The 72,089-nt window shown below is 33.8% G+C and overlaps 2 protein-coding genes and 1 long non-coding RNA gene across 9 annotated transcripts; all 3 read left to right on the top strand.

The window, feature by feature from the left end:
- The first annotated feature begins 20,808 nt into the window (after positions 1-20,808).
- LOC115884303 lies at positions 20,809-21,700 on the top strand. 3 transcript variants are annotated; one of them, XR_004050542.1, is made up of 3 exons: positions 20,809-21,315; positions 21,389-21,545; positions 21,611-21,700. It is a non-coding gene; the product is annotated as an uncharacterized LOC115884303 (long non-coding RNA). The 3 variants fall into 3 exon arrangements; XR_004050541.1 differs by having other exon boundaries at positions 20,811-21,315; positions 21,389-21,530; XR_004050543.1 differs by having other exon boundaries at positions 20,811-21,315; positions 21,389-21,530; positions 21,629-21,700.
- A 6,179-nt stretch (positions 21,701-27,879) lies between these two features.
- Positions 27,880-29,519, top strand: LOC115884313 (androgen-dependent TFPI-regulating protein-like). 2 transcript variants are annotated; one of them, XM_030902859.1, is made up of 4 exons: positions 27,880-28,352; positions 28,586-28,774; positions 28,834-29,003; positions 29,319-29,519. In XM_030902859.1, the coding sequence occupies exons 1-4, from the start codon at positions 28,167-28,169 to the stop codon at positions 29,500-29,502; spliced, it is 729 nt and encodes a 242-aa protein (XP_030758719.1). In that variant the 5' UTR covers positions 27,880-28,166; the 3' UTR covers positions 29,503-29,519. The 2 variants fall into 2 exon arrangements, 1 of the variants encoding a protein (XP_030758719.1); XR_004050546.1 differs by having other exon boundaries at positions 27,898-28,352; positions 28,834-29,099; positions 29,319-29,449.
- A 2,400-nt stretch (positions 29,520-31,919) lies between these two features.
- LOC115884327 (probable chitinase 2) lies at positions 31,920-58,511 on the top strand. Of its 4 annotated transcripts, XM_030902899.1 has the most exons (8): positions 46,260-46,808; positions 47,209-47,459; positions 47,898-48,101; positions 48,197-48,442; positions 48,502-48,701; positions 48,793-48,952; positions 49,008-49,156; positions 54,112-54,307. In XM_030902899.1, exons 2-7 carry the CDS (start codon positions 47,258-47,260, stop codon positions 49,133-49,135), a joined length of 1,140 nt encoding a protein of 379 aa, XP_030758759.1. In that variant the 5' UTR covers positions 46,260-46,808; positions 47,209-47,257; the 3' UTR covers positions 49,136-49,156; positions 54,112-54,307. The 4 variants fall into 4 exon arrangements, with proteins under 4 accessions (XP_030758740.1, XP_030758732.1, XP_030758759.1 ...); XM_030902872.1 differs by lacking the exons at positions 46,260-46,808; positions 47,209-47,459; positions 47,898-48,101; ... (2 more) ...; positions 48,793-48,952; positions 49,008-49,156 and adding exons at positions 31,923-32,364; positions 32,934-33,098; positions 54,382-54,478; ... (1 more) ...; positions 57,794-58,165; positions 58,223-58,511; XM_030902890.1 differs by having other exon boundaries at positions 46,260-47,459.
- Positions 58,512-72,089: the final 13,578 nt, after the last annotated feature.

Raw genomic sequence — 72,089 nt, forward strand, 5'->3', positions numbered from 1 at the left:
TAATATAATTTAATGTATTAAAAATATGTCTATTAACTTTACACAGCAAATCAATGATATTATTAAAGACTTATTATTTTCAGAGAAAATTCATAGTAAATAAATTACATTAGTAAACAATATCATTTATTTTTTTAGAGCTGCGATTTATATTACAATAATATTGAAATATATATATTTTTTAACAATGAAAAAGAATATCCCGGAACCTGAAAAAGAAAGATGATCAATTAATGACTTAAATTAGTTCAAAATACATTTTGCAAATAACTAGTGAATTGGACAGATAAACATACTATTAAAAAGACATTTTAGTAGTATATTATCATCTATTTACTGATAATACATAAGTATATAATAGGTAAATAACATGCATAAGGCACTATGATACAACTACCTGTATCATGATAACACACTAACATCACAAAAAATATATGCTAATTTAAATTTCTTTAATGGTCTAATGAAACACTATCTAGCCTCAATGCATGCCATTCCAAAGGCAAAAAAAACTGTTATACCAAATAAATATAAGCTGAATAAAACATAAACCAAGCCAATGTGCATAAACAACCAAAAAATGCATCAAAAAATACTTTTATCAGATCATGCCCTTGGATATATTATGTATTTTATATATCGCACATCCCGTTCAAAAGTTTACTAACTCAAAATAGAGAATATAGAGAACATTGTCAGGAGAAGTAAAAGAAAATTTAAGTTAACGCAATATGCTCCTTTTTGCATATTAATGGCCAAATAATGTAATGTTGATTTAATAAAAATTTAACTGGCATCCTTCTGAGGTATAAATCAGATTAAAAGGACATTGTTTTTGTAATAATTGTTTGTTCTGTAAACATTTTTTGAAGACAATACAGTTTTGAACGGGCTGTGCGATATAAACAAGGATCTTACTATTATTTGAGGTTATAAAGTATTTAAATAATATAAAACATAATCAAAATCATTTTTCATCATAAATTATAGAGGTACTTACGTGTTTTGATATTATTATCAGGAAATAATACGTTTAATTAAACAGGTACGCTGCCAGGCAAGTTCTATCGGCGGTCTTTGCAAAAGTTGAAATCTAAAAATACAAAACTACGTTTACATCTTAGTTGTATTTACGAATAAAGTATTTGTGTGTAATTTCTGACTTACCAGTTAATTGAATAATCGCATTAAATACATCCAAATGGTAATTTAATATTGTAAAAAGCAAAATTGTTTTAAATCATTTGCCAGGACAGCCCGGCCAGCTTCTTTGTTGACAAAATGGCCGCGGTATCATGATTTAAGCAATGTGAGTGACAAAGAAAGCCAATGCCTGGCAGATGTTGCTTTCTTTGTCGTTGGTCCTGGCACGTTTAAATTTGACTGTTGCCTGTTTTCCCATACAAGTGACACCCCCGTGGATACACATATTCTTAGGATGCCCATAGGTAGTATTTAAGAAAAAGAATTGAGTTTAAGTGTGTGGCACTGAGAAACCAGCATAACTTAAAAAGTAAAAAATAAATTTAAGAAAAAAAACTTTTTAAAAACAAGCTTTTATTTAAATACATTAAAAAGAAAAAATAAGCTTTTTCTTTAAAACTTTTATTATGTCATTACAATTTTATATTATATAAAAGCTTAGCGACAAGCGATTTGAGTGTACAGTTGCACTCATAAAAATCTGGTACAACTTTATCTTGTAATTCCTGTAATTCTTCTAATTCCAATATCTTGTAAACCTGTCATTATTCCCATTCAGGATAAATTCATTCAGTTTAGAAGAACACTTAAAAACTTTGTGTCCGAATATTACATACGGGTACTGAAAATTGCCAAAATGATCTGGCAAACATCTTATTAAAAACGGCAGACCTTAATAATTAATAAAAAAACGAGACCTCTTTTCTTTTCTCTCTGAATTGTCATGAGCTATCCATAAAAATTAAAAATAGATACGGATAATCAGAAAAACAGTAATTTAGAAATTAATCTTGTTTGTCATTTTGCAGGATACCTAATAATAAAAATTACTTTGAATGCCGTAGACAATGACTGAGTATTAAAACTAAAAGAATTTCAGACTTCCGTTGTACTACTAAACTACAAAAACCAAATATATCACACAATAAACAAAAATAAAAAAAAACAAAATATATCACTCAAGAAAAGAATAAAATAAATTAAGCCGCACGCCACTGACTCAAAGCTGCCGTAACTGTACGTTGTCGATGACAAAGACTACGACTGACTACGACACTGGTTAATTTCTGTCGCTGGCACCCATTAATGGCGGCGTGCGCAAGGGTATGCGCGTAGCGTTCCCGCCAAAGCGAGTTGGCCTGCCGTGTGATTTATATGCCGTGCCTGAACTCTCCGTATCATAGCCGGGTAATTTTTTTATTTTAATGAAGCTATAATTATTAAATTAAAAATATATCGTATTTAAACTTTTTTATATTTTATTAAGATTTAGGAGAGGTTTTTTTTAAATAAAAGTTTAGAAAAAAACGTTTTAGAGTCCAAAAAGGATAAAAATTATAAAATACACGTTATAGAAGAAATTTTATAATCGAAATTACGTAATTTTTGAAATTAATAATAAATTATTAATTTTAGTCAAACATTTACAACCCCTAATATTAATCAAAACAGGATGTATTCCACAGATATAATAGAATCGGCGACAGGGAGAGAAAAAAAATAATATATGATTGTTGTAATTTTTTTTCTGGTTAAGTTATGTCTTATGTAATTTAGAGAAAACATAAATCCAATCCATTAAAGCAAGGAAGGTGATTGGAAGTGGATAAAATGAAAACTACATTTATTTAACTCGGTACTGTCTTTATTATACCGGGTGCGTCCCAAAAATTTCTAATCCCCATAATTTTTTTATATTTTCAAATAAAAAACTAAGATTTAGTATGTTAGTATATGACATAAAGTAGGATTGATTGACGCATTCAGTTGTTTTTGGTCACTTCCTGTTTCATCGGAAATGACTATAACTTTTAATTTTTAAACGGCACTCTTGGTATATTTCTACTTTATTCGATAGAAAATGACACTCTGAATAGAATGACATATGATATGTCAACTTTTGACATTTTCGCATATGGTTTAATTGTAATTGTAACACGCGGTTCATAACGACAATTTGACTCGAAATACCAAGTGTGTGGTATCAATATATTCATAAAAAAATGCTTTTTCCAAATATGCTAATGAGTCACCCTTCTTCCATTTGAAAAAATTGACATATGTATGATTAAAATACGATTTGTACATCTTTTAACCGGCCTAGACAAGACACGAAACCTATTAGACGATCAAAACTATTTTTCCAAGGCTCCTTGATTAAAACTTAGTGTTTTTAACAACACCATGGCACCCTGGATTGAAATTTAAAATAGGATTTGTTTTTAAGCGACAATGTCAAAAGTTGACATATGATATGTCATTCTATTCAGAGTGTCATTTTTTATCGAATAAAGTAGCAATATACCGAGGGTGCCTTTAAAATCAAAAGATGTAATCATTTGGTGAAACAGGAAGAGACCAAAAACAATTGAATACGTCAATAAATCCTAATTTATGTCATATACCTACTAACATACAAATCTGTTTTTTTATCTGAAAAAATAAAAAAGTTATAGGGGGTGAGCCACTTTTGAGACGACCCGGTATATTAAAAAATATTGTTTCATAATGTAATATCATTTTAAAATTCTTGTATGTTATTTTAGATTCTGATTTGATAATTTTAGAATAAACCGGAATATATTTTTAATAAAAAACATTATTAATTATTAACAGGGTTATGATTTAGTTACAATGTAAGTAAGTAAATAATGTAATGTAAGAGAAAAAATTCAGATTTTACATTTTACTAAAATATTATCTAAATAAGCGCCTTTCTACAACAACGTCACTGACTCCCAATGGGTAAATTGAGAGTTGCCTACCGGTCAAAAGTCGTTTCAAGACTTTAAATGGATTATTTAAGTCAAATTTCTTGAAAATTTGGCACTGGCAAAGCATATTTTATAGTTCTTGAACAGAAAAAGTCAATAAAATAAACACTTAAGGACTATAAGCTAAGAAAATGCGTTAATACAGCCGGGAAGATAGCGGCAACAAAGCTTTACCGCACACGTGCGACACGTACTACAAGGTAATAAATGAATGAATAGGCTCCCTCGCCTCTAATCGGTGTTGTCATATTGTCAAGAACTTATCCTTTTTAAACAGTATCCGACTTATAATTTAGTAGTATAAGGACTATTTAATACATCTATGGAATATTAAAACCTACTTTATTAAACTGTAGTATTAATATCTCAATATATGTGTATAACAAGAAAAAAAATATTGATAATATTAAAGACGTGACAACATAGGCTGGATGAGGAAGGCTCGGTCGACTGTACCCAGGGTACCTATTCTTGAAAGCGAGAGAAGAGAGTGGTCCCTGGGAGCTTCCGGGGAATGCTCCCTCACTCAACCTCCCTGAAAACGAAATGTCGTATTCTTGAAGTACCGGACGCACCAAGGTGTATAAGGGAGGAAGTAGAATCGGGGAACAGCGTTGCCGGTGTGTACAACCAATAGAATTACAGCAAATCTTGACAGTCAGCGGCTTACTTATGGTGGGTTCATACAGCCAAATAAAATAAAATAAGAATAAAATAAAATAAAATAAGAAAGTTGGTTATATGGGATACCGTACATGCGTTCATACAGCCAAATAAAATAAGAAGTCTTTATCTTTTAACTTCTTGTTTTATTTTATGTGAAAACGGCTTTGCGCACGCTTAATTCTAACCTACAAATATTTTCAGTTTGGATTTAATTTATTTTATAATTTCACATAAGTAAAATGTATAATATAGTAGGCAACGAATAAATAAATATACTATAAATAGTAAAATTACTATAAACAATCGTAAAAGTTAACTTTTATCCAGCCTCATCGTACTGCGCATGAGCAAATATATATTTCTTATTTTATTTTATTTGACTGTATGAACGCACACAAATAAGAATTCCTTATTTCTTATTTTATTTTATTCTTATTTTATTTTATTTGGCTGTATGAACCCACCATTATTCTAAGCGACTTCGGCTTGCGTACATCGCGTCTAGAGATATAATTTACTTTAAAACGTAAAATTTGGAACGATTGCAAATGTAGGTTGATTTGTTTGTGTCCCAAGTCTTTGTGCCTCCCGTAAGATCAACAAAAGGGCTTTTTTGCTTGTCTTGCACTTTAGTCAATACAGAAACTTTATTCAGAGACGTATTATTTTCAAATTAAGGACATTAATACAGCGGGTACATACAAAAACGACTAATATCTAAATTTAAAATTGTTCAAAAAATATATATACTTTTTGGAGATTTTATCCATATTCAAAGCCATATATTCTACTATAACCGTAATTTATACATAAGAAAACTTTATTGATTTTTTATTAAGAGAAGATAAATGTTCTCTTTTTATACCTTAATTATGGTTCTCAAACAAATGGACATTTACTAATTTTGAAAATGACTTGTTTAAATTTCTATCCACCCTGTATAAAACATTTTTTACACACATTTAAAGAAACATTTTTTTCTATAAATATTAAGTCTGTAACAGCCGAGTAAACAAAAAACATCGTAAATAAATACGGTAAGTTGGGTTAGGTTTGCTCTCTCCCTCGCTTTATAGTAAGAGAACTTTTAACTCTCTAATAACTCCCCAGTTTCTTACTCCCTCCCACAATATTTTTCAAGATTACGGAAACTACCAGTTTTATGATTACCACGCCCACTTCTCTCGGGAGTTCTACTCCCTGAAACTCAAGAATAGGTACCCAGAAGTAAACATGTGTACAAAAAATATTGTTTGTCCGCGTTGAGATGTAAATAGTGTAGTCTATATTTTATTTTAAGTCTATGATCTTTCCCAACTTAAAAATTATAATCTGCTTTTTTACTTGTGCTTCCCTTTGCAAATGCTTCAGTTGAAAGAAAATTTAGTGACCTCAAATTATTTAATGACTATTAGGGAAGGGATTAAAAAACAAGGAGGTAATTTACAGTTTAATCCCTCTCACATATATAATAAATATTGTATTTTTATTAAAATTATTTTTTTTTTGGGTAATGGTGTGGATCCGGTGGCTGACCTTGAAACGAGTTTTTGCTGCATATAGTCACAGACACTACGCATGCGCACATCTTCGATGTTGCCAGATTGCAAGTTATTTTGGAATTATTTTCAGTAGAAAACAAATATGTGCTTTTCTGTGTTTTTTTGTCAATATATACAGTATGATCGAAAAATCGGCGTCCAGTTGGCTGGGAAATGACGATTGAGGACATTTCCCATATAAAATGACAGCGATCTTCATTTCATAGTCATCGCTGACGCTATTTTTTTCAATCATATTACGCGGTATATTATTTATATTATTATTTTAATATTTCGCACAACACGTGAAACGTGAACGCTTATTATGTATTTTTATAGTCAATAAAATTAAATAGAAATAAAATTCTAGATTCCTATAATTAATCTAATTGCTCTAGATTATTATGCTATACGTTTAAAAAGTGCTTTATTAAAAATTCGGTAAATATTAAAAGGGATGTGTCCAAGTTGTTTTTTATTTTTAAATGCTGTAGCTCCATGTCATGTTCATAATAGTTTTTTTTAACATTCCATCAAAACTATGGAGGCCTTAAAAGGCCTTTTAGCCTCCGTAATTAAAATTGTAGAATCATCTTGAGCAACATTTACAGTTAACTTGTTTAATTCTGCTTATACATATATTGCATTAATTTTTCTACTACCTTAAGATTTCTCTATTCTTACACCTAATTTATGTGATTTTCTTAGCATAATATGATTTATAAACCATATTTTTCCTAATGGAAGGATGGAATAGGATATGCAAAATTAAGATATTTTAACATTTATTTTCCAGACAAAGCATAATATAGTATTAGGATTAAGACATGACAAATATTATAAGAAAGATCTTAATATAAATCACAGACTAATCTTAATTTGGTCTTGTATAAACACAGGTATAAAACTAATAAGATCAAAACTCAACCTTCACCATATGTCTAAAATTGCTCTTAATCCACTAACTTGATATTTTTAAGAAATTATGATACAAATATAATCAAAGTATATTATATTAGTAACATTATAGGTAAGATGTTACCTCTATCTCCCATTGACGTGTATTGTTCTATGTATAAGACTCGTCATGGTAGTATTTCAAAACATCAATACATATAATCAAAACTATTGTTGCCTGTAAATAACTAGAAATTAAATAACTTGAAAGAAATAAAATAATTCTAATAAGTTTAAAACCATTAAGAAGAAATCCGTACATGATAATTTTTAATTTTAATGTAAATATATAAATAAATGTTATTATTATTACAATTTTATATATTCATAATTCTTTCATTTCACAATCTTCATTATTCTTCTTATCTTAATTTTGGATATCAAGATAAATCTGAAATTATAAAATTAATTATATAGAATTTGTATTATTATTGATTAACACTCAAAAAAAAATTTTTAACTGCAAATAATACGAAAATAAACTGCAAATTGGCAACATCGAAGACGTGCGCTTGCGTAGTATCGATGATCAAATGCAGCAAATATGGCCTTCAAGGTCAGCCACCGGATCCACACCTTTACCTTTTTTTGTTAAAATAATCATATGGGGAATTTTTGGTGAATCGGGACATTTTTCTCCCCAAATTGGCGAATTTAATTTAGATTTTTAGGTAGTTTAGAAAATTGACATTGGCAACGCCGCTAACCTCATTCTTTTGTTTGTTGTTTGTTCAAAAACCGGCACACGGCGTAGTACAAGGTTGTGGTACAAGGGTTGATCATTTTTTAAGAAATTTTTGATTGTTAATTTTATTTTTGTGCAAACTAAACAGTTGTTTTTTATTAAAAAATAGCAGACAAAGGCACAAAACACATACACAAGGGACAAAGGGGTAAAGGTGTGGATCCGGTGGCTGACCTTGAAGCCCATATTTGCTGCATTTGATCATCGATACTACGCAAGCGCACATCGTCGATGTTGCCAAATTGAAGTTTATTTTCCAAATACTTTTAAATAAATACTATTATTTTCATAGACTTAAAATAAAATATAGACTACACTATTTACATCTCAACGCGGACAAACAACCTTTTTTGTACACATGTTTACTTCTGGGTACAGTCGACCGAGCCTTCCTCATCCAGCCTATGTTGTCACGTCTTTAATATTATCAATATTTTTTTTCTTGTTATACACATATATTGAGATATTAATACTACAGTTTAATAAAGTAGGTTTTAATATTCCAGAGATGTATTAAATAGTCCTTATACTACTAAATTATAAGTCGGATACTGTTTAAAAAGGATAAGTTCTTTACAATATGACAACACCGATTAGAGGCGAGGGAGCCTATTCATTCATTTATTACCTTGTAGTACGTGTCGCACGTGTGCGGTAAAGCTTTGTTGCCGCTATCTCCCCGGCTGTATTAACGCATTTTCTTAGCTTGTAGTGCTTAAGTGTTTATTTTATTGACTTTTTCTGTTCAAGAACTATAAAATATGGTTCGCCAGTGCCAAATTTGCAAGAAATTTGACTTAAATAATCCATTTAAGTCTTGAAACGACTTTTGACCGGTAGGCAACTCTCAATTTACCCATTGGGAGTCAGTGGCGTTGTTGTAGAAAGGCGCTTATTTAGATAATATTTTAGTAAAATGTAAAATCTGAATTTTTTCTCTTACATTACATTATTTACTTACTTACATTGTAACAAAATCATAATTATAACCCTGTTAATAATTAATAATGTTTTTATTAAAAATATATTCCGGTTTATTCTAAAATTATCTTCAGAATCTAAAATAACATACAAGAATTTTAAAATGATATTACATTATGAAACAATATTTTTTAATATACCGGGTCGTCTCAAAAGTGGCTCAACCCTATAACTTTTTTTATTTTTTCAGATAAAAAACAGATTTGTATGTTAGTAGGTATATGACATAAATTAGGATTTATTGACGTATTCAATTGTTTTTGGTCTCTTCCTGTTTTACCGAAATGATTACATCTTTTTATTTTTAAAGGCACCCTCGGTATATTGCTACTTTATTCGATAAAAAATGACACTCTGAATAGAATGACATATCATATGTCAACTTTTGAAATGTCGCTTAAAAACATATCCTATTTTATATTTCAATCCAGTTTTTTTCAATCCATTAAGTTTTAATCAAGGAGCCTTGGAAAAATAGTTTTGATCGTCTAATAGGTTTCGTGTCTTGTCTAGGCCGGTTAAAAGATGTACAAATCGTATTTTTAATCATACATATGTCAATTTTTTCAAATGGAACAAGGGTGACTCATTAGCATATTTGGAAAAAACATTTTTTTATGAATATATTGATACCACACACTTGGTATTTCGAGTCAAATTGTCGTTATGAACCGAGTGTTACAATTACAATTAAACCATATGCGAAAATGTCAAAAGTTGACATATGATATGTCATTCTATTCAGAATGTCATTTTCTATCGAATAAAGTAGAAATATACCGAGGGTGCCGTTTAAAGATTAAAAGTTATAGTCATTTCCGGTGAAACAGGAAGTGACCAAAAACAATTGAATGCGTCAATCAATCCTAATTTATTTCATATACTAACATACTAAATCTTGTTTTTTTATTTGAAAATATAAAAAAATTATGGGGATGAGCCACTTTTGAGACGCACCCGGTATAATAAAGACAGTACCGAGTTATAAATGTAGTTTTTATTTTATCCACTTCCTATCACCTTCCTTGCTTTAATGGAACAGATTTATGTTTGCTCTAATTTACATAATAAGACATCACTTAACCAGAAAAAAAATTACAACAATCATATTTTTTTTCTCTCCCTGTTGCCGATTCTATTATATCTGTGGAATAGATCCTGTTTTGATTAATATTAGGGGTTGTAAATGTTTGACTAAAATTAATAATTTATTATTAATTTCAAAAATTACCTAATTTCGATGATAAAATTTCTTCTATAACGTGTATTTTATTATTTTTATCCTTTTTGGACTCTAAATTGTTTTTTCTAAACTTTTATTTAAAAAATCTTAATAAAATATAAAAAAGTTTAAATACGATATATTTTTAATTTAATTATAGCTTCATTAAAATAAAAAAATTACCCGGCTTTGATACGGAGAGTTTAGGTGTACTTGAGAAACGAAAGACAGTGTTGTGTTTCTCGGCAGAGTCGTCAGGGAACGACCGTTACGACAGAGACAACCTATCTATCGCTCGTGTCGCACTCGTTATAACTTAAAACAATAACAAGACAGTGTCTGACCGCATGTTCCAGCTATTTATGAATGAGATGCTCAGTCTATATTTTATTTTAAGTCTATGATTATTTTAAACGTATTTGTTATTTTCGAATTATTTTTAGTTAAAAACAAATGTTTTAATAATACAAAATCTATAATTAATTTTATAATTTCAGATTTATCTTGATATCAAAAATTAAGGTAAGTAGGACAATGAAGATTGTGAAATAAAAGTATGAATATATAAAATTGTAATAATAATAACATTTATTTATATATTATATTTACATTAGAATTAAAAACTATCATTTACGGATTTTTTCTTAATGGTTTTAAATTTATTAGAATTATTTTATTTCTTTCAAGTTATTTAATTTCTAGTTATTTACAGGCAACAATAGTTTTGATTATATGTAGTGAGGTATTGAAGTACTACCATGACGAGTCTTATAGAACAATACACGTCAATGGGAGATAGAGGTAACATTTTACTTATAATGTTACTAATATAATATACTTTGATTATAATGTTTGTATCATCATTTCTTAAAAATATCAAGTTAGTGGATTACTAGCAATTTTAGACATATATTTTATCGAAGAGTGTGGTGATAAGACTAAAATAAGCTTTATGTTTTATCTTTTTCTCTTTAGAAGGGAGATGGTTTGTATCGTAAAATACATTACAGTATTTAATATCGTGTACTTTGATATTATTTTCTTAATTTACTGTAATTTCTTGTTTCCTATAATGCCGAATCTTGACAATATGGTGAAGGTTGAGTTTTGATCTTATTAGTTTTATACCTGTGTTTATACAAAACCAAATTAAGACTTAGTTAGTTTGTGATTTATATTAAGATCTTTCTTATAATATTTGTTATGTCTTAATCTTAATACTATATTAAGCTTTGTCTGGAAAATAAATGTTAAAATATCTTAATTTTGCATATCCTATTCCATCCTTCCATTAGGAAAAATATGGTTTATAAATCATATTATGCTAAGAAAATCACATAAATTAGGTGTAAGAATAGAGAAATCTTAAGGTAGCAGAAAAATTAATGCAATATATGTATAAGCAGAATTAAACAAGGTAACTGTTAATGTTGCTGCAGCTGATTCTACAATTTTAATTACGGAGGCTAAAAGGCCTTTTAAGGCCTCCGTAGTTCCGTAGTTTTGATGGAATGTTAAAAAATCCTATTATGAACATGACATGGAGCTACAGCATTTAAAAATTAAAAAAAAAGAAAAAACTTGGACACGTCCCTTTTAATTTCCCGAATTTTTAATAAAGCACTTTTTAAACGTAGCATATAATAATCTAGAGCAATCAGATTAATTATAGGAATCTAGAGTTTTATTACTATTTAATTTTATTGACTATGAAAATACATAATAAGCATTCACCTGTTGTGCAAAATATTAAAATAATAATATAAATAATATACCTCGTACTATGATTGAAAAAAATAGCGTCAGCAATGATCGCTGTCATTTTATATGGGAAATGTCCTCAATCGTCATTTCCAAGCCAACTAGACGCCGTTTTTTCGATCATATGCGCGGTATAGGTATATTGACAAAAAAACACTGAAAAGCACATATTTGTTTTCTACTGAAAATAATTCCAAAATAACTTGCAATCTGGCAACATCGAAGATGTGCACATGCGTAGTGTCTGTGACTATATGCAGCAAAAACTCGTTTCAAGGTCAGCCACCGGATCCACACCATTGCCTAAATAAATGTTATTATTATTACAATTTTATATATTCATAATACTTTCATTTCACAATCTTCATTATCTTTCTTACCTTAAATTTGGATATCAAGATAAATCTGAAATTATAAAATTAATTTTAGAATTTGTATTTATTATTAACACTCAAAAAAAAATTTCAACTGGAAATAATTCGAAAATTAACTGCAATTTGGCAACATCGACGATGTGCGCTTGCGTAGTATCGATGATCAAATGCAGCAAATATGGGCTTCAAGGTCAGCCACCGGATCCACACCTTTATCCCGAGGAGTTTTAATCAAAAACCGGTAAAGCCACGTTCTCAGAACTGCGACTGTCGCCAGCGACACGACAAAAGAACCAATCAGATTTGTATAAAATTCAAACAGCTGTCAATTTTAAATTTAGTACAGCTCCCATTGGTCGTTTGAAGTGTCAATCAGTGTCGCTGTCGACACGACGCAGTTCTGAGAACGGGGCTTTAATGGTGTGGATCAGGTGGCTGACCTTGAAACGAGTTTTTGCTGCATATAGTCACAGACACTACACATGCGCACATATTCGATGTTGCCAGATTGCAAGTTATTTTGGAATTATTTTCAGTAGAAAACAAATATGTGCTTTTCAGTGTTTTTGTGTCAATATATACCGCGCATATGATTGAAAAAACGGCGTCCAGTTGGCTTGGAAATGACGATTGAGGACATTTCCCATATAAAATGGCAGCGATCTTCATTTATTTTCATAGTCATCGCTGACGCTATTTTTTTCAATCATAGTACGAGGTATATTATTTATATTATTATTTAAATATTTCGCACAACAGGTGAACGCTTATTATGTATTTTCATAGTCAATAAAATTAAATAGAAATAAAACTCTAGATTCCTATAATTAATCTGATTGCTCTAGATTGTTATATGCTACGTTTAAAAAGTGCTTTATTAAAAATTCGGGAAATTAAAAGGGACGTGTCCAAGTTTTTTCTTTTTTTTTAATTTTTAAATGCTGTAGCTCCATGTCATGTTCATAATAGGATTTTTTAACATTCCATCAAAACTACGGAACTACGGAGGCCTTAAAAGGCCTTTTAGCCTCCGTAATTAAAATTGTAGAATCAGCTGCAGCAACATTAACAGTTACCTTGTTTAATTCTGCTTATACATATATTGCATTAATTTTTCTGCTACCTTAAGATTTCTCTATTCTTACACCTAATTTATGTGATTTTCTTAGCATAATATGATTTATAAACCATATTTTTCCTAATGGAAGGATGGAATAGGATATGCAAAATTAAGATATTTTAACATTTATTTTTCAGACAAAGCATAATATAGTATTAAGATTAAGACATAACAAATATTATAAGAAAGATCTTAATATAAATCACAAACTAAGTCTTAATTTGGTCTTGTATAAACACAGGTATAAAACTAATAAGATCAAAAATCAAAACACAACCTTCACCATATTGTCAAGATTTGACATTATAGGAAACAAAAAATTACACTAAATTAAGAAAAGAATATCAAAGTAGACGATATTAAATACTGTAATGTATTCTACGACGCAAACCATCTCAGAGAAAAAGATAAAACATAAAGCTTATTTTAGTCTTATCAACACACTTTTCGATAAAATATATGTCTAAAATTGCTATTAATCCACTAACTTGATATTTTTAAGAAATTATGACACAAACATTATAATCAAAGTATATTATATTAGTAACATTATAGGTAAAATGTTACCTCTATCTCCCATTGACGTGTATTGTTCTATAAGACTCGTCATGGTAGTACCGTGGTAGTACTTCAATATATATAATCAAAACTATTGTTGCCTGTAAATAACTAGAAATTAAATAACTTGAAAGAAATAAAATAATTCTAATAAGTTTAAAACCATTACGAAAAAATCCGTAAATGATAATTTTTAATTCTAATGTAAATATATAAATAAATGTTATTATTATTACAATTTTATATATCATTCCCTAATTTTGGATATCAAGATAAATCTGAAATTATAAAATTAATTATAGAATTTGTATTATTATTGATTAACACTCAAAAAAAAATTTCAATTGCAAATCATGCGAAAATAAACTGCAATTTGGCAACATTGACGATATGCGCTTGCGTAGTATCGATGATCAAATGCAGCAAATATGGGCTTCAAGGTCAGCCACCGGATCCACACCTTTACCTATAATTAATTATAGAATTTGTATTATTATTGATTAACACTCAAAAAAAATTTTCATCTAGAAATAATTCCAAAATAAACTGCAATTTGGCAACATCGACGATGTGCGCTTGCGTAGTATCGATGATCAAATGCAGCAAATATGGGCTTCAAGGTCAGCCACCGGATCCACACCTTTACCCAAAAACCAGAGATATGGAAGTGGGAGAATGAGCTTCGACGAGTGCGCATCCAAATTTTTGTCGACGACAAGATGGCAGACATCTTCCAGGTCTCGCTGTCACTTCCCCTCTTTAATTGACATCTGTTTGTTTTGTTTTTTTTTCGTTTGTGTGGTTATCGTGGTTATCTAGTTAAAATTTATTATTATCTCAATTATTCTAAACGCTAATTCAAAAAGGCTTGTTGTATATTGTCATAGTCATTCTAAGAAAGCTAATACGCCGGGAAAAATGATTAGTTTTCATGTGTAAGTTTATACAACATAATCGTGTTTACAGATGATCCAAAACTGTTTATTTTTAGTTTTCCTAAAGGCGATTTGTAAAAATCGTGATTGTAATTGGGCATGGTCAAAAATAAGTGTATGATGTGGCCATTTAAAGAGGATGTTTTTATAACGTGTGAAGGAAGAAGATACTTGGAATCAATGTTCGTGCTTCTGTAAAACAGTGCACTCTTATAGTGTCCATGAAAGCACAAGTTCAAGTGTACCAGAAATATGTCAAATAAGATTGGTCCTTACTTGACAAGAAGATTATTTGGAGGAAAAGAAAACATAAGATAGGGTATTTTAATCGAACAGCGAAAATTTAACATTTTTATTGTAAAGTTTGTTGTAAGTAGGTAGTTGTAGTTTTGTGCTAAATATTTCTAACATTAGCAGCAGCAGGGTTCAGAGTGTCAAGAGGAGAAGAATTCAGTTAATTAGATTTATGCACAGTTACAGGTATGAAGGCTTTTTCAAACATAGTATCAAGTTCTATAGTCAACATTTTTAGTATTCCTACAACTGTAAAAACAAGGAACATTGGACTGAAAAAATGGCAAGATTTATATAGGAAGAAAGAGTATTATGCCAATAAGAAAATTAAATCTGTAGGCAGAAGTTTCTTATTTAAAAACTGTTATGGGGCATATATTAATTTGTATCTGTACCACAAATCACTGAGAAAAATCATATAATATTCATAATTGTTAACGAGATGATATTTAAAGAGTGTTAAAAATGAGACTATTAGTCATGAAGCTTACAATGTTACTTTGTTTCAATATTACACTTTTATTCTTGTAAAATCTATGATGAAGTTCAAAAGCATTTTGCAATGGCCTTAAATTGTGAGCCAGGATTTATAGCAAAGGTATTTGATGCAATGAAACTTAATCGGTACCTTCCAGTATTATTTTAGTAAGGGGATTGTCAATCCCATGTTTTTAAATAGATAAAATACAGGCCATAGTTGACAATATTACAGTTGAGAAGAAACTATTTTATCTTAAAAAAAATTTCTTAAAATTCTGAGATCATATAATCTAATTTTCTTAAAAATAAATTAGGTATATGTATGTTGTACATACAGAATTTTGTTATGGACAAATAAGGATCGACAAGCTTCTTTTGTGCAAAAAATAAATGATTTTTTCTAGTATTACGACAAACCATAATGTGTTTTACAAACTTACCGGTAACAGTTTTTTTTATAATAAAATATTTAGGAATAATTTGGGTTGTTTATCAATATATTAATGACTTGAATTTAATTTGTATCAAAATAATTTTACGAAATATAAAATTGATGTTCTATTACAAGATTGAGTTTTTATTGTCGACAAAAACCAGGATAAATACTAATAATAATACCCTTAATAAAATCGATGATGTTTATGTATTATGAAAATATTTGTTAGAGGACATGTTATGTAACAGTTTTTGAAACACAATTTGAAGGGACGAATAAAAGAAATAAAACAAAAACATATTTTTTCTAGGTTTATATTAAAAATACAAGGTAGGTAATCATCAAAAATAATTATGAACCAAATGTTTTTTATGAATATACAACTTGAACAAAAGTCGTTTAGAACAATTTTTACCAAATTTGCAAAAATTCTAAATTGAAACGCGTAATTCAGTACAAGTAAACATGAAATATTGTAAATACTTATTTAATATCATTTCGAGTGTTTAACGACGAAAAGGTCATCTGTCCGTAGCGTCTTTTGTCAGAATATTCGTATATTTAGTGTATTATATACCAATATTGTACGCAGTTTTGAAACTGATAATTAAATAAATCATATTAATGTTAACTAACCATAATGATAGAATTTCACTAAATTTAAATTGCCCCCCGTATGGTTGAAAACAGCAAATTGATATTTGATTACTTACTGATTACCACCTATATACAAAATGACACGAAGACCTGGAATATGGCGCCCAACTTGATTAGACCTTCTGCGCATGTTGACGCTCATTCTCTATCCCTTCTATTTCTCTGCCAAAAACCTATATTTGCCTAAATAATTTATGTATTAAATTTGCAAAGCAAAATGCAGCGTGTAAACAAAAGAAATAAAATGGCGACTAGTCAACGTCAGCGGTTAGCGACCCGACAAGAAGAAAAGTGGTGTTCGAATAACAAATTATGGGTCACCAATAATTGTTTTTGTCTCCTTTCAACGCACACTTTAGAAAGAAAAAGAGATGAACTGTAATACCCTTGATTAATAAACAAGGGTAATACCACAGAATATCTAGCTACGCAACAGAAGCCTCGTTACATCTTTGAATAAGAAGACTAATAAATAAAATTAGGACGACACTGATAAACCGGATTTTAAGTCGGCCATATTTGAGGTCCATCGCGGTGTACCTAAGATTTTTGATATGCTCCTTCCTTAGTCTTCTTATTCAAAGCGTTACATGTATAAAATTGCAGGGGTGCGACTTTGTTCAAGTTAGCAACCGATCGTTAAGAAGCGATGTCGAAACCAGATCGATACTATGTTCATTGCAAAACTAGTGTCGCTCAAATGCTGCGAAATATGGTATCACTATCACACTCTTGCACACGTGTCTAGACTGTCGCCTCGCCACAAAGCGAGAAATCAGAATATCGCTACAAATCGATGTTGCTACTGAACATAGTGCCACAAGCTACAAATTACTTTGCTATCGCTTTGAAACATGAACAAAGTTGCACCCCAGGTATCCTTTGAATAAGAAGACTAAGGAAGGAGCATATCAAAAATCTTAGGTACCTACACCGCGATGGGCCTCAAATATGGCCGACTTAAAATCCGGTTTATCAGTGTCGTCCTAATTTTATTTAAAAAATGTAAAACTATGATGTAGGGTAGACGTGGGGTAGACTCAATAATTTGTTGTTTTATTTTACGTTGTGAATAAATGTTGGTAGTTATTAAAATTGTTATAAAAATATATAATTCTAATCAAAATAGATAAGTTATAATAAGTATTTATTAACACAAACATCCGATACGCTACTGAAGCAGGTAAGTCAAATTAACGTATCTAGATTCTTTGACATCTAATCTTTGACAAGTAATAAATAAAAGCTAAAATGCAAGAAAAATATATAATTTAGTTAATTTAAGTGAATTTCATAAATGATCGGTTTACTACACGTATGTATATTATATAGTCACTTACTAGCGAAAATTTGTTCCATTATTTCACTCAATTTTTGCCGAGATCTACCGCACGCTACACAACCAATATTTTAGAGTCTTTTTCGATAAATCGCGATAGTGTCACTGTTAATTTAAGTTCTGCCACAATTTCCATCTAGATTTACTACCTTTATACAACTATCAGTAGTAGAATAAATAATAAATAACATAAAATAAGCTTCATAAAGACTGACAAATCCACAAAATTTCAAATCAAATTCAAATGTGTCAAATGAATCGTCAAACAGAACTGTCAAGGATCCCCACCCTAGAGAGCTTTTATGGTGGCTTTTCCGCCCACCATGCATGAATACATGGATAGCATTATGCTCCTTCCTTAGTCTTCTTATTCAAAGTAGGTATCAAAAGGAGACAGGCTTTTAGCGCCTGTCTCCAATTCAGATATTTTGATGCGGTAGTTTCGCTACTACATAATAGAGGGCGATAAATTTAAAAGAAAATAGTTTTCTACAAACGAAATTTAAAAGAATTTTGTGCAGTGTTGCCATTGTGTAATTCATATTGTAATACTTCCTGATAAAGCCTACCTTCAAATTTGCTACATCATTTTAACATATTAAAATAGATCAGTGCTCTTTTTTCAAACGTGTAAGTCAGGTTTAAGTATTTAACTTGCCATGTTAGTTGGGGTTAAATCTTACGAGCTGAATTACAATCAGTTCCTGACGTTTGATTGTAATTGAATCCTGAATTTTGATTGTAATTCGGCGACAATGTAATAAGTATTGTTCTACTATTATGATACCACTTCCTGACGTTCAATTAATTGTGTTCATACTTTATACCGCATGATCGGGGAAAAACAGCGTTAGCGATGGCTATGAAATGAAGATCGCTGTCATTATATATGGGAAATAGTATACTATAATATAGTACCATATTACGATACATGGCCTTCGATTGAGCTTAAACTTGGTATTCTACTTATCTTTAGTAACACTGTAATATTATGGTACCATGGAGCATATAAAGTGGTACCTTCTATAGTACTACATTATGATACCAATTCCTGACATTTGATTGAGCTCGTATTTGATATATACTTGCTAATTTTTGATGACATTGCAATATTATGGTACCAAGAAGCCATGAAGCATATCAAGTGGTACCATACCATAATATAGTACCATATTAGATACATGGCGGTCGATATAGGGCTTAAACTTGGTATACTACGTATCTTCGGTGACATTGTAATTTTGTGGTACCATGGAGCCTATAAAGTGGTACCTTCTATAGTACCATATTATGTTACCACTCCCTGATGTTCGATTGGGCCCATATTTGATATATACTTCTGTATTTTTGATGATATTGTAATATTATGGTACCATGAAGCATATCAAATGGTACCATAATATAGTACCATACTACATACATGGCGTTCGATTGGGCTTAAACTTGGTATACTACGTATATTCGGTAACATTGTAATTGTAATATGATGGTGCTATGATGCATGTAAAGTGGTACCATCCAGATAGTACCATATTATGATACCACTTCTTAACGTTCGATCGAGCTCAGATTTGATATATAATTTCGTATTTTTGATGACATATTGCAATATTATGATACCATGAACTATATCAAGTGGTACCATAATATAGCACCATATTACGTACATGGCGTTCGATTGGGCTAAACTTGGTAGACTACGTATCTTCGGTGACATTGTAATATGATAGAACTATGATGCATATAAAGTGGTACCTTCCCCAATAGCACAAGATATTGGCACAATATTTAGGATATGTATGGTAAAAATTGTAAGCTGGCCCAATATTGCCGATTTTTAGCCAATATTGGTAGTTGATTGGCAATAAAACTTTTTCCTTTATTATAATTCTATATTTTCACAATAACGTACCAATATTTAAATAATGCATAATTATTTTAATTTTCATGTCATGTTAGTTTACGACATTATTCTTTTATAGTTTAATAATTCATTGTTTTTTTTAATATAATTGCAATTTACTATTGTCATTCCAATAATTCATAATTTGTGTAATATTTTTGACTTGCAATTGAGTGTTAACTAATCAGTATACCCTGCAGAAATTCTGTAACGCCAGTGGTGAGTGCCAAATAAACGAAAAGCAATAAATAAATCTGGTCTGGATAGCCACAACGTCATAAAACGGGTTCCTGTTGCATCCCCACTCTTCTTCCCTATGACGCATTCATTGATGACGCCGCGCGCGCGCCCGCCCGCCTTATTTTATAATTTGTTGTGTTCTTTGCATCTCAAAATCATGATACATGCCTTAAAATTAATATCAAGTAAATAATTTGTGATTTATCTATTTGTGTGCAGTGTAATTTGGATCATTTTAAGTAAAGGTGAACTGGTAAGTACTTTATTTCAACAACTTTTAAATGTAGACTAGTAGATATTTCCTGTAAGAGGCATCCTAACCTAAACATTTACTCAACTACCAGACAATTTAGAAGTAAATAAAAACCTAAAATAATAGCCGTATCCTATTAATTCTCACTTGAATTGTGAAAACTGTTGAAATAAACCTGATGTTTAATTAATGTCAATATTTTTCATATTTTTACATAGGTAAATGGAAACGTTGGGCCAATATTGGCTAAATATAGAATCGAGTTAGCAAAGTTCTGGAGCATTTTAAAATCGCGCGGTTCCAAGTATGGTGAACCTATTGGTTTCCTAGATATTTCACGTTTTTACATTTGATTATTTAATATTTAGACCATATTAGATGTAAATAATTATTTACATAATTTAAAACGTCCTAACCTAAACATATTTAATACATTATCACTGAACTACAAAAAAGAGATTTTACTCCAATCAAAATGAAATCTTTATTTAAAGAAAATTTAAGTATCATAAAACATAAAGTACGTTGTATGGCTGAATCACCATCGGTTTTGAACAATGGTCACAGGGAATTAGACGCAAGTCCCTTTGAGCCGTCAGTAGCTTTAACAGGTAACATATATTGATGAAGATCACTTATATTTTGTAGAAATACCTACTTGAACCAAGATAACTTGGGCGTTTGATGTATATTTTTAGCTTCTGAGAGATTGATCTTAAAAGAAATAAAAAAGTTGAATTGGGAAATACAGGATATGAAAAAAACAGATTAATATTAAGTTCTAGTGAAGAACCTTTTCAACTACCAATTGAGAACCAGGCTTTACTAGAATCTATAGAGCAGCATTTAGAAGATGAAAAAAATATTGAACTTTTGGTAATAATAATTATTTGCAGATTATACTCGTATGAGAAACAAAATGTAAAGCTTATCAAATTGTTTATTTTAGGCTCAACGATTATACCTTTGTGGAGGGGACAATACCCACAAATCTGTTTTTTTATTAATGAAAAAACTGTTTGCCAGAGATGTAGCAATGCTCTATTCTGGATCAGGAAAGAAGGGAAAATTATCATTTCAGAAGTTGTCATGTAAGGCTATTATAAGTATAAATTTTAAATTGTTTTGGTAATAAATTCCAATTAACAAAATTTTGCTTTGTGTTTCATAGAAGCTGTTCGTTTTCCAGGCGCCACGGATGCAGGTATTAACAAATCCATATCTTTGTATTTGACAGGAGCAGCAGACAGGGAAGGAAGACGTAAAACAGAAATGCCCAATATATACAGTTATTTTGAAACAGAAAAATATTTTTCGTTTTTTTATTTATTATCAGGATAACAGCTTATTTTTCATTATTTTATTTTATATAGCAATATATTGTTTTTATTGATGTAACGTTTTATTGAATCTTTCCCTAATATTTACTTCCCGAATCTATACAACATATTGGTTACAAAGAAGTGCCAGATTTTTTTTTATATTTCTTTTATTTTTAAAACATATTATATAATATATATCATTCTCATTCGAAAATAATGTTCCACTGTATATATAAAACATACAATAACTTGCATAAAATGCATTGACTTTTCGAACTATCTTGATATTTTGATATCAAGTGACAATAAAAAGTTTCCAGGGAGTTTCCTATTCCGAATCTTGATTATGTGGTATGTACATAGATTCAATGTACAGACTAAATATTGGTCCAAGATTTGCGAAACAAAATGGAAAAATATATGTAAATTATGTTGGACCATTATTGAAAAAACACATTATGTCTATAAATATAGCAAATATAGGATAAATATTAAATATCCAAATTGGATCAATATCGATTTTTAACAAAGGATAAATATATGAATGCTATATTTTACCATTAAAAAAAATCTCGCCTTTTCTTTATTGGGCCAATATATAAATATATTATTTTACCAATGTTGATGTGCTACTGGGGTTCTATCGTACCATATTATGATACCACTTCCTGACGTTCGATTGAACTCATATTTGACATATAATTTCGTATTTTTGATGACATTGCAATATTATGATACCATGAACCATATCAAGTGGTACCATATTACGTATATGGCGTTCGATTGGGCTTAAAGTTGGTATTCTACGTATCTTCGGTGACATTGTAATATTATGGTACCATGGAGCATATAAAGTGGTACCTTCTATAGTACTACATTATGATACCACTTCCTGACGTTCGATTGGGCTCGTATTTGATATATACTTGCCTATGTTTGATGACATTGCAATATTATGGTACCGTGAAACATATCAAGAGGTACCATAATGTAGTACCATATTACGATATCATTTCCTGGCGATCGATTGGGCTTAAACTTGATATACTACGGATCTTCGGTGACATTGCAATATTATGGTACCTTGAAGCATATCGAGTGGAGTACAATATTATGATATCATTTCCTGGATTTCGATTGGGCCCAAATTTGGTATACTTGCGTTTCTTTATAAAGATTTGTTGTGTGCCACTGCATTTTAATAAATTATTTCCATTATTATTAAACTTATATTTCATTACTAACGTTCCAGCATTAATAAATATTACTATCAATCGCCCTGTATATTTTTAAAGGTAATTAAAGGTATTTTCTTAGTTAATAATATAAGGTAGTGTATATTAAAAATGTATTTTTTGAATATACTTAAAACTATTTTAAAAGCCAAACGAATAATTAACATAAGTGTGTCCGACAAGAAAAGAAGAAGAGAAAGAAACTATTATAACCAGAAAAAGAATGGGCATCCCCCATTAAAGGTCTTTTTGAATCTGGCAACTGTGCATATTTCGGCGAGCTTCAAGGCCGTCGACGTGCCGTCGATGTAAAACCGAAAGTTCAAAATTTCCAATTATATTCTGATTTTGATATAGTCGCGCCATCTAGTATTTTATTTGCGCAATTTTAGCTCTTTCATTTCAAGATTTCAAGTATTTTTCTGTTGCGTAGCTAGATATTCTGTGGTAATACTGAAAGAACCTCAAGCCCCGTTCTCAGAACTGCGTCGTGTCGACAGCGACACTGATTGACACTTCAAACGACCAATGGGAGCTGTACTAAATTTAAAATTGACAGCTGTTTGAATTTTGTACAAATCTCATTGGTCCTCTTGACGTGTCGCTGGCGACAGTCGCAGTTCTGAGAACGGGGCTTCAAGGTTTAATCTGTCACTCTTGTCAATAATTTATCGGTAAGGAAGATTCCTAGAAAATCGCTTGTAGCCAAGTTTTCAACCATTGCCAGTTCTCCCATAAGAAGTGTCATCCACCTGGTACTGATGAAGCCTGAAGGCAGTTACCTATGGCAGTTACATCAGTATGCACTGGTGTATACGTTGTGTGTATATTAGGGATGTCGCAAAAATAAAATAAATCGATATTTTGAATCGATTCAAGATCGGACATAACAAGATCGATCCAGAAAAAAATCGGTAACCAAAGATCGATCTTATTAAATATCGATATTCGATTCTGAGGGTGCAGCCACACTATCCTAAAAACGGCGTATCGGCGTAACGGCGTAATGACCTTGAATAGATTTCCAGTAATTCTATTGGCTGAAACATTCATCTGTCAGAAATTTTATCTGTCAAATTCATCTGTCAAAAATTTCAGCCAATAGAATAACTGGAAATCGATTCAAGGTCGTTACGCCGTTACGCCGTTACGCCGTTTTTAGGATAGTGTGGCTGCAACCTGAATGTATCGGTGTACTGGTATAATAAAAATACGATATAATCATAAAAAAATTAGATACATAAAAATCGTAAAACCGTTTATTAACACATTTAAAATTGAAACTGAATAACAATCATCCCAAACTGAATCAGAAACACCCACAAACCGAGACATACTTGTAAAAATTAAAAATACTATAACAATGTTAAAATATAATTATTCGGCTTTTTGCATGCTTATGAAGATTTTGACACAGAATTTGTAAATTCTGTAATTTTGATATATCAGTCGGTTGGAAAGAAGCTAAAATCAAAAAATATTCTGTTATCTAAAATATAAAAATATGGGAATCACCGACAAAAATCTGACACCTAATATCAAAGTGGTAAACAGACATCGGCGCATGCGGTAGCGAGCACTTACACTTAATTTTTCATTGCTAGATGGCGGAATTTTGGAGTTGTTATTAGAGATGCACCGGAATCAAATATTCAAGCAAAACTAAAGTGTTTTTTTATTCTAACAAATAAATAAACCTGTAAAAATGTATAAATAAAATCGATCTTCGATGTTGAAAAAAAATCGATTCTACCAAAAGATCGTTTGTTAAAAATCGATCGATTTTAATCGATATTTTCGGTTGAGGGCTGAGCCGTTTAATCTTTTTCTTCTTTTTTATACATTTCCCTCACTATTTATTTGTTATTCATATTGGTACCACGGCTAAGGGTATTGCGGCGGGTTGCTGTTGGCTACCTCCGCGGCTATTCTGGACGAAGCCAGCAATCCTGGGGTCTATACTTACTTTACTATAAATATCGTAATCTTAAATCATATAAGGTGTTTTAAAATTCTACGCCAATCTTTCTAAAATATAAAATAATTCTTCTTTGTTTTTTTTTAACGAACACCCTGTATATTATTTTTTATTATTAGATGGATAGTTAAAAAATGAACATTTTTTGTTTTTAAATTATTTCAAAATGTTTAATGGTTTAGCAGATACACGCAGTAATATAAAAATCAGCGGGTGGTTTTAATAAAAATTTACTGTAGAAAATGCCATATGAAATATGAAACTGCCAATATCTGCGAAACCGTTAAAAATGTTGAAAAACTCTAAATGCAAAAAATGTTCATTTTTTAATTCACGAATTATTTGACCGCTTGGAACAAAAATATTTATTGACCCTACTATAATTATAGTTATTATATTATACAGGATTGTTCACCACATACGACACGGAGTATTGTAGCTAAACAATTAGATGTTTACAAATTGTAAGTTTTGGGCTAGTTGAAGGACTATTAGAGCTACAATTTAAAAATATGTTTACAAGATACAGAGTGTCCCAAATAAATAAAAAATATCAAAGTTTTATTTTTTAATTTTTTTATAATTTATAACGATTAAAATTAAGGTAAATTTGATTAAGGTTTATCATACTTAAACCATACCGTTTTTGAAATATATATTTTCCATTTTGTGAAGTTGCAGTAAAAATTTTAAGGCTTCGTTTCTCCAGGGGTATCAAAGTTTTTAATACTAAATATTTACTGAAGTTTATTTATTGATCAGTTATTGTGTTGCAATAATAAAAATAATACTGCCTCATACAGAGTGTCTAAAATTTATTTCAAATCATTTCTAGCTTTAAACGGCAATAACTTGTTTAATTTAAATGGAACTCCCTGTATATTTTAGGAGAATCAGAGATGATGCACAATTTAATTGTCTATCAAATTGTATTACACTATTTTCTACCTATCTCTTCAAGTTTTTGTTGAAAATGAATTTCCCTGTAACTTAGACCTCATTTATCAATATACTCATATGGAATACTGACATTTTAGATTGTTTTTTTAGCAAAAAAACAATCTAAAACAGTTTATAAATATATGTAATTTAAATTTGGAAATGCCAAAGCTCTCAAAAAATATTTAATGGAAACTAATTTAAATAGGTATAAAATCAGGAGCGCAACTAGATACAGATAAGGGGGCTCAACAAAAATTTTATATGTATACGTACCTATAACCTAAATACTTTGTCAAAGTAGGTAAATTATAGAAGAAAAAAAAACAAATAATAATAAATAAACAAAACTAAAGAAATCCGATAACATTTAACCCGGATCTGATACAATGCCAGACATTTAATGATTACATTTATTACACAGTGTCCCAAAATCAGCTTGCATTATAAGGTTCCTAGATATCAAGATGCACTATATAGATGTCATGAAATCATAGACGATATACTTTAATTATAAAAACCCTTTAATAAGAAAAAATAAAGAGAGTTTTTTGGTTTTTATTTAAAATGAAAAGTCAATCAATCAATCAATGATTGCTTTATTGTTATAAGATTTCTCTTGTTTACAAAGCTGCGCCAAATAATAAACATAAAACAAATACAAAATATACGAACCTTTGTCAAAAAACAATAAAAAACAAGATAGCACAAAATATATTACAAATACGTTCATTAGTTTAAAGCCGGTCCTAGACACTACGTGCATTTGGCGAATATTCGATATTCGAGTAGCGTGTGGGAAGTTACCTTTGACGAAGATTCGTACTTTGTCATTTTCGCGGCGGTTATCGGCATATACGTATTACTTTTTACAAAAAGTTTTACTTTTGTAAAAAGTAATACGTATATGGTTATCGGTAACTGGCACGAATCAAAGGAGCTCGTAGTGCGGCGTAGTCAACTTCAGAATTACTCCCAGACAGACGCTAGGGCTATTTGTTTACGTGTTTTTTTGCGCGATCCCCTCAGTTCACTTGTGTATTGCATTGGTGGCGGGTTGATTTCCATTTTTTTATTACTCCAAAATGGAATGGACAAACGAGTTAACTTTGAACTTTTTGCAATTATTCGAGAGTGAACAATCTTCTTTTACGTTCTTTTTTCCTATTTCGTAATAATAAACACTGCTGAAAATTACACATCTAGGAGCGACAATAGCTATCTGCTCTTCTTCGCTGTCCATTTTGAACTGCAACAGCACTGAAAATCAAGACGTTGCTCTACTACGGGAATTACCGTATGATCGAAAAAAACGGCATCCAGTTGGCTGGGAAATGACGATCAATGACATTTCCCATAAAAATTTACATATAAAATGACAGCGATCTTCATTTCATAGCCATCGTCGACGTCGTTTTTTCTCGATCATACAGTGTCTGGGACCGGCTTAAGAGACCTAAATTTTAAAAAAATCAATATCTACAAATAAAAATAGAATAAAAATATTTCCCGACAGTCAAACAAGTAAGTCTTATAGAACTTTTTCTTAATTGCTACTAAATTCAGGTGCAGGTAAATTCACTACTAGACAACTTTTTGAAAGGGATTTTAGAGATAATTTATATTAAAAAAATATTTTTGAAATCGATCGCCTTTTGACAAAGATAAGAGAGATATACTGGAAACTAAAGAATCTGGCAATTTTTCGATCACTAACTTTGACGTTTACCATATACTGACCTGGTCATTTGATTACTGTGTATAGGATTTTAAAGTGTCAGACAGAGAATAATAAATATATATATGACTTTTCTCTGACAGACCGTTTCGAGACCAAAAAAAAAATATTTTTTTCCCAAGATTCAATTTCGTAAATTTTGGGTACGGAATGTTTGATATCAAAATTCAAGTTTTTTATGAAATTTAAAGTTAAAGATTTGTTTTCTGCATTTCCAAAAAAACTCAAGAAACTTAATGCAATATCAATCAGTATAGTCAGTAGTACATATTTTTTGTACTAGTTGTCGGACTATAAATAATATCCTGACGAATTTATCAAGACAGTTTCCTTAATTATTTTTTTGGGACTCTACAATCAAAAATCTGTTGGATGCGATAAGGTTTTTAGAAGGCAAATCGATTATTTAAAGAATCTTACACAGTAATAAAAAATCAGTGTGAACAAAATTAATTTAAGTAAAAGAGCATCTATTAAAAACGTTTTTTTCGGTTTTGTGATTTTTTTGAACGATTATGAGACAAATACGGTCTGTACTAGGTCCTATATTTCATGTGGGTTTTGTGGCCCACCATTTGGTAACTTTCAGACACTCTCATGAGATCCACAAAACTCTCCTTCAGATGGACATTGATAAAACTGACCAGAGAATTTTGGATATGAAGAATTTCGGCGCCGTGTTTTTCACAAACTGGAATTTGGTAATTGATTTACGTATTTATATAAGCATTGTTCAGATATTTATTTTTCTTGGTTCAATTTAATGTATGTAAAAGATCCAATCTCAAAATAAATATGTTTTAATTGTAATTTATAATATTTAAATATTAAAAAAAAAGAAATACTACACAATTACCTACACTTTTTTGTTATTCTATCTCAACGATATTTAGTGTAGCAAATAAAAAGTTTTTAGATGTTTGTATTCTTCCAGGTTATTCAAACAATTTACTTTTCAATGGCCGTATGGTACGATATTCTGAACATTTTCGGACTCAAATCTGAGTTAAAAAAAGGAAAACTGGACCGTTGGAAAGGGTTTCTATTTACCAGTTTTGTGTTCCCGTGCTCAGTTTTCGTCTCTGCCTTATTTTGGAGTGTATACTCGATCAACAGAGAATGGGTAATGAGTAATTTTGCTTTCTTAGATTTAGAATATATGTATTTAATACTTGTTTGTAGGTTCTTCCTGAAGTTTGTGATGAATATGTTCCTGAATGGTTGAACCACTCGGTACACACCAATGTAACCGTGTTTCTTATCATAGAAGTACTGATAACCAATCAACTTCTTCCAAGCTTCAAATCAGCATTTACAGCCCTTACAGTATTAACAATAATATATGATCTCATGTAAGCTTTACTGACGTTATGTTATAGAAAAATACCAAACGATCAAAAAAATAATGGCGTCAGAGATGACTTGGAACTGGAGATCGCTGTCATTTTGTATGTAAAGTTATACCATATGACTGAAAAAAAACGGCGTCAGCGATGGCTATGAAATGAAGATCGCTGTCATTTTATATGGGAAATGTCATATATCGTCATTTCCCAGCCAACTGGACGTCGTTTTTTTCGACCATACAGTCTTATATGGTGAATATCAACTGGACGCCGGTTTTTTTCAAACATGCGGTATAATAATGCGTAAATTTATATTTGCAGATTCTTCGTTACATATTTTACTTACGGAAGATGGATCTACGGATTATTTCATGTGTTCACCTGGCCAGAAAGGATCTTCTTTATATTATTCAACTATTGTTTCTCAATTGTAATTATGAAAATAGGCATAGCCATCGAAAACTTCAAATATACTCTCAGACGAACCAAAATAAATAAAGACTGAATTATTTAAGCATTTCATTTATTCTTTTTTATCTAGAGAGTTGATTCAGACACTTGTTGTCTTCGTAATTATTGTCAATATACATGGTGTCCCAGGCTGAGCGCGCATTAGAAGTCTCTAGACAATATCTAGATCAGAGATTTTTTGCACATCATTGTTTTACAATGAGATCTATCGATTAAAAATATTTTCAATATGGCGGCACTTCCGGAAATACCGGAAGCTAACAGCAACTTTCTTATTTTAAATGGGTGCCCCCATTTTTTACTACATACTTTAACTCTCTGTAAAGTTCTTTGAATATTGATGTTAAACACTCTATACCTAACATTAACCGTTTTTGAGAAAAAAAAATATTTAAAATGTTTAGACGAAAAAAACTATCTGTCAAAAAAATTTGTATAGCCTAAAAGTCAAATATAGTGATTACCACAGTCACTGTGACATAAAGGGCAGACATGTGGCTATCAATTTCAAAAATTGAATTGTTCGAATGTCATATATAATGGCGATAGCTGTCATAGAACTGATGAGCGATTAAAAAATGATCATAAATATTTTTTTTCAAATGGAAACCCACTTTTTCTATTTCACTAGTGAAAATGTTTTTCAATTCGTTAGTTTTTGACTATACATGTTCCTATACATAAAATAAATCGTTTTTAAGTTGTGTTTTTAAGTTATTTAAGATTAAGTTTTAAAACGTATACTTTTCTTGATTTTATCTAGCTTCCTTTGACATTAAGCGTCAAACAATCAGACAATTTATTTCCATCTGTCAGAAAACTAATTATTTGAATTTTCTATATTATAACCAAGTTCGGTAATCACATCCAGATGTCGACGGATTTTTTGTCACGTGATCACAGGTTGGATGGAGTAACCTGAAATTACCGAACGGTTTGGAATGTTCGGATCACTTAGGGAAAAGTGACAAGTTTGAAATCCCAATTCCCAATTGAAATCTATCAACGTTCAAAGACAAAAGGACCAGTAATTTATTTTTTGAGTTTTGTACGTGGTTTTGCATTAAGCAACAAAATAAACAATTTAAAACTTGACATCAACTTGGAAATTTAACCTCACTAACAAATTAATCTGTTTGCTCCGCCAAAATTCTCCGAGCAAATAGATCACCGTCCGATTGCTCCGATTTTATTTACCGAACGGTTGAGATTTACTTCCCCTACATCTGGACGTCATAAACGAACGATCGAGATCGATCCGAGCGGTCGGACGTGAATACCGAACGCGCCTTATAAATACTGCCTGCTTAAGAGTTAGGTTAGGTTAGTTAAAAAGTGTATTTATAAAAATATATCTCGTATTTTCGTTGTTTAGTGATATCTAATAATTGATATTATTAATAATATACCGTATGATCGAAAAAAACTGCGCCAAGTTGGCTTGAAAATGATGATCGATGGCATACTGCTTTTTGAACAAAGTGTCACAATATGACATGGTCAGATCTATTGTTTCAAATCACTTGACGTTTAAAGTCATAGGCTACTGGTTAAAATCAAGAAAAATATACCCTTTAAAACTAAATCTTAAATATAACTTAAACACGATTTATTTTAGGTATAGGAACATATGGGCAGAAAGTAACGAATTGGAAAACCTTTTCACTAATGAAATAAAAAAGTAGGTTTCCATTTGAAAAAAAATATATTTTATAAATTTTTAATCGCTAAATTCCGCGACAGCTGCGGCGATTATTCTATGACATTCGAACAATTTATTTTTTGAAATAGATAGCCACATATGTCTTCTCTTTATGTGGCAGTGGTTGTGGTAATCACTAAATTTAACGGCTTATTTAATTCAGGCTCTGGTTTAGGCTATATAGACATTTTTTGACAGGCAGTTTTTTCGTCCAAAAATTTTAAATATTTTTTTTCTCGTATCGAGTGTTAATGTAAAAATTCATAAAATTTTACAGAAAGTGTGTAATAAAAAATTGGGATACTCATTTAAAATAAGAAAGTTGCTGTCAACTTCCGGTATTTCCGGAAGTGCCGCCATATTGAAAATATTTTTAATCGATAGATCTCGTTCTGAAACAATGATGTTCAAAAAATCTCCGATTCTCTATCTATGTAGTTCTCTAGAAACTTCTAATGCACGCTCAGCCTGAGACACATGTGGGACACTTTCCTGCAATGATTTAATACCGATATTTTGTATATCGATCTGATTCAAACATACCTAGTTACGTTTATAACATTTAAAACCTTGGTTTTAAACAGTTTGAAAACAATGACTACCAAACCCCAATAATAATCGGAAACCGCAAAAAATAAATATAAATCAAATAATTTCCATAATAAAAATAAAACCAATAAAAATAATCAGCCAAAATAATTAAAGGAAATCGGTTTATATAATATAAAAAATCTGGAGCTGAACAAGTGGTTTGGAGAAATTTCGCAAAAAATATTCGTCTTTGACAATCTTCTGTATCGAAGTATAATTCGTACCATCGTTTGTACCACCACCATCAACATCAAACTCGAAAACAATATGATACAGTGAAAGGTTTATACGAAGACCTCGAACTCAACCAGGGCAGAGTTCTTCTGGTCCTTGCTAGTTTGCGGTACTCTTTCTATACCGTCGGTACTGCATAGAAACGAAACCAAGAGAGACAGATAGAAGTTCTGCAAAGTGTTGTTGTTGCGGTATTTTAATGCACTGGAATATTTAATCTAATGGTACCTTGTTCGTGAGAGACAAAGGCCTGGTTTGTATTTATTTATTTATGCAAGTACCGAACTTTGAGTATGGTACTGCAGTGGAAAATAATACTTTGCTTATGTACCATGTTCGGGGTAAAATATGGAACAATGCAGAGCACAGGTATGACAACAAAAGATTAATTTTTCACTTTCTGTAATAGTATATAACACCCTAATTTTTAATGACTTTCTAATATACAAGGTGATCTTTCAGATAATATGTTTTTTGTCAAAGAAAAAACCCACATAGAAAAATGTTAAAGTAACATTTTAAATAAATGTGTTTATATTCTTTACAACTTTCTTTTACAACAAACAGAACTCACCGTAGAATTTATTAGTAAGCGATTTTGAAAATTGTTTTTGACAATATTATTTGTTATATTACTTTCGCTAAATCTTTTTAAAATCAAATAATTTTACGGATAATTTTTAACGCAAAAATATGTTTGTTTAAAAGTTGACATTTTTATTAATATTGGTGTGAAATTTGATTTTAACGCTTTCATTCAAATCAAATTAGCAATTAATAATAGTTTGCGAGATTATCAAAATAAATAGGTGGTTGACCTAAAATCGTCAATTAACTATGCTTATAATTCAAATTTTAAACGGTCATTTGGAAAAAAACATTTATCCACAAAAGAATAAACGCTTATTTATACAAATTGGTATTTACTGATATTCCAGAACCTAAACATGGTAAAGTGGTGGTGTGCTACGTGGGTACATGGTCAGTTTACAGACCAGGTCGTGGTTCATTCGCTATAGAGAACCTAGATCCTACTTTGTGTACTCACATTATCTACTCTTTCGCTGGATTGAACCCCAAGGAGGATTCTATCAAATCTTTAGGTCAGTACACGAATATCTCCATTAATGCAATGTTATACAACTAACAATACGCAAAGTCCTCAAGAAACGATTTACAAATTGACATTATAAAATGACCTTTATGTAATGTGCTAGACTATGTTCTACTGTGTAAAATTTTCTGCAGTTACTTCTTTATTGTGCTTGATAAAAAATACCTACTATATTGGTCACACTTCAACATCGAACTTATTGTACTATAATCTATAATATACATATATTAGCGATACCAATTAAACTTTTAGTCACGTAATCGAGGGCGCGATTTTTAAATTCATTATTGTCAACCATGGACATATTCGGTGCCGGGCTGACTAACTAGAATTTAAATTTCCCGCTGGGGACTTAGATAATACGTAAAAAATGTGAAGTTGCCACATTTATTTATTTATTTCCTGACATTGCCATTCTTTTTGATACTTTAGTTTTGTATTAGTTTTTGGTTTAAATGAATTGTGTTATTGTGATACTTTAGGCTTAAATTTTTTTACTAGTAGACCTTGCAGGCGAAAATTGTTATTTGACACATATTGACGACTCTTTTAGTGCGAAGTGTACAAGATAGCTTAATAGCCGCTGCAAAAAAACTCAACGCAACCTTATTAAAATGTTTTGAACGGGAAAACGGTAGTAATAACCCTTTATGTCCCTTAAGTACTGTAAAGGGCGTGAGTTTTTTTTATGTAAATAATAACTGTTTATACAGGATGTCTCAATATTCCGTAGACATAGAACTACCACAGAACAGATACAAATCTTGTATCTGTTCTGTGGAACTACTACGTATTTTTGAAATCAAAATAAGTTCATTGGACACAATTTACCTCTATACAGGGTGGCGCACCTCATTCGCCTCGGTTGATTATAGGAAAACGGATAGATGTAGAAACAAAATATTTTATGGTTATATGTGGGGAGGCAATATGCACAATTTAAAATTATTTTGAAATATACAGGGTGTTTCAGAACTATTATCCATACCAAAGTTATATTTTTTCTTATGGAACACCCGGTATTTTATTTCATTTTTGGATTCTTGGGCACAAAAAATATATTTTTTATGAGGTTTAAGTATGTTTAAATTTTTTGGTTTTTGAGATATTTAAAGATAGTTAAATATGCATGCTACAATAGAATAGATTATTAACACCCTGTACATTACTTTTCAGAATTAATTCTTGTGCTGAGTTTAAAGGTAGAAAAATAAACTTTACTGAAAAATTATATTTTTCCCTTAAATTTATACAGGGGTACCAAAAATTGCTGATCTATTTTAAGGATACATTTTATATAAAAACTTCGTTATTTCAAATGCAACACACTGAATTTTTTAAAATAAATCGAAGCAGATTCAAATTCTCTTTCGAACTATATTAAGGATTCCTATACATATCTAGCTCAGATTTTGAATAAAAAGCGATTTTTTAATAAAATGGCAATCAAGATGGCTGGTGTCGCCATGGCAATTTTTTAGTGACAGTTAGTAGCTATTTTCAAATTCGACGTTAGTTTATGGACATTATTATTTAGACTTTATAAGTACTGTTATACAGTTTACATAAATTTACCCACAATAGCTTAAGAAGTAAGTATTCATTATTTTGTCAAGAAAAATAAAGCAGTATCTGCTGGCGAAACGATATGTTACTAGCGATTTTATTTTGTGAGGAAAATTGCTTCTTGGCCTCAAGGGCTTATGCTTAAAGATATCCAAAGATATTGAAAAACTACTTGTGCTATTTCGCAGAGCTAGTAGTGTGGTTTATAGAAAACCTATTAGGCAAAAACTTGTCGGTTAAAGCAAAGAAAATGATTTTGCCGTAATTGGTTCTTTTACAGAAAGTCATCGTTAAATAAATCAAAGAACTACTTCTTCGTTTTTCTTGATAGAATAATAAATACATATTTAATAAATATTATTTATAAAACTAGTGTAGGCAAATTAAATAAAAGTAAACTGCTATAAATTTAAATAAAGTCTAATATTCTTGGTTGCCGTTTTATTGAAAAATTGCTCTTTATTCAAAATCTGAGCTAGATAGGTATAGGAAACCCTAACATAGTTTGAAAGAGCATTTGAATTGTTTCGATTTATTTAAAAAAATACAGGGTGTTGTGTTTGAAATAACGAAGTTTTTTATGTAAAATACATATTTAAAATAGACCATCAATTTTTGATACCCCTGTATACATTAAACGACGCAATCTAATTTTTCAGTAAAGTTTATTTCTCTGTCTTAAAAGACAGCACAAGAATTAATTCTGAAAAGCAATGTACCGGGTGTTGACAATTTTTTTATTATAGCATGCATATATTTAAATATCTTTAAATATCTCAGAAACCAAAGCTTGTAAACAGGTTTAACCCTTATAATAAATGCCTTATTTTGTGTCCAAGGATCCAAATATGATATAAAATACCGGGTGTTCCATAAGAAAAAATATAACTTTGGTGTGGATCTTAGTTCTGACACACCCTGTACATTTCAAAATAATTTTAAATTACGCACATTACTTTCCCACATATACCTATAAAATATTTTGTTTCTACATCTTTCCGTTTTCGTATAATCAACCGAGGTGAATGAGGTGCGCCACCCTGTACAAAGTGCTTCGTTTATCCGTTAGAGGGCATCAAACTTAATAATAAATAAGCCCATTTTTTTCAGATATCTTAAGAACCGTTATTCCGATTTGACTAAAATTTTGTTTTTTTTTTGGTTTGGTTTTGGCTATGTTTTGCTAAGTGCCCTAACATTTGACTTTCACAAAAATGAAGAAAAGGTACGGGAAGGGTGAAAACTGCCCCCATCCCTACATAAATTTTAGTATAAATATTTTCCAACTCAACCGACGACCGATTTTTTTTTTCGTAAAATGGTCCTTCTAGTATTTACTACAATTTTTGTTCCTTGTAAAAAAACCACCGCGCATACTTTTTGTGGAAAAAAAAAATATTTTTCCGAAGCTGATTTCCAAAAAGTGTTTTTAGCACATCAAGCCTATGGAGGCGCATAAAATCTATTATGCTCTAATAATTTATTTGGCAAAAATATGGAATTTTATGTTAGTATCACAAATTATATTTGACAATAAGCTTCATAAAAAGCTTAAAAAAATAATAAATTTTAAATTAATTAACGTTCAGGTTTATTTTTTATTGTCCTCTAACGAACAAACGAAGAACTTTTGTATAAAGGCAAATTATGTGCAAATAACTTATTTTGATTCAAAAAATACGTAGTTCTTCTATGTCCACGGAATATTGGAACTCCCTGTATATTTTGTAGGTCTGTTTTAGATAAATAAATTCTCCAAAAATGTTTTTCTCAAAAACTATGCGATGTGGCGTTCATCTACAAAATTTATATTATTATTACAAAAAATGCAGTAAATACTAGAAGGACCATTTTACGAAGAGAAAATATGTCATCGGTGGAGTTGAAAAATATTTACACTAAAATCTTTGTAGGGATGTGGGTAGTTTTCATCCTTCCCGTGCTTTTTCTTAATTTTTGGGAAAGTAAAATGTTAAAGCACGTAGCAAAATACAGTCATCCAAAATCTCATTCAAATCGGAATAACGGTTCTTAAAATATCTAAAAAATGTGATTATTTTTTTAAAGTTTGATGCCCTCTAGCGGACAAACAAAGCACTTTTGTATAGGGGTAAATTATGTCCAATAAACTTATTCTGATTCGAAAATACGTAGTAAAATTCGTTCTGGAATGTCGACGGAATGTTGGGACACCCCCTGTACCTGTATATTTATAATTATTTTTGTTTCGATATCGGTTATTTTGTCGATATCGGCCTCCTTGATGAGATAAATGTAATTTTATTAATTTGCCTTGATCCAAGTCTAATAGCAACATTTAAAAAATTTAATATTATTAACTTGCGAAAGTTTTAAATAAGTACTAATTGATTCCTCATCAGAAAATATGAAGAAAAGTTCCTATAAACATGTGTATAGGAATGCATAGTTTTAGAGTTACAGGATGTTAAAAAACATTAAAATTAGGTTTTTTGTAATTATATCTTAAATACCATTATTTTTTATTTGAAATTACTGTAAGTTGGACTAATAGTAATAATAACTAATAGTAATAAATATTTAATAATAAATTAGGTAAAATATATAATTTATTAATTTAATTTTTATGTTAATTTTATTAATTGTGATTAATAAAATTGCGTTTATCTCATCAAGGAGGCCGAATTTGACAAAATATCAAGAGATAACTTTTAATTGGCATTAAACAGCCTACACAATTTTGATATCAAAAGAAAAAAGTCAGTGGCTTATATATTTTTTAAATATTCTAGTGATAACCTATATGCACGTCCCTGATAAATGTATCGACAATTTTTTAGCATTAAAATATGTAGCACTCATAGTAAATTTTACCAGGGTTGGCACGATTTAAATCAAATGATTTAAATCAAGTGATTTTTTTAATTTTAATCATGTGATTTAAATCAAAAAGAAATAATTTTATTGAAACTTTATAATAAATCAAAAAATAACTGTAAAAGTTATAAAATTGTGTCCTAGAAAACTAGAAAAAATATTTCTATAACAGATATATAACAGATAATAAATCGAAAAATACTTGTAAATGTATATAAAATGTATATAAAACTATATAAAAATATCTATTCATCAAAATTTAAATGTTGGACCGATTTTTGAAGTAATTTCGTGTGAATCCATAGACCGCTAAACGCAGGGATTTATTTTAAAATTTATGTATAAGTGACAAAAATTCGCTGTTCGAATCATATCATTCGCAAAGTCTAGTGCCAGAACTAGGTTCTTCTGATATAGAGACTATATCTTCATTCCCGAGATTCTATAATAGTTGTCAGAAAATGTTTTTTATATTTTTTTTGAAACGGTTGTATGTTTCCAAATTCCTACCGACATTTTCATCTGCAGTAAGTACTTTACACTTTGACATTAGATAATACATACTAATTTCATTCTCGACTTAAGACTATTTCCGAACAATAGTGTATTGTTTTATTAGGAGTAAAAATTATACTTTTTTTGACGATGCTGCAGCTTTGAAGGGCCATCGTAAAGCTATTCCGACGTTACAGGGAGGCACAAAAAGTAAATGTATTTTTACTACGAATAGAACATAGTATTTCTTTTAAAACATTACAAATGTTTTTTTAATCAATTTCAAACATTGCAAATAATAGGAACAGTAATCGAGCAACAATTTATACACTCGTTGAATTTGACACTTAATATCAGTTTAATATTATATTTTTGTACTTTTGTGCTTAGGCGTAAAAGTGCTTTACTTTTATGCCTAGGCGTTAAAATGACAAAAGTTAATAGTTTTGAGATGTTTGAAAAAAAAATCCTTTTGATCTGAAGCGAGCGATTTTTTTTGCGGAATATATTGGTGACCGATGTGGAAATCTACGGCTATGACAAACGCGCCGTAGAATCGTTAATGTTATCGGTATCGTACAGAGTTATAAAGATTTAGCCATTTAGGATAGGACTTTAATTGCAAATAAGTCCTAGTGATTTGGAAATCCCATTTAAATATTGTTTTGAATTAAAATCAAAAAATCTGATTTAAATAAAAAAAATCTGATTTAAATCAAATAAATCTGATTTTTTTTTATTTTTTTTTGAAAAATCATGATTTTTTCCAACCCTGAATTTTACCCTCAAAATTTCATTCGAATCACTAAAAGTACTTGGAAAAAAATTATAATAAATCAAAAAATTATTAAGACACCCTGTAGCTACGAAACCAAACAAAATCGGATCTATGTTGATATGAGAAATAAATCTTATTTTTACATGCGGATCTCCCCACGAGATATGGCACATGTTTTTTGAAACACCCTGTATATACATACCCCTTCGGCAACCGCAGTTTTGGGTCGGTGTTTACGACATGTCCATTAGGATGGAACGAAAAAAAAATTTTTTTCCAAAATATTTTTACACAAGCCTCAAAATGTGCCTTTAGATAAGTAGTTTTTTTTCTCAAAAGCTCAGCGCCCTGCCTTTGTACAGTACGTCCGTCCGTTCTGTAGCTACGGGGAATCCGTGAGAGGGGAAACGATATTCTCTCGATGTTTTTCGTAAAAAAATAAGACGATGCGTCCCATCAATAAAAATTCTACAAATTTGCAAGTAGCCAATAAAATGAGCAGACGTACTGTACATCTGCTGGATCTGTGTCTATGAAAGGAATGCGGACAAAAAACATTTAAATAAACAGCAATATATTTTATACGTCGATTTGACGACTGCGTCACCGCAAATCGCTCCGCCCACTCATTTTATTGGCTACTTGCAAATTTGTTGAATTTTTATTGATGGGACGCGTCGTCTAATTTTTTACGAAAAACATCGAGAGAATATCGTTTCCCCTCTCACGGATACCCCGTAGCTACAGAACGGACAGACGTACTGTACTGTATCTTCAGGTTCCTCACGGGCCTGAAATGCCGAGATATTTTGAAAAATAATTGTTTTTTAGCCCGTCAACATATTTGATAATTATTGATCTTTTACCTTTAACACACTGCTTAACATGACTGTAAAATATAACCCAATAATGTTATCCAAACTAAATCACTTAAATTATTGTTTTCTGGTTCCTCAATATATTTGAAACTTGTCCACCTGCATGATAAACTACCATCCGTGGCACTTGCCTGTCACAAAGTTGGAGTTTCAGATCACGCTGCCGCTATAATCGCAAATGCTGTTTTAGAGGATATTGGAGTAGTGTTTAAAAGCAGTTCTACACAGATAGTAGATAGAATGAAGATCAGGAGGGCCAGAATGTCTCAACGTAACATTTGTACTAGTGTGTGCTAGTGTATTAGGTGAAATGTCGTTATTAGGCGTGTTTTATTAGACAGTTTCAATTCTGTGTTATTATAATAGACAGTTTCAATTTTACAACAGCTGGGGTTTCACAGTTATCTAGTTTCTGTCCAATAACACCTTTGAGTCCACCGGGACCCGAAGTTTCACCATCTAAAAATCTTTTACTAAAAAGGAAGTTCCTTTGCAAGGAGCACATTTTGAGGCTTGTGTGAAAATATTTTGGAAAAAAAGTGTTTTTTCGTTCCACCCTAATTTCCATAGTAGTTACAGCAATCTACAAGTTGGAGAGAGAAAAATTCGAAGTATTTATTACGTAACCACTTAACCCGACGCCGACACTAGATTTAATGCGATTGGGAAAATGTTTGCTCTCCTTTCCTTATTCAGTACATTTTATTGTAATGAGCGTATTGACCGCACTCTTCGTACTCATGAAAATCAACATCCAAGGCCAGAATTGCTGACCCGGTATGCGTGATTTCTATATGAAGATCATAAAGTAATTAAAATAATTAATTTTTATATTTCTCTATGATGAAGATATTAGACATGTGTTACCCAGTGGCGGCTCGTGGCATGTGGGACTGGGTAGGCGACAATATTTTAATTACATCTATTTGTTCCCCAAAATTTACATAATATCTTAACCCAGTTCGTAAAAACCAATATGTTAGCTTATGGGTTAAAACATAGCTTAACTTAATTGTTAAAGGGAATCCACTAAAACACGCTTCAGTTGAACAGTATATTCACTTTTGTTAAGTATAATATTTTAGTAACAATAAACGTTGTGAAAAATACAAATGCTTTTTACAATTACTATTAGTTCTGACCTTCGACAAAAATCTCTCTAAAGCCCCGTTCTCAGAACTGCGTCGTGTCGACAGCGACACTGATTGACACTTCAAACGACCAATGGGAGCTGTACGAAATTTAAAATTGACAGCTGTTTGAATTTTGCACAAATCTGATTGGTTCTTTTGTCGTGTCGCTGGCGACAGTCGCAGTTCTGAGAACGGGACTTAAAGCTCCGTTCTCAGAACAGCGACTGTCGCCAGCGACACGTCAAGAGGACCAATGAGATTTGTACAAAATTCAAACAGCTGTCAATTTTAAATTTAGTACAGCTCCCATTGGTTGTTTGAAACGTCAAACTGTGTCGCCAGCGACACGACGTCGTTCTGAGAACGGGGCTTAACAATCTATGACAAGTGATAAGTAAGTGCTGTCATGTTGACGTCTCTGAATTATCGATATGATTAAAGGCGCCAAATTCAAAATATTAACTCTAAATAAAACAGTTCAAAACTATCTTAACACACCCACTTTTTGAAATGTTTTTCTTTTCTTCTTTTAAAAATGATTACTTCTTTCTTGAGTTATACTTCTTCTAGTCCTAAGGCACTTCTTAATTCTTCAAAAGCTTTCTTCGAAAGGGCTTTTGTGAATATGTCAGCTTGTTGATTTTTACTTGGGATGTATATTGGATAAATTTCACCATTTGTATACTTCTCTCTGATGAAATGATATCTCACATCTATGTGTTTTGTTCGGTGATGCTGATCTGAAGTCTTAATCAATCGAATTGCACTCTGGTTGTCTACGAAGAGCTGTATGGGCAAACTACATGTTTCATTAATGTCAACTAAAAATTGCTTTAACCACAGGGCTTCTTTGGTAGCATCAGAAGCAGCAATATACTCGGCTTCGGTGGTTGATAGGGTTACAGTTTGTTGTTTCTTACTTGACCATGTCACAGGTCCAGTAATTTTGAAAATATACCCACTGGTTGATTTACGTGTTTCTTTATCACTCGCATAGTCTGAGTCACAATAGCCAGTAATCTGAATGGTGTCTATGTTTGTGTATCTAATATGACACTATATTGATTAAAGATCTTATTATACGTTTTACAGCAAGCCAGTGAGCTTTCGAATGATTGTTCAAATAGCGACTAACTACACCCACTGAATGTGAAATGTCTGGTCTACTTACAGTTGCGAGGAACATCAAACAACCAACTGCATGTCTGTACGGTACTTTTTCACATTGTTCTGTCTCAAGCATTGATAAGTCTTGATTTGGATCTTCTGGAGTACTTACTGGAGTTGCATCTGTCATATTAAATCGTTCTATTATCTGTTGAGTGTAATGTTTTTGACTTATAACTATTTCATTATTTCTTTTTGAAATTTCTAGACCTACAAAATAATTATTTTACCATATGAAGCTAATTAGCTTCATTAAATGTTATTTCAAATTGATCTTTGAGTTTATTCAGCACTGTTTCTATTGAGGAAATCTTCTTTGATATTATTAATCCATCATCTACATATAAAGCAAGAAATACTTTTTCATTGTTGACTTGACCTTGGTATACACATCTGTCTGATTCACACTGTTTGAAACCAAAACTACATAGAAAATTATTAAAAGTCTTGTTCCAACATCTTGGAGCTTGTTTTAAACCATATAATGATTTTCTTAATTTGCAAACACTGTTTGAACTGTATTTATCTTTTATACCATCTGGCAGGAACATAAAAATATCTTCTTCCAAGTCACCATATAAGAATGCAGTCTTAATATCAAATTGCATAATTTCATAACTTCTTGCTGCTGCAATGGCTAGTAAAATTCTAATTGAATCATACCTGACTGTTGGTGAGAAAATTTCATTATAGTCTATGCCTTCTTTTTGTCTGAAACCTCTTGCACAAAGTCTAGCTTTGTATCTTGATATTTTGCCATTTTTGTCTCGTTTTACTCGAAATACCCATTTGCAGTCAATTGGTCTCTGTCCTGGTTCTTGATTTACAATTTGCCAAGTATTGTTTCGTTCTAATGCTTCTATTTCTTCTTAAATGGCAAACTTCCATTGCATTGTTTCTTTACTCTTCATTGCCTGTTCAAATGTTTCAAGAATGTCTAACTCTACAAAATTTAAATCAAAATCTTTAAATCTAGGTGGTAACCTAACACTTCTTCTTGGTCTTTGTTCTTCAATCTCTATAACCTCTTGATCTTGTACTACTTCTTCTTCTTCTTCTTCTAACAAATCATTCTCAATCTGAATATCTAATGGGACTGAATGGGAATGAACTTTGTCAGTAAGTGGTCATCGTGAAACAAGAAGAAGAAGAAGAACTTTGTCAGTAAAACCTCTTGAATCTTCGTTAAATAACACATTTCTAGATACTGTTATCTTTTTGGTATTTGTGTCAAACAATCTGTAATTAGTGGAGTTGTTATGATATCCAACAAATATCATTTTCTGACTCTTTGCTTCAAGTTTTGTTCTGTTTACATTGGGAATATGAACAAAAGCTTCACATCCAAATATTCTCAGATGACTTAAGGTAGGCTTACCTCCACACCAAATTTCATAAGGTGTCGAACCTGGAGCTTGCATTGTAGGCGTTCTGTTTAAAATGTACACAGCTGTATTGACAGCTTCAGCCCAGAGGTATTTTGGAACTTTTGCTGCATGTATCATTGACCTTGCACTTTCAATTAAGGTTCTATTGTCACGTTCTGCCCTTCCATTTTGCTCTGGAGTGTATGGTGCAGTGTTTTCTAGAGTAATCCCCTCTTGTCTTAAAAATTCCTTAAATTGACTGTTATTGTATTCTGTACCATTGTCAACGTGTAAAATTTTAACAGAATAGCCAAACTTTGTTTTGACTTTGTTTGTAAAAGTCTTAAAACATTCTAACACATCACTTTTGTGTTTGATAAAGTATGCTACTCTGTAGCCGGAATTTTCATCTTTAAATGTAACAAAATACCTTGCTCCTTAAACAGAGGGTATGTCCATTGGACCACAAACATCACTAAAAATTCGTTCTGCAGGCTTCAGTTTTGTGTGTTTTCTTGACTTAAATGGTAATCTATGTTGTTTACGATATGAACATCCTTCACAGAAAAACTTTTCAGTGTCATTGAGACATACCATTTATCAAACCATCTTTTATCATCTTCTTGGTATATTCTTGATTTATATGGCCTAGCCTTTCATGCCATAACTTGAAGTTATTTTTCTTTGTAGCAGTATCAGCATTTAATACCAATGTATAAAATAACATTTTGTATATGTTATTGTCGTCACGAATTGCTGTGGCAACTAACTTGTCTAACTGAAAGATTTCTGCTCGTGAACCTTCTTTGACAACTTTCATTCCTTTATTTGTAATAGCTCCTTCAGAGAATAGATTTTTCCGTAGTTCTGGAACAAAAAGTACATCATTAATTGTAGCATTCTGCCATTTGTTATCAATTAATTTTCTTATTCTTATTGTTCCTTTTCCTTGAACTTCCAAACTTTGATTATTCCCTAACCAAACTTTTGATTTGAACTCTTCAAAAATGGAGAAAAAGTCTCTGCGGTAGCACATATGAGCTGACGCTCCACTGTCCATTATCCATTTTTCTTCGCTGTTTATCTGATTCTCTGTTTCTACATTGAAAGCAGTCTCACTACTGGTACTGAGCACTGTATCATTTGATTGTTCTTTGCTTTGATTATTTGCTTTTCTTTTAGGTTTTCTGCAATTTCTGGCAATATGCCCTTTCTTGTGACAGTTATAGCAAGTAATACTACTTTTTGTAGATTTTTGAATCTGGTTGGTTTTGTCCTTCAGAGATACTGCTGCTAGAGCAGTTTCTGCTTCTTCATAGCTTGATAGACTAGCTTCTTCATCAAGCAAGCGTGCAGTAAGATTTGCTATAGTCTGCTTATTTTCATCTAAAGATAGCCAAGCTTGTCTCACATTTCTATACTTCATTGGTAAAGAGCTTAGTACCTTTGTCATTACCGCTGTGTCACTTATTAACTCACCTGATTTTCTTATCTGTCTAGCTAGGTTTTCTACTTTTGCAATATGCTGTGCTATAGTATCATTGGGATTCATTTTGTACTGGTGGAATCTCTCATGAACTAGCATTTTGTTAGTTTCGGACTTTTGCATATATATAGCATCCAGCTTTTGAAGCATCTCTTTCGCACTTTCGCAGTTTTCAATAAGTGTGATTTGCTTCAGGTCCATTGTCGATGTTAGCAAAAACATTGCTTGTGCATCTTGCCTTATCCATTCAGTTAGCTCTTCAGGCTGTGCTGCAGATGGTGGAACTTTTTCAAGTACATCATATATACCTTTTGCTTTAAGTGCACATCGCATCTAGAATTTCCACTGCAAGTAATTGTTTCCATCAAATTTACTTACTGATGTGACGTCAATTTTGTCAGCCATCTTTCTGTTTATTTTACTCTCGACTGTTCAACAATTTAACTAAATTTCTTTTAGTTCTTTAGCGTGTAGGAGCCGTCCTGGGCCCATAACCTGTTAAAGGGGATCCACTAAAACACGCTTCAGTTGAACAGTATATTAACTTTTGTTAAGTATAATATTTTAGTAACAATAAACGTTGTGAAAAATACAAATGTTTTTTACAATTACCATTAGTTCTGACCTTCGACTATGCTTCGACAAAAATCTCTCTAACAATCTATGACAAGTGACAAGTAAGTGCTGTCATGTTGACGTCTCTGAATTATCGATATGATTAAAGGCGCCAAATTCAAAATATTAACTCTAAATAAAACAGTTCAAAACTATCTTAACATTAATAAATAAATGAAAAAACGAAATAACTTAATAATAATAATTTTATTATTATATCAGTAATGTTATCAGATTATTGAAGGGCTATGATATACTTGTAAATGGTATGAATGTATTGTATACGTCGCATAAATTGCATGAATTAGATTATCCATATTGAAAATCAACATTAATTACTCCAAATTTTAATCTAAATTAATACTTATCCGTATCTCCTCCTTGTTAACTTAGAAATTAACATCCAAATGCACTGTACACTAACAGGAACATCAAATGCACTGTACACAATAATTCAAGTCAATAATAGGGAGTCGATAAACAGATTAAAATCTGTTTTAAAATTTGTAATTAAAATTAAAGTTTTAAATACTGATAACGTATGATGAATAATATACTATGGAAACCACCGAATTTCTAAAACCTATCGAGATCGAGCTCCACGCGCATGCCGAGGCGACCGAAGATATCGCCTAAACCCCGCCTTAATTCGACGTAGTCATCGATTTCCATTGCTACCGAGCGATGAGTTAGAGAGAGACAAAAGACAGACACATCGACGGCTGAGTGGGAGATCAAAATTTAATTTGAAAGGCGATGTTACCCAGGTAGCAGGAGCACGTCACAATGACGTTATTATATGGTGATAACTCGTCAATACTCGTCATGTATTCCAAAATAACCAGAAATTGACGACATAATGACGTCAGATAAATGACGCCAAAATGATGTAATATCATATCACGTCATTTTAACGTGATTTTCGGGTGATATAATATGTATAAGAACATTATGAATTTTTTTATTGCGTTTTCACGATAAAATTAATGTTTTCTAACTTCGCGCGATATATACCAAATTCTACTACTCAGTTCGTTCGATTTTATCCGTATATTTTAACCGATCAACTACTTTAATTGATATTTGACGTTTTTGGTTTTGAAAAATTGTGAGGTTATGATCGTGGCGTGGGGTCGAGTGGTTTGGAGGGAAAACGGAACGAAATAATAATTAATACCTGTGATTAATACCAATTTCCCGTCTTCATGTGGTTTTTGATTATGGAATGGCGAATGGCGGTATGATATTAAATAGATAAACAAAGGACAAAGGATTAGTATTGCTGTGACTGTTGATCTTCGGTGTTAGGTGCTACTATATTCTATATTCTTGTAGATAAGTGCAGGGTCATCTTTCTGGTAAGTATTATAAATTATAAGTGTAATATTTACAATTTTTTCAATTTAATTGGGCATTATGTCGTCAATCAAAGAGTCTCCATACACTTTTAAGGAAGTACCTAATGTAATGATATCCTGAGGGCTATCCATATAGTTGTAAATCAATACATTTTATCTCAAGACGTTTTCTATACCTATTTGTTTATCATAGAACAATTCAATTTATCAGATGTATAAGTAAGTCGAGGTGTAAGTGTATATATTATCTGACCAACGAATCTGAAGCTACGGGGCATCGGTGATTCCAATTATCTCTCCGTCACTAAGTATACCTAAATTGGTTACCCCTAAATTACCTAATTCTTAAATTTTTGTGTTTAATTTGTATTTTGTTTGGATTTTTTTTCTATTTTTGTAGTGTTGGTGTTGGCTTAGAATAAATCTGTAGTGTACGTTATCCATACAAGATGACTTATGTGGGAGTGGAATTTTTAGACAATGGTGGAATAGGTTTGGTCCACTCGTCGTGGCTTACCCCTTTGAAGAAAGAGGCATTTTGGCCACCTTATAAAACATCTAATCTTTTCAATAGAGCAATTTCTACTCCTGAAGAACCTAGTCAGAGTAGTTGGAAATTATATCCTGTTAAACGTTTGTTTTTTGAATGTGGTGTGTATAATATCTTTAATAGTTTTTGAAATTGAATCTAGAAATCTTTGGCTTTTTCTTAGTAATTTATTAATCTAATCTCTGGTGTAAAATGTTACACTTTGAGTACCTAAGTTTAAATTCTGAAGGTATGTTGTTACGTCATCTATGTCACTAAGCATATTCTAATGGAATTTATTGGTGGCAGCACTATGATGTAACATCATATCATCAAAATTCAAACTTCAATCAGGTTTAACCATATACATATGGGATTTTTATAGGAAGCATTATATAAAATAATATTTATTAGGTTGTATTTTCCTTGGAATTTTCAGAACAAAAACCTGGGTAACAAATAGTTTTTTTTGCAGTAAAAGTCAGAATTAGATTGTATATTTGCCATAAGTATTTCTAACTTTATGTGCACCTCGCCTAATTAATTTAATTTTTTTACAGACAGCTTAGAAAAAGCTCAAAAGAATTTAAAAAAGTGTGAAGAAACATCAGACATACAGTCATCAGAATCTGACTCAGCCTTGGGCACTAGAAAAAAATTCAGTGTGAAGAGGTATTTATCTGATTATTCCACCAGTGAAGGTGAAGAGGATGAACCACTTTCAAAATTTCCAAGGCCGCCTACTTTTCCAAAAGTAAAACCTGGTAAATATAAATAACAACAAACATTTTGGCAGTTTACAGGGATGTTTATTGCTGTTATGTCTTGAATCTAATAAATACATACTATTTCTAAACAGATGACTCAAATTGTCAGAAAACATTGAAAACCCCATCAGCTAGGGGTTCCAATAGTGATATTTCTGTATCCAACAAAATTACTCCCAATACCCAAACATTGAGAGAAAATTTGAATGTGTCACATGATGTGTCATCACCATCACTTATTGATGAAGATCAAGATATAACTTTGACACCTTGTATTCAATCAACTTTATCTGACAGTAATAGAACTGAGACTAGAACCATAACTGTGTCTGCTAATGGTATAATATTTTTTTGTGGGTCTATTGCATTAACTATCTGTTTTTTTTTTCTATTTTAGGTTTGGACAAAATTTTTAAAGAGGTGAGAAAATTAAGGGAAGAAATAAAAGAGGTTAAGGGATTACTTAAACAAACAAGGAACATAACTACTGTTTCTTGTTTACCTGATATTCCAGTGGAATTTCCTCTGGAAAGTATTGCTAATTTGCAAACCTTGGAGGAGTATCTAAATTCACAGGAGGACAGTTCCAATGATTTGGTAATGATTATTATTGTATTATTTAGTATTTTTGTCATTATAGCAAGACATATTAAGTACCTAGTTTTTTATGATTAATTTTCTATTTTAGGCTTCATATTTTTCAACGCTAGGGGGTAATGGAATCCCTGCTCAGGTCAATAGAATTTTGAGAATGGTCATGTCAGATTTTTTAGCTACACATTATAATTTTGCCGGGCAACGAAATAAACAAGCTTTCGGAAACACAAAATTAGTGAATGTCATCATACGTAAGTAGACGACTAAAAAATATGAATATAGCATAAACATTTTTCTTATGTCTAGGCGCCATACAGATTAAATCTCCATCTACAACTACAGTGGTTATTGAGAATGCAGTAAAAACTTGGTTGAAGCATGCTAAGCAGAGAATGGAAAAGAAGCATAAGCAAGGACAAAAGTTTACTCCTTAATTTATTTTATTATTACCTAATGTAAGTGCAAGTAACATTTACTATTATTTTTTTAAATGTCAAAACGAAAACCGAAAGAATTTGTTGGTGCAAGGCAAAAATCTAGGAGGGCTTTAATAGCTTCACAACAATTTGCACAAAATATTTTACAAGATAAAGATAGTTGTAAGGACACTGTTGCCAATAATCTTAGTGAATATGCTCAGGTAGATAGTAATACTTTTAACATTATACCAAACTGTGATAATAGTACTTCAAGTTTAGAAATTGTTCAGTCACAAACTTTAAATAATACTGATTGTAGTGACACTTCATCTATTTCAAATTCTCCATCATCCTCAATTTCTGACCAAGACGATTCACATCAAGAAAATACAAAGCTTTGTCAGCAGTTAGTTGAATGGGCAACTGTGAAACATAAAATAACACACTCTGCTTTAACTGACCTTCTCCACATACTTTCGCCTTACCATCCTGAACTACCTTTAGATAGCCGAACCTTGCTAGCTACTCCTAATTCAACTGACATCGTTACTTTGGAAACTGGTCAATTTTGTTATTTTGGCCTAAAAAATGTTATATCAAAAATGTGTCAAATAGTTCAATTAATTGAGAAATTCAGCTTTGTTTTAATGTTGATGGTATTCCGTTATTTAAAAGTTCAAAATCACAACTTTGGCCGATTTTATGTTCAATTAAAAATATTCCCTGTAGTAATCCTTTTACAGTTGCAGTTTTTGTGGTAAAAGTAAACCTAAACCTTTAAATACATTTTTAAAACCATTTATAGAAGAACTAAATACCTTCCTTCAGAATGGATTTATAAATGGGTCAAATGAATATGTTGAAATCAAAGTGCATAGCTTTATTTGCGATGCTCCTGCACGAGCTTACTTAAAGTGCACGAAATCGCACACAGGATATTCCTCTTGCGATAAATGCACCGTCCGTGGAGAGTATTATATGAACAAAGTTGTTCTTGACAGCTTAATATCTCAAAAGCGCACCGACGAAGCGTTTAGACAGCAACTTGACGAGGACCATCATATTGCGCAAACTCCATTAACTGAATTACCGATAGATTTGATTAAATCTTTTCCAATCGATTACATGCATAATATTTGCTTAGGCATTGTTAAAAAATTATTAAATACTTGGATTGGCGGCCCATTAAAAGTCAGACTTCCAAGTCAAAAAGTAAAAATTATATCTGAACGTCTACTTGATTTAAAAACACATATACCGGTAGAATTTAATCGAAAGCCTCGCTCTCGATGAGCTCCAATACTGGAAAGCGACCGAGTTTAGAATGTTTTTAATTTACTTGGGTCCTTTGTTTTAAAGATCTTGTAGATATTGCGATTTACGAGAATTTCCTTGCATTTCATTTTTCGATCTCTATATTATTGTCAAAAACATATTAAACAATTTGGAGTTCTCTTCGTAAAAGATATTATAAATGTTTTTATTCAACATTTGAAAACAATAGATGGTAAAGAGTTTATTATTTATAATGTGCATTTGTTATCACACATTTGTGATGATGTAGAAATATTTGGTGTGCTCGACAACTTTTCAGCCTTCCCTTTTGAGAACTATTTAGGACAACTAAAATCTTTAGTAAAAGCTCCTACAAATCCTTTTACAACAAATTCATCGTCGGCTAGTTGAAAGAGACCTATTAATTTCAAAAATAAATATTGAATTTAATCATCTTAAACTTCTTCTAGAACACTCGAGAGGGCCGTTACCTGTTTTAAATAAACAAATTAAATACCATAAACAGTTCGGTAAAATTATTTTTCATGAAACAACTCTGTCAGTAATAACTCAGGCAAAGGCAGACTGCTATTGCTTGTGCCAAACGATAAAGGAAATAATAAAGTTATTGAAATTCATAATATTATAAAAGCAAGTGATAATGAGATTTACCTTATCGGTAAAGAATTTCTTTATTATTCTGATTTATATTCATATCCATACCCCTCTAGTGAATTGAGTATATATGTTGTCAATAATTTATCAGATCTTAAGATCTGGTCAATCACTCAGGATTATTGGCAAATGTGTCGTTTTGCCATTTAAGGAAAAAGGTTTTGTAGCATTTCCAATTATACATAGTATATAATTTATAATAATTGTAAATATTTGATATGTATGTACGTTTTTTAATATAGGTAGCTATATTAGCATTTCAAAATGTAATGGTTTCATTTTTCTTGCAGTAGTATCTAGTATATAATCACGTTAATATCACGTACCCAATATTACCTGTAATATTACGTTAAAATGACGTCTGCAATATGACGTCATTCGTCTGAGACATTAGGAAGTGATTTTCACGTCATATTTACGTCATTTAATTCGTCATATCTCGTCACTTGCTGACCAGAATTTAACGTCATTTTTACGTGACATTGCTTCCTGGGTATAGAAATCGCCGAACAAAGATGAATGCATATACACCAACGGTCAAAATTATTTTGATTTCTAACGCTGCATACGCCAGCGATAGTTAATATATTAATATAAAAGACTACAAATATTAAATTAATATTAATTGTTACAACTCATTTCCGTGTATTAATATACATATGCATTGGCAACATTAATAAAGATAAATATTATAATGTAAAAAAAATCTGACAAAATTGTAGGGTAGGCGCCGCCTAACCTTGCCTACCCTGACGAGCCGCCACTGGTGTTACCTTACTAGACTTGGGTTCTAAAGAAACTAGACTTGTACACCGATATGTTTATTTTTCAACATGCCGTGGGCGTGTTTTGTTTACGCTGGTTAATCTCTGGGGTTAATTTTTGTTTGTTTAGATCGCCGGCTATACGCTATAGTAACAGAAGTCTAGTATATTTAGCAATCACGCACCCACTACACCCAGTATACCTCCAAGACTAACAGAAAAAATATACGATGTACTTAAACAGGCGTTAAACGGTAGCCTACTAAAATGCCGTTAATAGGTATTGTGACGTCGTTCATGTCGGCGGAAAGTAATGCCTAGCTATAAGCATTTTGCAAGAGCACTTGTGGCTCCGTGGCTGAGGCTATCGCTTCGTGAGCGAATGGTCCGTGGTTCAAATCTCAAGCCGACCATGACTTTTTTATATTTTTTTTGCTTATAGCGTGATCTTATTGCATTGATTTCACTCTTTTTGGTTGGATTGGTTTAGTTATTTGGCGGGTTGGTTAGCGTGGTTATTTGGAGGGTGTTAATTCATTGGTTAGTTGGTTATTTGGTGGGGTTGGTCACAGCCATATATTTTTGGCTGTACTTAAACTGCCATTAAACGGTAGCTTACTAAAATGCCGTTAATAGGTATGACGTTGTTGATGTGACGCACTTGACGGCTTTATGAAATATAGGAATTTTATAAGGACTAACCAACGCTATCCACCCCACCAAATAACCAACTTAACCAACGCAACTAACCTCGACACTGATAAAAAATATAAAAAACAAATATAAATTAGTAAAAATCAACCAACCCCACCAAATAACCAACTAACCAATGAATTAACCCCCTCCAAATAACCACGCTAACCAACCCGCCAAATAACTAAACCAATCCAACCAAAAAGTGTGAAACCAATGCAATAAGATCACGCTATAAGCAAAAATAATATAAAAAAGTCTTGGTCGGCGTGAGATTTGAACCACAGGCCATTCGCTTACGAAACGATAGCCTCAGCCACTGACCCACAGGTGCTCTTGCAAAAAGCTTAAAGGTTGTCGCCCACTAGACCGCGGCGCGACGCGGCGCGGCGCCATGTAGAAATTTCTTTTGTCTGCTTGCCATGTATTTAAATGGACCAACGCACATTAGAGCGCGCAGCGCAGAAGCGCGCCGCGGGATTTCCGTCAAGAAGTCGGAAGACTTCTCTAGCAACTTTTTCGTCTCCGCGTTTCGGCGCGTTGCAGTGTGCGTACTAAGGGAAATAATTTTGCATTCGAGTCTTTTCAGTTGGCTTTTTGACTAGGAACTAGTGATATGTATCAATGGCAGAATTGTATTTTTAAAGGTAAATTAGGCAAATCGATTTTCATAAAGGAATATGATATTTTTTTTTAGTCTTCCCTCACTAGAGACAGATGGACGAAATGCCTTTCTATCAAAGATTTAATATAATTGAGGGGTGTAGAGGCAAAACTGGCAATCTCCACTTTTTAACAAAAGTGACAATCTCCAATTTTTAAATTCTAATTACCTAAATATATAAAAAAGATCAGGGTTCTTTTGACCACATGACTAATATACAAAGAATATACACATCAGAATAAATAAGAATTATCAAAAATATTAGTAATTTGTCTCTTCTGAAAAAATATGAGGAGTAGATATACCCGGTGTTTTTTCTTCTAAAACCCTCAATTGAGGAGTGCGTAAAATCTGTGGTAAAATGTTTCCTTTATATTTTGTAATACTGAAAAAAATGATTTTGTCTTTTATTAAATCTGGAAAAAGATGGTAAAATTCTCCAAACTTCTTTCTTTTTTTGTTAATCGTATGAGTCCAAACTTTTCCTCACCCCCTCTTCCTCTTCCTCTGTTAGAAGAGCACAAAAAATACGCTTTCGTCCGTACTTGAACTCATTGCTTTAAAAACTAAACTACAGTAAGTAAAAAACACTTCGACTATAACTAAATAGCGTTGCCGCGTTTCAAAAGCGCGCTATAGTGGGCGCAGTCCCTTCACAGCCGGAAAAAATTCTCTTCTCAGCGCCGCGCCGCGCAGCGGTCTAGTAGGCGACAACCTTAAGGCTAGGCATTACTTTCCGCCGACATGAACGACGTCACAATATCTATTAACGGCATTTTAGTAGGCTACCGTTTAACGGCTGTTTAAGTACATCGAAAATATACATATAGGACTTTGTGTAATATTAGTTGCATATCTTGTGATATAATTACTTAATCAGGCTATCCATAATTAATTTGTTAAGTGATATTTATTTACAGATCCATGGCAAGATTTGACGGAAGATTATGGTAAGGGAGGATACCAAAAGATGACGAATTTGAGATTAAGATATCCGCATTTGAAGGTGTCTCTTGCCATTGGAGGATGGAATGAGGGTTCAGCAAATTATTCTAAAATGGTGGCAGACCCTGCAAGGAGAAGTAAATTCGTCTCTAATGCAGTGGATTTCATCAGGTTAGATAATAAAAAAACTAAATAGTAAAGATAGAATTGAAAAATATTATATGATTCTATAAGATTTTTTACAGAAAATACCACTTCGACGGGTTGGACTTGGACTGGGAGTTTCCTGCGAAAAGAGGCGGAGCCCCAGAAGACAAACTTAACTTTTTGTTATTAGTTAAGGTAAATATTTTCCGCCATAACAAATACAGAGTGTTTCAAAAACATGTGAATCGGTCAGGACAAAGCAGATATGTTGATATAGGTTCGATTCTTCTTTGTTTCGTAGTTACAGAGGGTTAATGTCTTAATTTTTTTTTCGATTTATATATATCTTCGAAGTGCTTTTAGAGATTCGAATGAAATTTTGGGAGTAAAAGGTACTATAAGTGCGACATATTTTAATGATGAAAAAGAGTCGATATATTCACCAGGGACGTGCATATGAGTTATCACTGGAATTTTTCTAAAGAAAAACTGCGCCACTGACTCTACTTTCTTTTGTTATCATATTTCTGTAGACTATTTAATGCCGATTGTATTCTCTCTTGATATTTTGTCGATTTCAGTCTCCTTGGTGAGATATACACAATTTTATTAATTTCGCTTAATCCCTTTGAATAAGAAGATTAATCCAAAACTAATAACCTTTAAAAAATTGTAATGTCCTTAACTGACTAAAGTGTTAAACTCACTGATTCCCCATCAAAAAAATATGAAAGAAAGTTCCTATAAACATGCGTGCGGAAATGCATAGTTTAAATGTTATAGGATATCTTCTTTTCTTGAATTTTTGATCTAGGGAGCACTAAACATCAGTGTTATAAATTTTAATAAAATTTAATAATATTAAATATTCCAGTTACATTACTAATATTATACCCATATGCACGTCACTGGTGAATCTATTGACACTTTTTTAGCATTAAGATTTTAATACTCGTGTAGGAAAACTTGGAAGAAAATTATAATAAATCGAAAAAACATTTTTTTTGAGACTTTAACCCCCTGTAGCTACGAAACAAAAAGCAGAATAGAACCTATGTTCATATAAAAAATAAATCTTATTTTTACGTGAGGAATCTCCCCACTAGAGATGGCACACATTTTTTTAAACATCCTGTATCTACACAGTGTGAGTCTTATATAAGTACATATAGTGTTATGGGTAGTATATATTACCACAGAAACACGTCTAAGAGGCTTTTTTCGCGATAAAATCGAAAATTTGGTTTGGTTTGGTTGCGTTTGAAGCAATTTGAAGAAAAAAACTGGAAATTTTTTTTAATTTTTAGTTAAAAAACATAATATCTTCATAGATGAATCAATATGGCAACATAGATAGTAGATTAAATTTTCAAGAAAAAAAACAGTAAAGATCCAGTGGTTCTTAACATTTAAGTGAAAAATCATTTTTTTTTATTTTCAAAGTAAAATATTCAGGTTATTATTATGCTTATTTGAAAAACGGTATGGAGATGGAGAAAATATGTTTCTTTAATCGAGATCTACCGAAAATATTTACACTTATTTAAGACTGACCCTGTATATTCCCTGTATAATTTTGTTAATACTCTACTGGTGACTAATTAATGCTATGAATCTAGTACTCTGTATACTGATAGAGATATAGGTATTTACCGTAAAGACGCATTCTCATGACTCGTGTACTTGACAAACATTTGTAATTGGTATACAGGGTATACACGGTGAGTCGGGCATCTATACAGAATTTCTAAATTATTTATTAAATGACCTGCGCCGCACTCCCGCCAAACACTGTAGACCAATAAAAAATACTTGCCAAGTACACGAGTCGTGAGAATGCGACTTATATTTTAAGCTACTATTTTGTAGTTTCTAATAAGAAATGTGTTTATTCACCCGGGTGCAAATTATTATGCCATTTTTAATGGTTAAATCGTCAATTTCAACGACTCCATCCGGTATAAATCTGATTATGGATAATAAACGGTTAAATCGAAAGGTCACGCTAAATAAGTAATTTTATTCAGAGTAGAGATGTGTATTAATATCGACATCGATAGGTTTTTTTCTAAAATAAACATCTTTAATTGAAGGAACTGAAAGCTGCGCTACGGAAACACAAATTATTGTTGACCGCAGCGTTCGGCGCGGGGAAGGACACAATCGATGTAGCCTATGATGTTGAAGGCCTGGCTGTATACCTGGACTTCATCCACATGATGTGCTACGATTATCACGGAGCTTGGGATCAAAAAACAGGACCTAACTCTCCCCTCAAGAGTGCTGACAATCTTAATGTCGTAAGTTCTAATAGTATTTTTGTGTTGTATCTGTTACATTGGGTTTTTAGCCTAGTAATATTATAGTAGGCCTAACTAAAAATTGTGAATTTCCTATAGGCTTGGTGCATTCTCGGCGGGTGCTGTCACCATCGGAGAATATCGTAAACAACTAGTATATACAAATATATCTCTGAGTTTAAATATCTTTGAGTATATACAAATTCACGGGTTTAAATAGCGTTTATACGAAAAATGTATTTAATTACCTATTCTAAAAGTGTTAAGATCGCTGTCATTTTATATGTAAAATTATATGGGAAATGTCATCAATCGTCATTTCCAAGTTAACTGCACTCCTTTTTTTTCGATCATACGGTATAATTTGTGAAAATTCTAGAAATAAAAATAAAAAAGTAAATATTTTGATATATTCAGAAGCTCTAACTTGTATTATAATTTAATATTCCAGTTAAAAAATGTTAGATGAGTTCAACTCATCGGTTCAACTACGGTAGCGAGCAAAAGTACATAATTATAATTTTAGAAGATGTTCATAAAACATTTAATTACTAGTTGATTAAAAAAAGTATATATTAATATTGCAAATTATACTTTATCCTCTCGGAGTATATGTCTATTTAATTTTTTGATTACGTAACGAACACTTTGTTTACTAACTTGTTTCGTCGAACGTCGAACTGCTTGAATCCATTTTTGCTTTTGATCAAATCGGTGTGAGAAACTATGAAGCTATAAAATGTTGTTTTGGAAGTGTTGAATATCCGAGAAAGTTGAATTATTGAATGTTATTGCACCCAACAACGCAATAATTACGTTCTCCTTTACGCGTTAACATTTTTTTGGCAGTTTTATTAACATTTGAAATTGTCACAACACAACGCGATGCCTAGTTCAAATTCTTTTTCAGTTATTTTTTACTACCCGAAACAGCGTTACATCACATAAACCTCGTACCTGAGTGAACCTGTAGTCTCAATAACTGCACTAGCAAAAAATTAAAATACTTAAATATTATGACAAAACCACGATGTCAATATTATTTTAATAATTTTAACATGCCGGCGCCGACGGCGCGGCGTGAAATACAACTGATAATCTCTGATTTCTGCCGTTGAAGCGCTGCGGTCGGAATTTGTTGAAATCAACTGAAATGCACCAAAAACCTTTCCTTGGACTTAAAATAACTAATTCATTTGCTTTTCTCAAGGAATATTCCATCAACTACATGTTGAAATCGGGTGCCCCTCCTAACAAACTGGTAATCGGGGTACCACTTTATGGAAGAACGTTCGAATTATCTGAACCCATAAATCTAACTTCAAAGAGGAAAGTCAAACTGGGAATGCCATCTACCAACGTGGGATTTCAGGGTCCCTTCACCAGAGAAAACGGGTTCATGGGGTACAACGAGATCTGCCTGGAGCTAAACAACAAAACTGAACCCTGGAAAAAATTCTGGGATAGTGAGAGTAGCACTCCCTTTGCTGTGCGTGGCAAGCAAGTGATAACTTATGACGATGAAAGATCTATCTTCGAAAAAGTACGCTTTGCCATGGAAAAGAATCTTGCAGGTGTAATGGTAAGGACATATTGATAATTTAACAATGCAGAAATTATTTTTTTATATATATTTCAGGTATGGTCCATAGATACGGATGATTTTCAAGGCGATTGTGCCGATTCAGAAGAAGATTCAAACTTTCCCCTTATGAAGGCTATCAATAAAAGTATCGAAACGTCGTTGGAGGATATAAAAAATAGAATTTCACACGATAAACAAGACCAGAAAGCTGAAGGCTCGCATATTCGCCCTAATGTTATAACGTTAGTGGTATTTTGTGTATTTTTAATGTTAAACAGTTGGTCTTAAGTTTTTATAAAATATATATAAATATATATCATCTAGAATCAGTTTTTTAAGTAATAATTATTTTTAAATATATTATAGGTATTTTATTTTCCACGTTAAATTATAAAACAGTAAAATAGTTAGAGGTGTTTTAATATGCAGCTAAACTTTAAAAGCAGAAAAAGTAAAGGCAAATACCTTTACAAATATGTACCATTTTCCAATGGAGAAGAGCGGCTGGATGTATTGGGAGATATATATAGACTTCATAAACGGGGTGTTTCAAAAAACATATGTGCTATCTGTGCCGATGAGATTCCTCTAGTAAAAATAAGATTTATTTTTCATATCAACATAGGTCCGATTCTGCTTTGTTTCTTAGCTACAGTACAGGGTGTTAAATATTCTTACGATTTATTATAATTTTCTTCCAAGTATATACTTTTAGTGATTCGCATGAAATTTTGAGGGTAAAAGATACTATAAGTGTAAGTCCATAAATTCATCAGGGACGTGCATGTCAGTTATCACTGGAATATTTAAAAAAAAGCATGTGCGCCACTGACTTTTTTTCTTTTGATATCAAAATTGTGTAGGACGTTTAATACCAATTAAAGTTAACTCTTGATATTTTGTAGAATTCGGTCTTTTTGATGAGATAAACGCAAGTTTATTATAATCACAATTTATAAAATAAAAATAAAATTAATAAATTATATTGTTGCGAGCCGGTGTGGACTCGACCTAACCTCACAATATGGCCCGCCCTCGGATGACCTTAACATCGCATAGACACCGCAATGATTCATTCGTTCGAGAAGAATCGAGACCCACAAGAATGGACTAGTACATACGAGAACATTCGAAAACCTTCTCTATGCGCCTAACGATCTATGGACTATTCTAGATTTCTTTTGCTGTAGGTATAAAAGCCGGCGGCAGTGGCCTAGAGAGGGCAGTTATAAATATACCAGTGCAGTTGACGCGCTAAAATTCAAAATAAATTCTTAGTTATAAATCGTTTGTAAATAGTTCTATAAGTCTTTTATCGTTATTGTTTTTGTTAATTAGTGTTAAATAAATAGTGTTTAAATAAATTGGGACTTTATATCCACACGGAACCGACGAAAAACGTAACAATTGGTGTCAGGTGTGGCGTGTGTGATAGACTAGAAAAATAAAAAGACTAACAATGGCTCCGAAGAAATTGTTGAAAGACTTGAAAGTGTCCGAACTGAAATCCATATTGGAAGAGAGAGAGTGCGAGATAGATGGAAAGAAAAGCATTTTGCAAACCAGACTGAGAGACGTTTTGAGGGAGGAAGGCGAGGATCCGGACACATTTTGCTTTGAGTTCGAAGGTGACCTTGACTCCTGCCTACAAAAATTGGAAGCTAAAATGACGGAAAACTCTCAAAAATTAGAAGACAGTTTGAATGACAAAATTACAGAAAATTCCCGGGAATTGCAAGACAATTTAAACGGCAATTTGAATAATTTAGAAGATAAAATGATGAAAAATTCCCAGGATTTAATTAATATTTTAGAAGATAAGATCGCAGAAAATTCTAAAGACATACAGGCCAGCTTTAATAATAAAATACTTAATTTAGAAGAAAAAGATAACAGAAAATTCCAGGGAATTAGAAGAAAAGATTATAGAGAATCTACGGAGCTACAAGACAAAATAACACAAATTGAGGACGATGTAAATAAAAAAATCGAAATTTTAAAATAAAGAAATAGAAAAGGGCCAATTCACCAAAATGTCAAAGAAACATCGGAGGCACCGAAACTAGTCGAAAATAAGTATATCTCAAAGTCAGTTATTAAGCCTCCACAGTTTGACGGAAAAACCGCTTGGGCCAATTATTTTTGCCAGTTTGAGGCCGCTGCGAGAGCGAACGGATGGACAATCGCTGAAAAGGCTACCGCTTTGACTGTCGCACTGCGAGATGCGACTGATATCCTGCAGACATTGTCACCATCGGAACAGACAGGAGATTATCAGCAATTGGTACGACATTTAGAAATGAGAGTACAGCCAAGCTCATTTTGGAACATGTCTATCATTCCCAGCTAAAAATCGCATTCAAAAGTCAAATGAGTCTCTGCACGGGAGTTTGGAAGCCGACGCAGCCCGCCTCGTTCGCCTTGCGTACCCTGCTACGCCAGAGAATGTTATGGAGCGGTTGGCAGTACAGGCATTCTCCGACGGCTTACGTGATAACAAGAGACAAGACAAGCACTTCTCTAGCCCACCCAAAGCACTTGGTGGATGCTTTAGCACGTGCCCTAGAATTCGAGGCCGCGAAACAAAGTTCTCGGTCTTTAGGAAGAGTACGGGCCATCGACGAATGTTCCGACGAATCCGTGGAAGGGATTGTTCGGAAAGTAATGGACCAGTACATGGGCAAGAAGGGACTGATTCATTGCTGGAACTGCGGACAGGTAGGACACGTGCGAAGCCGTTGTAAGGAGAAGAACGAAGAACCGGCTTCGTCGAGGTCGGAAAACTACTAAGGGTCGAAATGAAGGGGCACACGTCGACCTGTACCCAACATGCCCCAACGAAAACTGCTCGAGTCGCCTCGCTACAACACAAATTCAACAGCATGTTTGTGGATGGTTTTGTTGATGGAGAGTTCCGGACTATGCTGTTGGATACAGGAGCGACGAAAACTATTATCAGACCGGACATTCTTAAAACATCGAAGAAGGTTAAAACAACACAATGGCGACTACGTACTGCTACGGGGGGCTCTGCTGCTGTCCATGGAGAAGTAAACCTTAATTTTGTTATTGGGAGCACCAGTTTTGAACATCCAGTGGTAGTAGCAGATATCGAAGATGAACTTATTCTCGGAATGGACATCATGGCCACTAGAGGTTTTGAACTAAACTTCAAACAGGGAATTTTGAAAATAAATGAAGAAGAAGTGGTTCTACATCGAAAATGTGAGGAGACGCTTCGCGTGGTGGTAGCAGAAGATGTTTCGATCCCTGAGCGCTGTGAGATATTTTTGGATGGTTGCCTGGAAGATAAAATGAATAATGGGAGTATTATTCTGTTGGAGCCAAGGAACCATGACAGCGAAATAGGACGGGGGATCGCTGTTGGAAAAGCCCTGCTACGAGCGAAGAAAACTGTCCGGTGAGAGTAATGAACACGAATTATTATTCTGTATCCTTGAAGAAGGGAACCCTCTTAGGGTACTGTTGTTCGGTCTCCTCAGTCGTTCGAAGCGTGGAAGCCTCCAAAGTTTCGACTTCAAAAATTCCGGACAAAATGGTGAAGGAGTTAGTAAACGTTAAAGGATTATCTCCCGAAAATAGAAGAAAATTGAGAAACCTGATAATCAAGTATCAAGATGTGTTTGATAAAGGAGAAGCAGGACAGAGAGGTCGTACCAATTTAGTACAACACAAAATTGATACCGGAGATGCACGACCAATCAAACAAAATCCGAGAAGACTTCCGCTCGCCAAACGTGAAGAAGCTGATAAAATCCTTCGAGAAATGAAAGAAGAGGGTGTCATCGAACCATCTAACAGCCCGTGGACATCGCCGGTAGTACTAGTAAAGAAGAAAGACGGTACCACCAGGTTCTGTGTTGATTATCGGCAGCTCAATAATGTTACCAAGAAGGATAGTTATCCCCTGCCGAGGATAGACGATACTCTAGACACGCTGGCGGGGTCAACGATATTCTCTACGTTAGATCTGAAGAGTGGATATTGGCAAGTCGACATGGCGCCGAAAGACAGAGAGAAGACAGCGTTCTCGGTGGGCTCCGGACTGTGGCAATTTACCGTCATGCCTTTTGGATTGTGCAACGCGCCAGCTACCTTTGAGAGACTAATGGAGTCTGTGTTAAAGGGACTATCCTGGATACCTGTTTAGTGTACCTGGATGACATCATAGTGGTTGGGAAATCCTTTGACGATCATCTGAAGAATTTGGAAGAAGTTTTCAAGCGACTAGGAGCTCTGGTTTGGAAACTTAGCCCCAAGAAATGTCATCTGTGTCAAGAAAGGCACACTTGGGCCATGTAGTCTCCTCCCAAGGAGTTGCGGTAGATCCACAGAAGACCAAGACAGTGGAAGAGTGGCCGATACCTAAAGATAAACATGAACTACAGAAGCTTTTTGGGACTATGCACCTATACTATCGCCGCTATGTACAGAGATCATAAAACCATTGACCAGACTTACCGAAGGCGAGAGGCGTTTCTCTTGGGGACTCAGATTCTGACGAGGCATTCCGAAAATTGAAGAAGGCCCTGACTAGTGCGCCCATACTTAGCTACCCTCTTGGCAATTTGGAAACTTTATATTGGATAACGACGCTAGCAATGTTGCGTTAGGCGCTGTTCTGTCTCAGATCCAGGATGGTCAAGAAAAAGTCATTGGTTATTTTAGTAAGACCTTGTCAAAACCGGAAAGAAACTACTGTGTAACCAGACGAGAATTACTAGCAGTAGTTAAAGCAGTGGAACACTTCACACAAGTATCTCTATGGAAGAAAGTTCTTGTTAAGAACAGACCATGCTGCTTTGAAATGGCTGTTGCAATTTAAGAATCCTGAAGGGCAGGTAGCTAGATGGATTGAACGATCACAAGAATTTGACTTCGACAGAACATCGAGGCTGGGGCAATCCATCGGAATACCGACGCACTTTCAGAAGACCTTGCGCTAAGGACTGTAAGCATTGTTCCCGAGCTGTGAAGAAAGAAGTGAATCTCTCTAAGAACAACTGTGGTTAATGATAGTTGGCAACCCGAAGATCTTGCAAATGACCAAACCAGTGACCCAGAATTAGGTTTTAGTTAGGTTTAGTAATTAACTGGAAAAACACAGGCCAAAGACCAACGTGGGAAGAAGTTTGCAGATATTCGCCGAACGTAAAGTCGTACTGGGCCCAGTGGAATTCCTTGGTAATAGATAACGGACTACTTCGCCGTGTGATCGAGCGACCGGAGGGACAAGAAGAGAGAAGGCAAATCGTCATTCCAAAGAAGAGGGTCCCAGAAGTCTTGGAGGAAGTTCACAATGGAACCAGCGGTGGACATCTTGGTGTTACCAAGACACTTGGCAAGCTGCGTGAACGGTTCTACTGGGTGAACTGCAAAGAAGATGTGAGGGCCTGGTATAAGAAATGTGACACTTGCGCAGCCCTCAATGGGCCATAAAAGCGTGGTAAAGCCCCTATGCGCCAGTACAATGTTGGCAGTCCCTTCGAACGAATACCGATCGACGTGGCTTGTCCTTTTCCGGAGACGAACGATGGCAACAAATACATTGTGGTACTAATAATGGACTAATAACTACTAATGGATTACTTCAGCAAATGAGTCGAGGCCTACGCGTTGCCAAATCAAGAAGCGTCCACCGTTGCTGATGCCCTTGTTAAAGAATGGATCTGCAGGTTTGGTGTTCCCATGGAGCTTCATTCAGATCAGGGAAGAAACTTTGAATCCAATCTGTTCCAAGGCGTCTGTGAAATCCTGAACATCCGAAAGACCAGGACGACTGCTCTACATCCACAATCCGATGGGATGGTTGAACGCATGAACAGAACTATCAACCGTTATCTGGCCAAAATAGTCTCTGACCACCAAAGAGACTGGGACAAATTTCTTCACCTGTTCCTGTTGACCTACCGTTCATCCATCCAAGAATCTACAGGGCAAACTCCAGCCAGCATCGTTATGGGACGGGAAGTGCGCCTACCTTGTGATCTGAAATTTGGTTGCCGACCGGGAGAAGAATCGCCGGAGAAGATTATGTCCACACACTACGTCAAAGGATGGACGACATTCATCAGAGAGTCCGCCTAAATATTCAAAGTGCTAGTGACCGAATGAAGGAACACTACGACATTCAAGCTGAGCATGGAGGATACCAACCAGGGAAGTTGGTGTGGCTATATAACCCGCAGAGACGTCGTGGGTTATCTCCGAAGCTACAATCCTCGTGGGAAGGGCCATACGAAGTCATGGATAGAATTAATGACGTCGTATACCGTATCAGAAAATTGCCAAAAGGAAAACCGAGGGTAGTCCATTTCAACCGTTTGAGCCCCTACCAAGGCGAAATAGAAGATCGTGCTGGGACCGTGAGAACCTGCAGCTTTGATCCCCCTGATTCGGAGATGTCCTTTGACGATTTCATGGCCCGATACAACAGCAGTGAGAAGGCTCGCTATGGTGTAACCAAAGAAGATCAACGAGACCTCTTTTCCGTGCCTCCTGATTATTCGCTCGCTCATTGTGTGGCTCGAGATTTGCGGATGTCCAGAGGAATCGCTGCGACGTTCAATGAGAAGTTTGGGCGTGTCGGAGAACTACGCCGACAGGATCCAGAGGTTGGAAGCGTCTTGAGGCTAACCGACAATGCACATGGTCAAGCAAGGCACATCTTCTACCTGGTCACCAAGGAATGGTCCCCGAGTAAGCCGACTTATCTCAATCTATGGAAGACCCTGATTGAACTGAGAGAAGCCCTGCTAAACAACAACATTGCACGATTAGCCATTCCGAAGCTGGCGTGTGGACTCGATGGTTTGAGTTGGCGTACAATCCGGAACATGATTGAAGTCTTGTTCAGATTTACGGGAATCGAGATCCTCGTTTGCTGCTACAACCCAAAGCTGAGATCGGGAGAGAAAACTGTAGACTGCTATTTCTACCAGACTTCGCAATGTACCAGGGGCCAGCTTTGCAAATACCTTCATTCACCGTATAATCTCGGGACGAGCATGTGCCTAAGAAGGGGGCAGTGTTGCGAGCCGGTGTGGACTCGACCTAACCTCACAATATGGCCCACCCTCGGATGACCTTAACATCGCATAGACACCGCAATGATTCATTCGTTCGAGAAGAATCGAGACCCACTAGAATGGACTAGTACATACGAGAACATTCGAAAACCTTCTCTATGCGCCTAACGATCTATGGACTATTCTAGATTTCTTTTGCTGTAAGTATAAAAGCCGGCGGCAGTGGCCTAGAGAGGGCAGTTATAAATATACCAGTGCATTTGACGCGCTAAAATTCAAAATAAATTCTTAGTTATAAATCATTTGTAAATAGTTCTATAAGTCTTTTATCGTTATTGTTTTTGTTAATTAGTGTTAAATAAATAGTGTTTAAATAAATTGGGACTTTCTATCCACACGGAACCGACGAAAAACGTAACAATATATTTAACCTAATTTATTATTAAACTAGTTGAAGCCTGGCGCATCCGCCACAACATCGACATCAGGAAAAAAATACTTTTTTTTAATTAAATGAAAAAGAAAAATTCCGGCGACGACAGATTTTAGAAGAGCCAATTAGCTATCTTTTAGTAAAAAAAAAACAACTTTCTAGAGCAAGTCGTTACTTCAGTAGAGACGACACAGATAAACATTAGCATTTTATATATGTAGATATTATTACTATTAGTCCAACAATTTATTAATTACAATTAATAAAATTAAAATAAAAATAAAATTAATAAATTATATATTGTTACGATTTTCGTCGGTTCCGTGTGGATAGAAAGTCACAATTTATTTAAACACTATTTATTTAACACTAATTAACAAAAACAATAACGATAAAAGACTTATAGAACTATTTACAAACGATTTATAACTAAGAATTTATTTTGAATTTTAGCGCGTCAACTGCACTCGTATATTTATAACTGCCCTCTCTAGGCCACAGCCGCCGGCTTTTATACCTACAGCTAAAGGTCTCTAGAATAGTCCATAGATCGTTAGGTGCATAGAGAAGGTTGGATTGTTCTCGTATGTACTACTCCATTCCAGTAGAACTCGATACTTCTCGAATCTTCGAATGAATCATTATGGTGTCTATTCTTTAATGCGATGTTAAGGTCATCCGAGGGCGGGCCATATTGTTAGGTTACGTCGAGTCCACACCGGTCCGCAACACTGCCCCCTTCTTAGGTACATGCTCGTCCCGAGATGTACACGGTGAATGAAGGATTTGCAAAGCTGGCTCCTGGTACATTGCGAAGTCTGGTAGAAATAACAGTCTACAATTTTCTCTCCCGATCTCAGCTTTGGGTTGTAGCAGCAAACAAGGATCTCGATTCCCGTAAATCTGAACAAGACTTCAATCATGTTCCGGATTGTACGCCAACTCAAACCATCGAGTCCACAGCCAGCTTCGGAATGGCTAATCGTGCAATGTTGTTGTTTAGCAGGGCTTCTCTCAGTTCAATCAGGGTCTTCCATAGATTGAGATAAGTCGGCTTACTCGGGGACCATTCCTTGGTGACCAGGTAGAAGATGTGCCTTGCTTGACCATGTGCATTGTCGGTTAGCCTCAAGACGCTTCCAACCTCTGGATCCTGTCGGCGTAGTTCTCCGACACGCCCAAACTTCTCATTGAACGTCGCAGCGATTCCTCTGGACATCCGCAAATCTCGAGCCACACAATGAGCGAGCGAATAATCAGGAGGCACGGAAAAGAGGTCTCGTTGATCTTCTTTGGTTACACCATAGCGAGCCTTCTCACTGCTGTTGTATCGGGCCATGAAATCGTCAAAGGACATCTCCGAATCAGGGGGATCAAAGCTGCAGGTTCTCACGGTCCCAGCACGATCTTCTATTTCGCCTTGGTAGGGGCTCAAACGGTTGAAATGGACTACCCTCGGTTTTCCTTTTGGCAATTTTCTGATACGGTATACGACGTCATTAATTCTATCCATGACTTCGTATGGCCCTTCCCACGAGGATTGTAGCTTCGGAGATAACCCACGACGTCTCTGCGGGTTATATAGCCACACCAACTTCCCTGGTTGGTATCCTCCATGCTCAGCTTGAATGTCGTAGTGTTCCTTCATTCGGTCACTAGCACTTTGAATATTTAGGCGGACTCTCTGATGAATGTCGTCCATCCTTTGACGTAGTGTGTGGACATAATCTTCTCCGGCGACTTCTTCTCCCGGTCGGCAACCAAATTTCAGATCACAGGGTAGGCGCACTTCCCGTCCCATAACGATGCTGGCTGGAGTTTGCCCTGTAGATTCTTGGACGGATGAACGGTAGGCCAACAGGAACAGGTGAAGAAATTTGTCCCAGTCTCTTTGGTGGTCAGAGACTACTTTGGCCAGATAACGGTTGATAGTTCTGTTCATGCGTTCAACCATCCCATCGGATTGTGGATGTAGAGCAGTCGTCCTGGTCTTGCGGATGTTCAGGACTTCACAGACGCCTTGGAACAGATTGGACTCAAAGTTTCTTCCCTGATCTGAATGAAGCTCCATGGGAACACCAAACCTGCAGATCCATTCTTTAACAAGGGCATCAGCAATCGTGGACGCTTCTTGATTTGGCAACGCGTAGGCCTCGACCCATTTGCTGAAGTAATCCATTACTACCACAATGTATTTGTTGCCATCGTTCGTCTCCGGAAGGACCAGCCATGGGGAACACCAAACCTGCAGATCCATTCTTTAACAAGGGGCATCAGCAACGGTGGACTTCTTGATTTGGCAACGCGTAGGCCTCGACCTATTTGCTGAAGTAATCCATTTACTACCACAATGTATTTGTTGCCATCGTTCGTCTCCCGGGAAAGGGACCAGCCACGTCGATCGCTATTCGTTCGAAGGGACTGCCAACATTGTACTGGCGCATAGGGGCTTTACCACGCTTTTGTGGCCCATTGATGGCTGCGCAAATGTCACATTTCTTACACCAGGCCCCTTACATCTTCTTGCAGTTCACCCAGTAGAACCGTTCACGCAGCTTGCCAAGTGTCTTGGTAACACCAGATGTCCACCGCTGGTTCCATTGTAGAACTTCCTCCAAGACTTCTGGGACCCTCTTCTTTGGAATGACGATCTGCCTTCTCTCTTCTTGTCCTCCGGTCTCTCGATCACACGGCGAAGTAGTCCGTTATCTATTACCAAGGAATTCCACTGGACCCAATTACGACTTTACGTTCGGCGAATATCTGCAAACTTCTTCCCACGTTGGTCTTTGGCCTGCGTTTTTCCAGTTAATTACTAAAACCTAATTCTGGGTCACTGGTTTGGTCATTTGCAAGATCTTCGGGTTGCCAACTATCATTAACCACAGTTGTTCTTAGGAGTTTCACTTCTTTCTCTTCTGCTCGGGAACAATGCTTACAGTCCTTAGCGCAAGGTCTTCTGGAAAGTGCGTCGGCATTCCAATGGATTGCCCCAGCTCGATGTTCTGTGTCGAAGTCAAATTCTTGTAATTGTTCAATCCATCTAGCTACCTGCCCTTCAGGATTCTTAAACTGCAACACCCATTTCAAAGCAGCATGGTCTGTTCTTAACAAGAACTTTCTTCCATAGAGATACTTGTAGAAGTGTTCCACTGCTTTAACTACTGCTAGTAATTCTCGTCTGGTTACACAGTAGTTCCTTTCCGGTTTTGACAAGGTCTTACTAAAATATCCAATGACTTTTTCTTGACCATCCTGGATCTGAGACAGAATAGCGCCTAACGCAACATTGCTAGCGTCGATATCCAATATAAAGTTTCCGTTGCCAAGAGGGTAGCTAAGTATGGGCGCACTAGTCAGGTCCTTCTTCAATTTTCGGAATGCCTCGTCAGAATCTGAGTCCCAAGAGAAACGCCTCTCGCCTTCGGTAAGTCTGGTCAATGGTTTTGCGATGGTGGCGAAACCCTGTACATAGCGGCGATAATATGTGCATAGTCCCAAAAAGCTTCGTAGTTCATGTTTATCTTTAGGTATTGGCCACTCTTCCACTGTCTTGGTCTTCTGTAGATCTACCGCAACTCCTTGGGAGGAGACTACATGTCCCAAGTTTCAAACCAGAGCTCCCTAGTCGCTTGAAAACTTCTTCCAAATTCTTCAGATGATCGTCAAAGGATTTCCCAACCAAACTCCCTAGTCGCTTGAAAACTTCTTCCAAATTCTTCAGATGATGGTCAAAGGATTTCCCCACCACTATGATGTCATCCAGGTACACTAAACAGGTAGTCCAGGATAGTCCCTTTAACACAGACTCCATTAGTCTCTCAAAGGTAGCTGGCGCGTTGCACAATCCAAAAGGCATGACGGTAAATTGCCACAGTCCGGAGCCCACCGAGAACGCTGTCTTCTCTCTATCTTTCGGCGCCATGTCGACTTGCCAATATCCACTTTTCAGATCTAACGTAGAGAATATCGTTAACCCCGCCAGCGTGTCTAGAGTATCGTCTATCCTCGGCAGGGGATAACTATCCTTCTTGGTAACATTATTGAGCTGCCGATAATCAACACAGAATCTGGTGGTACCGTCTTTCTTCTTTACTAGTACTACCGGCGATGTCCACGGGCTGTTAGATGGTTCGATGACATCTTCTTCTTTCATTTCTCGAAGGATTTTATCAGCTTCTTCACGTTTGGCGAGCGGAAGTCTTCTCGGATTTTGTTTGATTGGTCGCGCATCTCCTGTATCAATTTTATGTTGTACTAAATTGGTACGACCTCTCTGTCCTGCTTCTCCTTTATCAAACACATCTTGATACTTGATTATCAGGTTTCTCAATTTTCTACTATTTTCGGGAGATAATCCCTTAACGTTTACTAACTCCTTCACCATTTTGTCCGGAATTTTTGAAGTGAAACTTTGGAGGCTTCCACGCTTCGAACGACTGAGGAGACCGAACAACAGTACCCTAAGAGGGTTCCCTTCTTCAAGGATACAGAATAATAATTCGTGTTCATTACTCTCACCGGTACAGTTTTCTTCGCTCGTAGCAGGGCTTTTCCAACAGCGATCCCTCGTCCTATTTCGCTGTCATGGTTCCTTGGCTCCAACAGAATAATACTCCCATTATTCATTTTACCTTCTAGGCAACCATCCAAAAATATCTCACAGCGCTCAGGGATCGAAACATCTTCTGCTACCACCACGCGAAGCGTCTCCTCACATTTTCGATGCAGAACCACTTCTTCTTCTTTATTTTCAAAATTCCCTGTTTGAAGTTTAGTTCAAAACCTTTAGTGGTCATAATGTCCATTCCGAGAATAAGTTCATCTTCGATATCTGCTACTAACACTGGATGTTCAAAACTGGTGCTCCCAATAACAAAATTAAGGTTTACTTCTCCATGGACAGCAGCGGAGCCCCCCGTAGCAGTACGTAGTCGCCATTGTGTTGTTTTAACCTTCTTCGATGTTTTAAGAATGTCCGGTCTAATGATAGTATATAAGTTTTCGTCGCACCTGTATCCAACAGCATAGTCCGGAACTCTCCATCAACAAAACCATCCACAAAAATGCTGTTGAATTTATGTTGTAGCGAGGCGACTTGAGCAGTTCTCGTTGGGGCATGCTGGGTACAGATCGACGTGTGCCCCTTCATTTCGACCCTTAGTAGTTTTCCGACTTCGACGAAGCCGGTTCTTCGTTCTTCTCCTTACAACGGTTTCGCACGTGTCCTACCTGTCCGCAGTTCCAGCAACGAATCGGTCCCTTCTTGCCCATGTACTGGTCCATTAGTCCATTACTTTCCGAACAATCCCTTCCACGGATTCGTCGGAACATTCGTCGATGGCCCGTACTCTTCCTAAAGACCGAGAACTTTGTTTCGCAGCCTCGAATTCTAGGGCACGTGCTAAAGCATCCACCAAGTGCGTTGGGTGGGCTAGGACAAGCTCTTGTCTTGTCTCGTTGTCACGTAAACCGTCGGAGAATGCCTGTACTGCCAACCGCTCCATAACATTCTCGGGCGTAGCAGGGTACGTACGCAAGGCGAACGAGACGGGCTACATCGGCTTCAAACTCTTGCAGAGACTCATTTGCCTTTTGAATGCGATTTTTTAGCTGGGAATGATAGACATGTTCCAAATGAGCTTGGCCGTACCTCATTTCTAAATGTCGTACCAATTGCTCATAATCGCCCTGTTCCGATGGTGACAGTGTCTGCAGAATATCAGTCGCATCTCCTCGCAGTGCAATAGTCAAAGCGGTAGCTTTTTCAGCTATTGTCCAGCCGTTCGCTATTGCAGCGGCTTCAAATTGGCAAAAATAATTGGCCCAAGCGGTTTTTCCGTCAAATTGTGGAGGTTTCATAACTGATTTTGATGCATACCTATTTTCGACTAGTTTCGGTCCCTCCGATGTTTCTTGACATTTTGGTGAATTTGCCTTTGCTATTTCTTCTCGCAAAATTTCGATTTTTCTATTTACATCTTCCTCAATCTCTGTTATTTTATTGTTAAAACTTTCTTCCAAAATTATTATTTTATTATTAAAGCTGGCCTGTATATCTTTAGAATTTTCTATAATCTTATCTTCTAATTTTTGGGAATTTTCTGTGATTTTATCACTGATTTTATTTTCTAAATTAACTTCCAAGTCAATTATTTTACTATTTAAATTGTTCAAGTTGTCGAATAATTTTTGAGAATTCTCTGTCATTTTATCATTCAAACTCTCTTCCAACTTTTGAGAATTTTCCGTTATTTTATCTTCTAATTTTTGTAAGGACGAGTCAAGGTCACCTTCCAGCTCAAGCAAAATGTGTCAGGACCCTCACCTTCCTCAATCAAAACGTCTCTCAGTCTGGCTTGTAAAATGCTTTTCTTTCCATCTGTTTCGCATTCCCTCTCTTCCAGTACGCATTTTAATTCCGACACTTTCAAGTCCT

The sequence above is a fragment of the Sitophilus oryzae genome, unplaced genomic scaffold (genome assembly GCF_002938485.1).
Source record: "Sitophilus oryzae breed Bouriz unplaced genomic scaffold, Soryzae_2.0 scaffold_111_pilon_pilon, whole genome shotgun sequence".
Taxonomy (NCBI): domain Eukaryota; kingdom Metazoa; phylum Arthropoda; class Insecta; order Coleoptera; family Curculionidae; genus Sitophilus; species Sitophilus oryzae.

Excerpts from the sequence above, each read along its gene's own strand:
- LOC115884313 (XM_030902859.1), top strand. The coding sequence starts at position 28,167 with ATGAGACAAATACGGTCTGTACTAGGTCCTATATTTCATGTGGGTTTT. Across the intron at positions 28,353-28,585 it reads TTTTCACAAACTGGAATTTG|GTTATTCAAACAATTTACTT; the intron begins GTAATTGATTTA and ends GTATTCTTCCAG. Across the intron at positions 28,775-28,833 it reads ACTCGATCAACAGAGAATGG|GTTCTTCCTGAAGTTTGTGA; the intron begins GTAATGAGTAAT and ends ACTTGTTTGTAG.
- LOC115884327 (XM_030902872.1), top strand. The coding sequence starts at position 32,289 with ATGGTACTGCAGTGGAAAATAATACTTTGCTTATGTACCATGTTCGGG. Across the intron at positions 33,099-54,111 it reads GGATTCTATCAAATCTTTAG|ATCCATGGCAAGATTTGACG; the intron begins GTCAGTACACGA and ends ATTTATTTACAG. Across the intron at positions 58,166-58,222 it reads AGAATCTTGCAGGTGTAATG|GTATGGTCCATAGATACGGA; the intron begins GTAAGGACATAT and ends TATATATTTCAG.